At 42.6% G+C, this 71,043-nt stretch overlaps 3 protein-coding genes and 1 long non-coding RNA gene across 4 annotated transcripts; 3 read left to right on the top strand and 1 right to left on the bottom strand.

Moving 5' to 3' along the window:
* Positions 1–4,234: 4,234 nt before the first annotated feature.
* LOC114581822 (uncharacterized) lies at positions 4,235–9,392 on the bottom strand. The gene is made up of 4 exons (XR_013390394.1): positions 8,848–9,392; positions 8,022–8,124; positions 6,338–6,448; positions 4,235–4,271 (listed from the first exon to the last, which is right to left on the bottom strand). It is a non-coding gene; the product is annotated as an uncharacterized LOC114581822 (long non-coding RNA).
* Positions 9,393–12,380: 2,988 nt separating this feature from the next.
* Positions 12,381–29,841, top strand: LOC114583097 (uncharacterized). The gene is made up of 12 exons (XM_077917206.1): positions 12,381–12,476; positions 13,353–13,391; positions 15,121–15,414; positions 15,637–15,687; positions 17,362–17,388; positions 18,070–18,087; positions 18,840–18,911; positions 19,400–19,424; positions 27,562–27,587; positions 28,268–28,368; positions 28,840–28,935; positions 29,316–29,841. Exons 1-12 carry the CDS (start codon positions 12,446–12,448, stop codon positions 29,325–29,327), a joined length of 792 nt encoding a protein of 263 aa, XP_077773332.1. The 5' UTR covers positions 12,381–12,445; the 3' UTR covers positions 29,328–29,841.
* Positions 29,842–31,235: 1,394 nt separating this feature from the next.
* On the top strand, positions 31,236–54,407 carry LOC114583098 (butyrophilin subfamily 2 member A2-like). Its single transcript, XM_077917212.1, has 13 exons — positions 31,236–31,783; positions 33,592–33,699; positions 34,945–35,298; positions 36,115–36,399; positions 36,844–36,942; positions 37,469–37,495; positions 42,542–42,568; positions 43,568–43,597; positions 45,057–45,083; positions 51,513–51,539; positions 52,675–52,695; positions 52,872–52,898; positions 53,561–54,407. Exons 2-13 carry the CDS (start codon positions 33,633–33,635, stop codon positions 54,157–54,159), a joined length of 1,590 nt encoding a protein of 529 aa, XP_077773338.1. The 5' UTR covers positions 31,236–31,783; positions 33,592–33,632; the 3' UTR covers positions 54,160–54,407.
* Positions 54,408–57,087: 2,680 nt separating this feature from the next.
* LOC114583099 (vomeronasal type-2 receptor 26-like) lies at positions 57,088–66,350 on the top strand. The gene is made up of 5 exons (XM_077918207.1): positions 57,088–57,305; positions 58,433–58,724; positions 62,405–62,632; positions 64,521–64,647; positions 65,034–66,350. The coding sequence occupies exons 1-5, from the start codon at positions 57,088–57,090 to the stop codon at positions 65,942–65,944; spliced, it is 1,776 nt and encodes a 591-aa protein (XP_077774333.1). The 3' UTR covers positions 65,945–66,350.
* The last annotated feature ends 4,693 nt before the right edge of the window (positions 66,351–71,043 follow it).

Here is a 71,043-nt window from a genome sequence, read left to right as displayed (position 1 = left end):
ATGCATATCAAACAGTCCAAATATTCTGCCTAAATTATAAAATTTTGTTGGGACTTCCCATGCTTCAAGTTCGGGGGGGCTCTGATCATCTCATATCTCTACTGCCTTGAATAGTCTTTCCAATAGTTCCTTTAAATCTTCCTGTTGTTAACCTTCCTTTTTTCATGGCCTCTGAGTTGTTTCCACAAGCGAGTTGAAATAAGCAATGATATGTTTCTGTGCGGGTTTCATGTATGACTCTCTGTGATGTTGCAGAATCTCCTCACACGCTGGTGTTTATGCCGAATCAATCCAAAAGTCATTTCGCTGCTGGAAGACACCATCTTCTCTCAGTTCCGATGAAATCAAATCTAGGCATTTGCTCATTAATTTTCCCAGACCGGTTGCATCAAATATTAGCCTTTTCAGGGAAGATTTACCAAATCGGACTTGAAATACAGATATAATGCATATTGTTGTTAGCCGCCCTGAGCCTGGCTTCGGCTGGGGAGGGCAGGATATAAATAAAAAAATTTATTATTAAGAGCTCACCTCCCCCTATGACTATTTATAACTGTGCAGCTCGGTCTTATTTCGTAATGGGGGCTTCCCAATTACTAAGAACCCGTCCAAAGTTTTTTGAAGTCTCTCCGGTGGCTAACGAGATCCTGCTTCTTTCTAAAATCAGTATCTGGACGGTCTTTTATCTTCTTTCAAGCAATTCAAAAAACAGAAGCTTTAATTAAATAATATTGTTATTGCCACACAGTTTATATTTTCATCTCATTTGCTATAAATAATGTAAATGGTTCTTTTTTGGGGGGGTTGCCAAGTATTATAACAAATTAGAGTATAATAGTAAAAAAGGCTTTAACCCCCCCTTTTCCGTTCCGTTCCAACATACCAACTTAGATGTTATCCTTCTTCCACTCCGTCTCTTTTGGCATCTCAGTGGCTGGCTTAATTGGCAGATTAATTTCCCCCTCCTCACTTGAGGCATGTCCAAAACTTAAATCCAATTTTTCATCTTAAGTAATGGAACTTGGTGCGCTCGTGGGGACAGCATCCAGGAGATCCGAACTCCCTCGGGGGCTTTCCATCCAGTGCCCCCACCCCCTCCTTCTTTATGAACTTGGGGGTGGTTTACTGGGCAGATGAGACTGCATCTTCCCTTACACCGGGAAGAATTTGGGAGGCTGATTAGTCCCATCTCAGCCTCTAATTACCCCGTGGGAACTGGAGCGATGGTATTGTCAGCCATCTTCTGCGGCGCCTCAAGTGGAAGTTCTATTTTATACATTTTAGCTAATTTCACGGGGGTGATATACCACCTATACATCATTTTCATCACATTTTCTTTCAAAGCATTGCATGCTGTAAATTTTAATCCTTCTTTCCACAGTTTTTCCAATCTTTTAATTGTATATTATACCCAAAATCTTTGGCCCAATGTATCATAACCGACTTTACCTCTGTATCTTTCAAATGCCATTTGAGCAGCAATTTATACATTTTAGACAAAATTTTATAATCATTATACAATATTTCTATTTCAAATTTTGATTTATTATCATCAAATCCTTTTTCCTTCAAATCCTATTTAATCATTTCATCGACTTGGCGATAGTGCAGCCAATCATTCACGTATCCTTTAACCTCTTCATAGGGTTTCAGTTTCCATTTACTTCCTTCCTTTTGTATTAATTTTTCATATGTGACCCAATTTTTACTCATATTTGTCTTTTTCACACTCATCACTTCTAACGGGGAAACCCACCACGGTGTTTTACGTTCTAATAGGTTTTTATACCTATCCCATATTTCAAATAGAGATCTTCGGAATATATGATTACCAAAGAATAAGCATTCCAACCAAATCTATTATCATAACCCTCCAAATCTAACAGATCTGTATTTTCTAACAACATCCATTCCTTTAACCAATAGAGGCAGGACGCTTCATAATACAATTTCAAGTCTGGCAGGGCGAAGCCCCCTCTTTCTTTAACATCTGTTTCCCCTGCCATCTTCTGCCATTCCTTAAAAATTGCTGCCCCCTTGATTATTGGAATTGCTTGATATAAAAATAACATCTTTGGTAGCACATTCATTTTAATGACAGAAATCCTTCCCCATACTTCAAGATCTCTTTTAATTCCATTCCACACCGGTGTATAATTATTCTGAAAAAGGTCTATATTCTTTATGTTATATACAGTGGTACCCCGCAAGACAAACGCCTCGCAAGACGAAAAACTCGCAAAACGAAAGGTTTTTTCGTTTTCGAGTTGCCTCGCAAGACGAATTTCCCTATGGGCTTGCTTCGCAAAACGAAGCTTGCCCCGGGGACAGCGGGGGCGGGGAGATCGCTTCTCCCCACCGCCCCTTGCTTCAAAAGAGGTCTGCCTCCGGACCTCTTTTGAAGCAAGGGGCTGCGGGGAGATCGCTTCTCCCGGTGCTCCGAAGCGGGGTGGGGGGGCGGGAACACCTGCCCCAGCCGCCGGGCTTCGTAGCGCTGCTGCGAAGCCGGGCGGGGGGCGGGAACACCTGCCCCAGCCACCCCGCTTCGGAACGCTGCTCCGAAGCGGGGTGGGGGGGCGGGAACACTTGCCCCAGCCGCCGGGCTTCGTAGCGCTGCTGCGAAGCCGGGCGGGGGGCGGGAACACCTGCCCCAGCCACCCCGCTTCGGAACGCTGCTCCGAAGCGGGGTGGGGGGGCGGGAACACCTGCCCCAGCCGCAGGGCTTTTTAGCGCTGCTGCGAAGCCGGGCGGGGGGCGGGAACACCTTCTGAAGGCGGGCGGGGGGCGAAAGTCTTTGTCCCCCCTGCCTGCCTTCCCAGGGGCTTTTAAATCGCCCCGGACAGCGGAGAAGTCCTCCGCTGTCCCGGGGCGATTTTAAAATGCCGCCCGCCAGCATTTTAAGATCGCCCGGACAGCGGAGAAGTCCTCCGCTGTCCCAGGGTTTTTTAAAATGCTGGGGGTGGGAAGAAAAGCCCTTCCCCCCCCCCCCCAGCCTTCAGAAGAGGTCCGGGGACAGTCTGTCCCCGGACCTGGTCTGAAGGCGGTTTCCCTAGGAACGCATTAATTGATTTTCAATGCATTCCTATGGGAAACCGTGCATCGCAAGACGAAAAAACCGCAAGACGAAGAGATTTGCGGAACGAATTAATTTCGTCTTGCGAGGCACCACTGTATATGTTAACCATATTCCTAAATATTTAACTTTTTTGACAGTTTCTATACAGATCTGTTGCTGCAACATATCCACCAAGTCTTGTTTCATGTTTTTAACTACCATTTTAGTTTTCTTTTTGTTCAATTAAAAACCTGCTACATGCCCAAATTGTTCTATCTCTTCTAATACTTCTTTAGCACTGGTTAATGTTTCTTCTATTGTTAATACCAAGTCATCTGCAAAGGCTTTCACTTTATGTTACTTCCGACTGACTGAAATTCCTTTTATTTTTTCATTTCTCCTTATTGTCCTTAGAAAGACTTCCAGTACTGATTTGAATAATAATGGTGATAGTGGGCACCCTTGTCTTGTACCTTTCGTAATTTCAATATTTTCTGTTATTATATTGTTTACTATCAGTTTTGCTTTTTGTCCTCCCAAAGGACAGGTAGACCTCCTATTCCTTCCCTCAGCCTTGCCCCAACCTGGCTCAAATTGAGGAGTGTGCAGCTGCACAGGTACAAGCCCTCAGTCATCCTGGACTTAGGAATTCATAAAGCTGAAGAAAACAAACTGGCCTGTGGTTTGCTTGTCTTCAGTATGGAGCAGAAGCAAGAGAGGCAGTTCAGCTGGGAGGATAATATGTCCTGTGCTGTACACCATCCGATTCCCTCCACAAAAGTTCCTTTCATTGGCAAGGGGAAATTCCCTCATCACCACTAAAATGCCTGAGAGGACTTGGGTTCAGAAGGTGTACTGTGACGCACAACATTGGTCTGCGGAGATTGGATCAGGTGCATCTGAATCATTGCCTGCTCGCCCCAGCCCCCTTCCTAACCACAACAATTCCTCTGCCTTTTTTTCAGGACTAATCCTCCTTTCCCTATACACTTCCTTCTAATGGTACTTTCTTTTCAAATCTGAATGGAAGTTTGCATGCACAGCTTTGCTTTAGCTTTAATCACTGTACAGCAGTGCTGGTTTTCAGTGCTTTAAAGTACATACATAAATATCCAGAAACACATCATTTTATTAACTCAAGCAGGAACCTCACCTGATATTATTCTTCTGCTTTCTTCACTGCTTTCTTCTTCACTTTGTGAATTCTTACATTTAACTGGAAAAGGAACGCAGAAAAGCAATGCATGTTTATAGGTGAAATGGCTCTATGTTTTCCATTACTAATAAAGGATGAGAAAGTAGCTATTATTATGCTATATTTTTTAAAGTGTGTGCCACATCTGAGAATCCTGGTAGTCTAAATGCAGAAGAGCAAAGGGAGGCACATTTCTCCAAAAGTGGTAGAGAAAAGACAGGTTGGCCATCCTATTCCTCCTCTCAGCCTTCGCCCAACCTGCCTCAAAATAGCCAAGGATGAGGGTTGTGCAGATGCACAGGCACAAGTCTTGGAGTTTGTAAAGCTGAAGGGAACAAACAGGACTGTAGTTTGGTTGTCTTCAGCATGGAGCTGAACTGGGGGAGGCAATTCAGCCTGGGGGATACGTGGACTGTAGGTGTAAGGAAGGGGCAACAAAGTGAAGTGGGACTGAGCCACAAAGCTCCTTGAGGGAGAATCAGAAACAAATACCGAACAGGGAGATCAGATACTGTATTTTTTGCTCTGTAGGACGCACCAGACGATAGGACGCACCTAGTTTGGGGGGGAGGAAACAAGAAAAAAAATATTCTGAATCCCAGAAGCCAGAGCAGCAAGAGGGATCTGGCTTCTGGGATAGCCTATTGCTGTTCTGGCTTCTGGGATAGCTGCTGGGATAGCTGGGATAGCTTTGCGCGGAGCCTCTGCAGGGCAAGGGAAGCATTCATCCCCGTGCCCTGCGGAAGTTTCGTGGGGCTATCCAAAAGCCAGAATAGCTAGAGGGAGCGCTGTGCAGCGCTCCCTCTAGCTGTTCTAGCTTCGTGCGAAGCCTCCGCAGGGCACAGGGATGAAGATACCCCGCTGCCCTACGGAGGCTTTGCGCCTCTAACCCCGAAGCTAGAACAGCGAGACAGAGCACTGGCTTCTGGGACAGCCTGTGAAGTCTCCGCAGGGCAGCAGGATGAAGGCACCCCGCTGCCCTGCGGAGGCTTTGCGCAGCCATCCCCAAGCTAGAACAGCGAGATGGAGCGCTGCGCAGCACTCCGTCTCGCTGTTCTGGCTTCGGGGACAGCCTTTGAAGCCTCCACAGAGCAGTGGGGTGAAGGCACCCTGCTGCCCTGCGGAGGTTTTGCACAGCTAACCCCGAAGCCTTTGGAGCGCAGCAGGACCTTGCGCTGCGCTCCAAAGGCTTCGGGTTCCTTTCGCTGAAGCCAGGAGAGTCTTGCTCTCCCGGCTTCAGCAAAAGGAACCCGAAGCCTTTGGAGCACAGCGCGAGGTCCCGCTGCGCTCCAAAGGCTTCAGGCGGCTAACCCTGAAGCCTGGAGAGTGAGAGGAGTCAGTGCGCACCGACCCCTCTTGCTCTCCAGGCTTCAGCAAAAGCAACGCATAGCCTCCGGAGTGTGGAGGGAGCGCTCCCTCTGCGCTTTGGAGGCTTCACATTGCTTTCGCTGAAGCCAAGGAGCCTGCATTCGCTCCATAGGATGCACAAACATTTCCCCTTAATTTTTGAAGGGGGAAAAGTGTGTCCTATAGAGCGAAAAATACGGTACTTATTTGTAATGGAAACTGAGTGGGAGCTTACAATCTTTTGCAAAACCGGGTCCTTCGAAGTATGAGTCATTGATACATTTTAAAAATCATAGAAATAATGGATGACACAAATACACCTAAAACAAAAGTATTTCCTTATTTTCATGAAATATTTCATATTCATTCATTTTGCTGCACAGGTTCAGCCAAATTTGAGAAGCATTTTGACCAAGCTCACATTGCAACATGAATGAAAGGGACAAGATATTTGCGAGGGGAGTCATTTTGGCAAACCAATAAGTGAACTGGAATAGGAATTCCTATCCCAGCCCCCAGCTTCAGAACGTCTTTTTAAAAAGAGAGGCAAGTTTTAAAAGAAGATGCAATTTCCTCATGGTGAATACTTCTGCATTCTCCCTCTGAAACATTTATGGCATTATTTTGAGGGTTCATTAACAACTTCTGAAAGTAAACTTAAAGACCTAACCATGATTTCCCACCTGTAAACAAAGGGGAAATTGAAGAAATCCCATTCCTTTTACCAAACATATATTTACCTTTAATTAAATAAATCAATATGGCAATGAAAGCAAGAATAACTATGATGGCTACTGCAAGCAGTGCCCGGGAAACAGAGTTCCAAGCAGAGCAATTTGAGGTAGAGTTTCCTGCAAAACAGAAATGTCAAAGAAGTTAATATAACTATTATTTATTTATTTATTTATTTATACCCCACCCATCTGGCTGGGTTTCCCCAGCCACTCTGTGCAGCTCCTAACAGAATATTAAAAACACAAAAAAGAAGGTAGTAAATGAATTACATCTTTCTAGGCTGCATTGCCCCATATTTTCATTTTCAGTGTATCAGTTATATGGGACAGTTAACACAGTATAACAGCTTGGCCCAAGCAGAAGCAAATGTCTTTGCTGAGGACTTAGCATGCTCATCCCAATAGATTTTACCATGTCTCACATTTTGGGACATTGAATGTTTAAACATGTGGACCATGGCTAAGGACAGACTCACTTTCTCTTAGTTTCTCATTTTTCATTTCCCTAATTTTCCCTTTGGCCCATTTTCTCATCAGTTTGTTTTGGACAGCTGGAGATATATAGATAGATAATCAGCACACGAATTTGTGCAGATTCTTGTGCGTTTTTCCTAATACACATATTTTTCCTTACAGAAGCTGGCCTAGTATAATCTATTTTTGTACACTAATCTCCCTAATATAAATATTTTTGTATATACTTTCCCTAATATATGTTTTAATATGCAATTTGTCACTTACATGATTTATTTAATCGCTTCAAATACTATTTAATATAATTCTACACATACCATAAGCTGTGCCACCCCCCTCTCCCACACAGGACAGAGTAGTCATCATTACCTGAAGCAGAGAGACTTAAGGTATTTAGAAATTGTACTACTTCATTATGTGATGCTCTTAAACATCCAGATGGAGCTTTTTTTGGGGGGGGAATAGTGAGTGAATTCTTCATAACCAATAGAATCTTTAAAATCCTGCTATAACACCCTGTGATAGAAAATGAGTTCAATTCCTTTTCAAAGTATGGGAAGGCCCTATCAGAATGGGTGTCTTGTGGCCCCTTGTGATATGTGAACTCCATATGAGTTGCAGAGCAGTCTTGTGAGGTCTTGTGGGCCTATCTTATTGTAGTTGCTGCAATTGGCTTCAGTTGCTGTGGCCAGCAGTTGTAGACAGTTTTGTTTTATCTGTCTGTTGAGCTGAGCTCCAGATCCTTGCCCTCTTCACTAATTCTAACTTGCTAATGGTTGGCTGTAGGAAAAGTCTTGCCTTAGGTATTTCTTTTCAGGCTGTGTTCTTCATATTTTTTTACCCCAAAAAAAGTTTTAAATGACTTTTTTTTCATTCTGTAAATAATGCAGCCATGTAAATAATCCAGAATGTGCTCTAGATCAAGGACTTCAAAACAGTTTATCCTTGAGTCCCCACCCCACCCTGTAATAGAAGCATAGCCCCGAAAGCAGGCACACGTTTCCTGATTCTGGTAACCTGATATATACAAGTAAGGGTTCCTTGATGAGAATTATGGGAGGTGGGGGAAAGGCCCATTAATTTGTAGGAGTCCATCAGCTATGAAGCAATAGGAGCCTCAAGCACATATGAAGTACTGGTTCATAGCCTGCATTTAAGTACTTTACCAAGTCTATGGCAACACAGCACATTTCTGGTGTTTCTCTGAACCTTTTACCTAATAAAGACATTGGTGTTCCCAGGATTACAGCACAGAAGGAAGCAAAAAATTTACATTCCGTGAGAGCCAAGTCTCTTGTTCCTCTTCAGGCTGTTCTGATCTGAAATAACAGCAACAATGCCAGCAAAAATAAATATGTGCCAATAACATGAAATGGCTTTCTGTAACATTCATGCAAATGCAAAAACAGCCCACCTGATTCACAATTAAGGAAGAGCACATTTAACCTGTTTTGTATATCTGTAACTACCACAGCTATCTGCCTTTCTACCAGGCTGTTTCAGAGGGATCAAAAATTTTCTGGGACTGACCTTTCGCTGAGGATGAACTGCTATAAGAAAGGTGGGGAAAGCTTTTTTTATATAAAATCATCACCATCATCTCAATCATCTCCATCTTTTAAGAAAATAGTACAGTGGTACCTCGGGTTAAGAACTTAATTTGTTCTGGAGGTCCGCTCTTAACCTGAAACTGTTCTTAACCTAAGGTACCTCTTTAGTTAATGGGGCCTCCCACTGCTGCCGCGCCGCAGGAGCACAATTTCAGTTCTCATCCTGAAGCAAAGTTCTTAACTGGAGGTACTATTTCTGGGTTAGTGGAGTCTGTAACCTGAAGCATCTGTAACCTGAAGCATCTGTAACCCAAGGCACCACTATATAAGCAAAAATAAGACAAACACAACCCATTTTACAAACAAGAGGTCACTGACACAAATAGTGCAACAAGGCTGGTACACATCTGATGATTACTCTGCAGCCAGTGCACTCCCACAGATGGTGTGAAAAGCCGTGTACATGAAACATTAACCACATTATAGATCTACCCTGAACTTCCTTATGAAAAGCTGCATTTTGATGTTTTTTTCCCTCAGACCAGCTTCAAACTGAAATGAGAAAAAGAATGACATAGCTGCATTTTAAGGCAGTGATGCGTATACAACCAGAGTACGTAACCATAACCACATTTAACAATTTTCCCAGTAGGATTATAATACAATCTATTACCTTGTCAAGTGCTAAAAATGTACCTTGCATTTTTTATTGAAACCATGGTTTTTTGAGTCCCAGAAACTACCAGGAGGGGGAAAGTTCAATCAGTGACACAATTTAATATCCAAGGGTGTGTGAATTAATTTGCATATAATGGGAGGGAGACAAAGAAACAGGTCATAATCCAAAAATATTTCATGAACTGCTCACTGCCCACCCCACTTTTAAATCATATATCACCCATTTTCATATTACTTGGAAAGAGAAAAGCAACAAAGGAAATGTACCTTTTCCTGAGTATCAGAAGTAATCCCAAAGTTCAGTCCCTGAAATGAGAATTGCATTTGACACGCAGGTTGTTGTGGCACAAATGAAAGTGAGAGTAGAGAGATCATAATGTGCAACATGACTTGAACATTGACCAGGAAAACTTAAGGATTAGTTACATATTAATCATCCAGCTATTGTACAAATACCTTTGTTTGCAAGAACTCCCTCTGACACACATGAAACTGGTTTGTAACTGAGAAAATATGCTAGCAGAAACCACCTGTCATTCTGTTGGGTAGCTTGTGTTTGAACAGAGAGCTGCCTGGGCCTGTGTGCACATTTGCAAATTGCAGACACTGTGCTGTGGCTCTCCACATGTTGCAGCAGTTCAACTTTCATCAGTTCCGGCCAGTATGGATGATGATGATGAGAGTAGTTCAGGAACAGTTAGAAGAACACAGGTTAGTTACCTAAGGGGTCCCTTTTTCTAAGGATTGGATCTGCGCCCCCCCCCCAACTCTCCAGATATGTTGTCCACATGTCAAATTGTACTCAGTAGTTTATCAAGTACATTGGGACATTTTTGATAACTTGTTTTTTTAATTGATTAGGAGTAATATTATATGGAGGGCTGGAAAAAGAGATTTAACTTGCCATTTTCTCACTGCAACACTACAAATACAGAAGGCACTGTTACTCCAAGGCTCTCTTCAAACTTACTCACCTGCCAGGAAAACACTGTCCCTGACTGACCATGCCTGAGGCATGAATGCTTTCTTGTGCCCTCAGAGACTGCCTGGCTTGGGCAGATGCAGCCAACCAGCCCAGGACAAGGAAACCCATGAAGTAGAAGCCAGGACAGCATCAAAGAACATTCTAATGTTATCTTCACTAATATATATGTATTTGTATTCACACTTTACCTCAGTGTTAGCGTTTTTCTACACATTATTTGTCTGGAGAATTGCATGGCAAAATTTGGAGCAGTGTGAATTTCAAAGGATGCCAGTGCTGTGGTTCTGACATTGTTTCAGAAAGCATGAATTTGGTAGGTTCGCCTTTAAATACAAATTGAATTGAATTCTTCCGCCATTCCTAGGCAGGAATCACTAGGCCAGGGTGCTCTATGGCTGGCCTCTCCCATGCACCTTCTGCTTTCCCCTCATTATGTTCCCCGTTCTCTCCTCCTTACCCCTGACCTCTCCCCAATTCTCCCCTCACTCCTTTATTTCTCACACATTTGTTCCCCCAATCCTCCACTTCCTAATGTGGTGCTGCTTCTTCCCTCTGAGGCTCTGACTCCTCTGCCAGCAAAAAACATCGAGAGGGGGAGTGTTTTATGTGCATTTTCTGGTGTTTACGTTGCTGGTTTCCCCTAAACAGCTCCCCTCCATTTAAAAACGGAAGTGTTTCTTTAAAAGGAGGTTATCTCTTTGCTTGCTTCCTGCCCCACTCCCTGTGATAAAAAGGCAGAGATTAGTTGGATGGGGGCTTTGAGAGGGGCTGCTTCCGTGCCACAATAGGAAAATGGAAAGTGGGAAATTTAACTGGCCACCTTATGATGAAATGGGAGGTTGGGTCATTGTGCCTAAACTGCTACCTATCCTAAAACATTTACCTCAGAGTGCCACTATACCCGAAGGGTGAGTTCTGCATTATACCAAACCTTGAAAGTGATTCCTGTTATTGTGGCGTGAGAATGAGGGGGAGGGGGAGCTTGTCGGTAAACAGTGCAAGCAAATGTGTGTCTACGCACACACTTCCCATACTATTTTGGTCATCGCTGCTGGAGAGGCGTGTGTGGCAAAACTGTCATTGCCCTATTGCAATAAACAAAGGCAGGAAACTATTGGATGGATCGGTGGCTCGTAGGATGGTAGCGCTGAATGGTCGGGTTATCGAGCATCCCACCATTAAGTTCAGCAAGGTGTCCCTCTACTGTGAAGATGGCATGCATCTTTCCAGTGCAGGAAATGATGTTTGGCTGGGTGATATAATTGATGGCATTAGGAATTTGTTGCAGGTGTGAGGGTATTGGCCGCGAGCCTTTTGGCTCGAGTGGCGGTTAAGCATTGGAATATTTCTGAAGAAGGGAAGAGGGGAGGTAGCGCCATCACCTGCCCCGCATATTGAAGGTTATTCCGTTAAAGGATTCTGGGGGGCATGGCCCTGTCTGAAGCCTAGGGAGGTTAGGACCTTAGGAACAACCCCTATCAGTGACCCCCGGGGGAGCTCCTAGTTGATGTGCATCAGCAGGACTCCCCCTACTGGTGGTTAACCCTTCCTGGACTCCCTGCAGATGGGCTGGAGTCAGATATAGTCATCATCTGTAACCAATAAAGTTGTTGCCTTTTTTAGCCCAGTAAATACTTAAATACTTGCATCTTTATTCAACCGGGGTGGCGGGGGGGACCTTGCCACACAATGAGGAGGAGGGGGAGCTTGTCAGCAAACAGTGCCCATCCACAAGTAAGCAGTACAGAATTCGATGGGGCTTACTCCCAGGAAAGTCAGGGATTCCCACACAGTGACAGGTCAATGTTGCCATCCTTCATTCCATGTTTGCAGACATCTTTGTAAGGTAGAGTTGGTCTGTCAATGGACCTGGTGCCTGAAGCCAGCTCGCCCCAGAGCACATCCTTAGAGATACAGTGGTACCTCAGGTTACATACACTTAAGGTTACATACGCTTCAGGTTACAGACTCCGCTAACCCAGAAATAGTACCTCGGGTTAAGAACTTTGCTTCAGGATGAGAACAGAAATCGTGCTTTGGTGGCTCAGCAGCAGTTAGAGACCCCATTAGCTAAAGTGGTGCTTCAGGTTAAGAGCAGTTTCAGCTTAAGAACGGACCTCCAGAATGAATTAAGTACTTAACCTGATTTACCACTGTACTGCCATTTCCATTTTGTGGACATGACCAAGCCAGCATAGATGTCACTATTTTATATGTGGTTGGCAAAGGTTATTGTGTGGTACAGAGGCATATAAACTGCAGGTCCGTATTAAGTGTACTGCTTCTGTTTCAAACTTCCATGCAAATTAGGAACAGGGAATGGTGTGCTACGCATAAAGCATCTCATTCTGAAGCGTAGGAAATGCTGTGTGAGCAGCAGAAACCTCTGTCCAGTTTGCACAAAGAGGAACTGCTGCTATATTTGTAATGATACTTCTGCTGGGGCTCTGCCTTTGCTGTGAGTATATTAAGGGTTAACAGGGAATACATTTAAAGTGGAGTGATTTATAATATAATATAAAGAATCATGTTAGTTTATCTAGCCAATTGGTGCTTGGAGCATTTTAAAAACTGCAATTATATAATAGTCGGGATTATAATGAAAAAAGAACCACTCTTACAGAGTTGCTAAATTCCTTTCCCATTGTTGTCAGTCATCCAAGGACTTGGATACAAAAAGCAATTGCTGGAAAATTGTGAGTGGAGATTCCAAAAGTGCTACTGTAGTGAGGAGGTATTTAACAAAGAATGGGGAAAGTTTATAATTTATTTGAAAAGCTATTGTAAACAACTACATACATTGGTAGGATTGACAGAAAACTTGTGGTAACAATTTGAACTATGGATTGACAAAGGATTTATAAAAATAGAGTTATGATAGAGTTGCAGAGGGAGAAATCATCACATTAAGATCCACAATGGGGGGAAGGAAGTCAGAAGGGATTGTATGTTTATGTTTTTAATCCATTTGTTTATGTAAAATAGAAAATACAAAAATAAAAATTATTTTAAAAAGTGCTACTGTAGAAATGGGATTTTGACTCTCCTCTCTTTGATCAAACACTCCAGTGTCATATTCCAAACTACCCCAAATGATCATATTAATTTTAGTGCATAGTAATGGGAAATAATAATGGGAAAATAAATGATATCACAGTATTTTTGCATCATATATTGAGTTGTGATTTCAGAGTAATGTAAGTCTTTATTTGAGGTGCAAATCTAAGTATTCTCAAGGATTCATGCATCTGAATGACACTGCTGCCTTTCAAAGAGGTCAAAATCAGTATTTCCTTGCTACTAAAATCTTATTACAGTATGTTCACTTTTAAAGGTATTCATCTCACAAGGCAAGAGACTTGTCCCACCCCAGGTAAGTGTTGCTCTCATTGTGGGAGGTGTTGCCCTTTTTGCAAAAAAAAATCTTGCTTTTTCCACCTCACTGCTATTTCCACACCACTTCTTTGCCATTATTATCCTGTTAATATAGGTGTGGGAAGTTTGGGAAATGGGTGATACCTCCTTAAAAGGGTAACATGTGACTTGGACCCTAGACAGACAGGAAAAACAGCTTTAGTTTTGTAAGGATTGTTTTTTGGTGTGCAAATAGCTCATCCAGTAGAAATATATTTAAAGGGCATTCCCTCTGTGTAGATATTTAAAGGCAGCTAAGAACCAAACTAGATGTACACATGTTTAACAGACTGGCACACTTCTAGTTTAGGCTAGAGGGGCTTGTTTATGAGCAGAATTATGTGCAGTGGTGTAGCATGGTGGGGCACATGGGTGGTTGCCCCAGGCACAAAATTGTTAAGGGCATAAAATTCCAACACCTGGTGTTGCTTCAATACAGCTGTGTGCTTCTATCACTGGGCTCCATTGAAAACGGCTTCTCCATGCGAACCAAAAGTGACCTCTGCTGAAAATGGAATGACTCTTCTTATCTCTGTGGCTGCGATCTCCTGGGTGATGTGGATGCCATTAGGCGGATGAATGCACAGGTGTACTCCATCTATTTCCATCCCTCTACATGGCCCTGGGCACTGGCAACCCATGCTATGCCACTGACTATGTGAACCTCTAACAGAGTGGAATCTGAATATATTATCTATCTAGGTTTTTGTGGAGCACAGTCCAGTTCATCAAGCACATGCAGTTCATACTGCTCTTGTCCTTCTGGCTTGCACTCTTTATAAAGATTTGAGGAGTATGGTTATCACTCCTCTATTATTGACCATTCCTGGTCACCCAACCACTGTTACAGTGTCCTTTCTCTTGGCAGACCAAGATAAGCAGGTGACAGCAAAGGTTGCAAGGTTTTTAGCTGGGGCAATTAGAATAAGATCCATTATTTGACTATTTACTTTTATACTCTGTATACCACATTTTGTTTGTTTTATTGTGATGGCTGGTAGCTGATGCAAATAAAGAGTCATTCATTCATGCTGCTGATGGCAGTGCAGGAGGTTATTAGAAACACGTGACTAGTTAGTATTGATTAATAAGAACTCTTGCACCATAGCTATATAGATGAATGCCAATATACTATTAGAGGAGTGCTAGTAATATCAGTTGTGTCCTAATTCAATGTACACAATCATACTCATGTTGCATGAATTTTTTTTTAAAAAACCTAAGGTATTTATCTCACAAAGCAACAGACTTGTCGCACCCCAGGTAAGTGTTGCTCCCATTGTGGAACACAGGGAGAAGGAGTTTACCCTTCTGCTCCATCATGGTCCCAATATCACTTAGCAGCTGCTGCTATTTGCATTAGAAGCTAATTTCCATTTTGTACGAACGGGAACTTTCTTCCTGATGCAATTAGCAGCTCCAGAGGAATGTTTGGGAAGAGAACAATGAGAGGAACTGCTCACCACAGTACAAATCCTGACTGGAGTCCCCATTGATTGGAATTTTACAGTTTTAAAACAATATGCTATATTATGTTCAACAATATCATGAGTTGTCTGGACAAAATATACACTGTCTTTAATGGATTCCTGGCACAGGAAATGGACTGAAAATTATAAACTAGTCAAATGCTACACAAACTTTCATATGTGTATGCAATTAAGTGGGTTGTTTTCTCATTTCTACAGGTACTCTTACCAAACCAAACATATTTCTGGAAAGCTCACCCAGTGATGAAGCAGATGAAGTTTTGGTTAAGTGTCAAATACCACCAGTCTCTCCTTTTACCAGAATTATTCTCTGTGAAGACAGGGTAGAAATCAAAAGTCAGAAGCAAAAGGATGCAATATTTTTATATAAATTCTCTTATAAAATATCGAGAGCAAGTACAAGACAGCTTTCTTGCATGTACCAGAACAAGGATAAAAACAACCAGGTGAATAATTCCTCTCCAAGTGATGCCAAGAACCTTTATGTTTCAGGTAAGAAAACTACAAATGAAATAGTTTTTATAGAAAACTCTAATTTTCCTGGTGAATCAAGAATGGAAATTTTCTATTGTGATACATTAATGCTACCCAAAATGCTTTGAGTTTATTTCCTTTAGGCTTCAACTACTTTGATTGCTGCTGATTCCTCCTCCTCATTTCTGGTTTATTATTATTATTATTATTATTATTATTATTATTATTATTATTATTTAGAAAGGGGGACTTGGAGAACAGACTTCAATGAAGATTTCAGGATACATGCAGGTAATTATGCTAATTATGCACTCTTCTCTCAAACTGAGCCATGGCAATCCTAGCTCCTTATTAGAAGGAATGATTGTAACAAGTGGGAAGCCACAGCAAAGTATCTAAGGTAAACCTCACCCCTAACATTAGGCTTATAATGCTGTTTAGGGCTTGTGAGTAGGAAAATTACACCTTTGTATTCTTCATCCTTCAGAATGCTTAGGTTCAGGGGCAACAGCCCCTCCCCGCTACCCGCAGCCCTGCTTTTACTGCTGTTTATGTGGGAATAGTTTCTGCTAGTCATCCCACCATAATTCTCCCTACAGGATACTTTAAAGTGTTAGGGGCTCAAGAGGCTTTGACAGCCTCATGGTCCTGGAAGCCAATAAATAGTCTCAGTTCTCATTTCATGTTTTATAAAAAAATATACCCACTTCTGCATACCTGGGAAGTCCCAGAGTTCACTGAAGCCACTACTTTAAATGTGGGTGGCCCTGTTTCACTTTCAAAATATGTAGAATCATGAAGTTTGAAGTTCAAATACAAAACAATGACAATGATAATACTTTAACAAGCCGAGCAGGAAATGAGTCCATTCTTAACCTCAAATAAAGTGGTTCTAGTAATAGATAAACACATATACCCTACCAACAATATCCAACAAGTCCACAGTTCACATACACGTTAGAGCTGCCTATTGTAAATCTTACATAAGCACATAAGCTGGATTTCACCAGTTGTTTAGCTGAAAGCCTTGTTAGTTACTGGGTGCATGGCATGTCATGATACCATAGAGCAAAGGTGAAGAAAATAAAAGTTCTGAAGGAACCTTTGAGAACCGTATATCTGAAAGATGGATGGTGGAAAGGGGAAGTTACTGGAAAGTCTTACACCACAACAAAAGACAGTGTTTTTAGAAGCAGAGATTTAAATATACTGGTAAACTGTAAGAGAGTGGCACAGCTAAATCTGTCATACGGGTATAAATCAGCCTTCCCTAACCTGATAGCCTTCAGAAGATGTTGGATGAAAGCTCCCATCATCAGTGAAGTTAACCTGGCACCATCATTAACATCCATTTTGGGGGGGATAGAACTATTTACCAGGTATTTGATAGAGTCTTATGATTCTACTGTTTATTGATTGTGTATGTGTGTGCTAGTTAAGTTCTTGCTTATGTTTTATTGGGTCTGTTCTATGGCTTATTGAATTTTCAGTAAATGGGGTAAACATTAGGATTGGATCAAGACTAATTTAGTTGCACTTCCCATTGAAACTAGTGAGACTAATAATGACTGTCACATGGATTTCAATGGGAAATAAGTGTGACTAATGCACAATCCTATTAATGTCTACTGAGACGTGTCATTAATTTATTGAGGTTTACTTCTAGGTAAGTAGGTATAGGAATGCAACCTAAATTAGTCGGCAACTAACCCATTATGTTCAGTACCTCCTGAGCAGAAAGCACAAAGGGCATTTCTTTCCTCCAGCTGCTCTAAATGATATTGTAATAAATGTGAATCATTTATAACACCTTGGCTGATCTTCAAATAGGCAGTAACCCCTATGTTGTTATACCTCTGCAAGCACCATAGAAATGGAGTGAATTCTCAGCTACAGCAGAAGTGGTAAGAAATGCAATTACATCTTTCACATTTATCCAGTTATCCACTTTTATCCAATTCACAGGTGCCTCAAATAATGCAGATTCCTTAGGTAAGTGAGTTTTTACTCTAAAACCCAAATGCCACAGGACTCTTGTTGTAAGCTTTCTTTGGCTATTTGATGAATTGACGTTCCATCACTGGGTGAAGATGCAAAAGTCCCATGAATCACAGAGCCCAGCAGGCACTGCTATCTATTCCAGGGCTCCTGAAAGCCACTGAGAAGTCCCTATGCCGAATCCCTTATGCAATGATACTCTAGCAGGAAGAATAGGAAGGGATGATTCTCATCTCAAAAGGAAAGAAATTATATAGGTCATTTTGAAGCCATAGATTATACAGTCATACCTCGAGTTGAATGTGCTTCGGGTTGAGCGCGTTCGAGTTGCGCTCCGCGGCAACCCAGAAGTAATGGAGCGCGTTACTTCTGAGTTTTGCCGCTCGCACATGCGCAGATGCTCAAAATGATGTCATGCGCATGCGTGGAAGTGGACAAATGCAACCCGCGCACGCGCAGATGCGCCGTCGCATCTTGCGTTCCATTCGGGATGTGAACGGGGCTCCAGAACGGATCCCGGTCGCATCCCGAGGTACCACTGTAAAACCTAAGTGATCAGAGACTGGAAGATTGGTTGGTTGACATACTGTTTCTTATAAATTTGTAAAAGGCAATACAAATTGAAAAGTAAAAAAGAGAGAATTTTTGTATAACCCATTTGCTTTCAATTCACAGGTTTTGAAATTTCCTTAGGTAAGTAGTTTTTAATCTATTCTAGGGTTGAATGTGGCCATATGCCCTTTGAGGCAACTTTTTGAGGGTCACATGCCATTGGTGGGTGAAACCAGAAGCAAAAGTGGGCAGAGCAACACATTTGGATTTTATCTTTCTATGCACATACACCTGACTCTACAACCAAGGCAGACAAGAAGCATTAGAGTTCAGTAATACATTCCAGGCAGCCAAGAATCACTCAAGTGGATGCAAAGCAGGGCTGGTGAGGGTTGTGGCCTGGGGAACACCCCTAGGGCTAGACATTTAGCCCTTGCACCTGAGCTTTCCCCAACCCAAAGCCTAGTACATCTATTACTTGTTACCAGACTCTTGCTTGCAAACCTCCCTGATCCCATGAGTTGCTCTGTTGTAAGTTCCACAGCAGCAGACACACTGTATCATAAGCATGTTTCAGTGGGCATGTCTGAAATCACAATAATCAATCTTTGGGTACTCCATGCCACATTTCAGAAATCTGGACAAATCAGCTTCTTGTGAACTGCCCTGAGATCTTTTGATGAAGGGAAGTATATAAATCTAACAAATGAAAATAAAAACTGTTCTTTTTAGCAATTCAGACTTTCAGGGTTTACTATCATTGAATGTTGCTTGATGTATCCACCTTTACTATGCATGCACCATTGTATAACACATTTCCTTTTGCTGCCTTAGCTTTTCCATCCTTTGAATAAAGTGGATTGATGCATTCATTATTTTTTTCCTGCCCTTAGCATTAGGATTTGGAATTACAACTGCTTCCATCTTTATCTGTGCTGCACTGTTTTATGTGCTGGAGAAAAGAGGTAATGTTCAAGCAAAATATAGCAATCATAATTAAAACTAACTACTAAAATGAGCCCTCTGCAATCCTGCCTTGCTAGGTTTTATGTTACAACCAACTTACTTCAGTGGTGGATGTGGATGATGCCTCTGACATGACACTGTGCACACATTCATCTTATTGCTTGATTCTCCTGGATGGGCAACATATGCATGATAATGTTCTGGCATGCTGTCTGCATGTCCACTCCAGCAATCACACTGCAAGGTGTGTGCACATATAATGAACAAATGTCATGTTGAAGGAATGACCGCTACTGTCCCTCATATTGGAGGAACAAGTGGGATGATGTCCCAGGGAGGAGCAAGTTTTGAATAGCTGTCTAGAACTTTCCCCATTTATGTCTGCCGCCTTATGGTTCAATGTGTCTTATAATTGTGGTGTTACGTCATAGCAGCTATGAAGAGATTGATCTAAGATGATCCAATGTACACTGTATCTCTCTCTCAGGTATAATCCAATGGAGAGCAACCAGGTAGGTGTAATGAGACTTTAATAATTATGCCTTCAATTCAGTAAAGTGTGATTCTATATGCAGGAAATATAGTAAAGCACCTTTGTTCTTTAGAACAGCATATTCTGGGCAACAATTTCTTTTCTGGATATCGGTCATGCCTAAACTTGCTTCATATCGTAACTGGAACTAATGCTTTCATATCTTCTCCTGGGTTAAATAGAAATTACTCATTTGCAAGCAGAGACAACTTCCTCTATTCCTCACAGTAATAAAGTAGCAAAACTTGATGGGTAAATTCAGACAGTCATTTATCAAGTAGTAATGTTGTACGGCACTATATCTAATCATATTTTTAAAAATGAGTTAATATAGTGAAGCGCCTGCTCTTTTAGAAGGGTCAGACAAGATGTTGTATGGGGGCAGTTTGTTCTCCACTTGAGCTGGGGCTCTTAAGTTTCTTTCCACTCTTTAATACTTGTTTTGTGAGCACAACACCCATAGGTAGATTTAGGGAAGTGTGGGAAGCTGATTCTCCATGGGAAGAGAGAGAATTTGGCTTTAAATGAAGTTGCCTGCTGGAATGTTATTGCAGACATATAATGTCTGTGTTTTTGTTGTGAACCACCCTGAGATCTGCAGATGAAGGACAGCATACAAACTTAATAAATAATAATAAATAGAACCCATGCTAATCTTTGAATTTAGTTTAATATCTTGAGATATATATTAATGTATTTCATAAAAATTATATACTGCTTGATTGTAGAAAAACCTCAAAGCAGTTTACAAAAGAGATAAAACAATAAAATTTACAACAATAATTTATACAAAAAGTTAAAACAGTAATACAGGTAAAGGGACCCCTGACCATTAGGTCCAGTCGTGGCCGACTCTGGGGTTGCAGCGCCCATCTCACTTTATTGGCCGAGGGAGCCGGCGTACAGCTTCCGGATCATGTGGCCAGCATGACTAAGCCGCTTCTGGCGAACCAGTGTAGCACCCTGCTCGTGGTTAACGCTTAGCTGGAATGAAATATTCAACGCAGCAATAGAGAAATTAAAATAATAATTTATTTGTCAGACAAATAAATGATAGGCACAGTGGTATATGGTTACCAAAAGCTCTGCCTGCCTCCAGCCCTGATGGCCAGCACTTATATTTCCTCAGCCCAGCCCCCTTGCTCCTCCTTTGGCTGCCTCTGTCCAATCAGCCTGGTTGAAATTCCTATTGGCTGTTTGCTAGAACCAATCATAAAAGATACACCCATTTCCTATTACCTTTTATGGGAGACAAAGAGCTATATTTCCTTCTATCCATAAATGGCAGACAAATAGCCATATATCTTACATTTGCCTCGACAAGGCACCTTAATTACCAGATCACCTTTTGTCCTTGTTGCCCTACATTCCAAAACAAATGGCTAAAACAAATGGCTCATGGTATTAAATTCTATCTAAACAGAGATCTTGGGTTCACATTCTCACACACCATCAATGAAATAAGAATCTAACATTTCTTACTTTCTAAATCCTTTGCATTGTTATATTAAGCCAACAAATCTCATACATAACATAGATAGCTTTTTAGAGGAAAAGGCCTTTGCAAAGTAAAAAGGAATTCAGTAAAAACAGCTTCAAAAGAAGCCTCTTCAGTTTACACCCCCCCCCCTTTTCCCAGCCAGCTGCTTTTTCCATTAGCTCTTCCCAAAATTTATTGCCCTTTAACTCTCTAAACCTTAGGAAAATATGGCTAGAGTCTGATGGGAGGCACATGGTATTATTTTCTGTTAAACAGTAAATCTTAATTAGTGTTTTTGCAGCTTGATTGTATTCTATAATATGTAGGGTCAGTGTAACATTTGCTCCCAGCCTGTAATTTCCTTTTACAACTTTGAGAAACTTGTCTCCTGTTACTGCTATAAATCAGGGAGGCCCTTGTTCAAGAGAGCAGGAAGATAAACAACTGCCAAAGTACTTAGCCAGCTGCTTTCTGACTGGCATGAAACATACAAACATTTGCAAATATATATTTAAGCTCATTTTATTTATTTTATTTATTATTTTTTTTAAATAAATTTTTATTAGTTTTTCATAAGTAAAAAAGAAACAAAGCAAAAACATAAACAAACACAAAATCGACTTCCCCGTACCACCCCTTTTCTGCATTCTTGTTTCAAGATTTTTCAGCAACCCTTTCATAATAAACTTGTTTATATTTCATAAATTTAACTTCCATAAGTTATTAATACAACTGTAGTTCTTTATCTCTTATTACCCTGAGCCCCTAATTTTCCAAATTGCAACAGTTTTTAAGATATACTTTGAATTTGTTCCAATCTTCATCCACCGCCTCTTTCCCCCAGTCTCGAATTCTGCCAGTCATCTCTGCCAGTCCCATATAGTCAATCACCTTCGTCTGCCATTCTTCCAACGTGGGTAAATCTTGCGTCTTCCAATACTTTGCTAGGAGGATTCTTGCTGCTGTTGTGGCATACATAAAAAATGTCCTATCCTTCTTTGGCACCATTTGGCCCACCATGCCCAAGAGAAAGGCCTCTGGTTTTTTAATAAAGGTTCTCTTCAGAACTTTTTTAATTTCATTATAGATCATTTCCCAGAAAGCCTTAATCTTCGGGCAGGTCCACCAAAGGTGATAGAAGGTTCCCTCCGTTTCATTACATTTCCAACACTTGTTATTGGGCAGATGATAGATCTTTGCTAACTTAGCCGGAGTCATGTACCACCTGTAGATCATTTTCATAATGTTTTCTCTTAAGGCATTACATGCCGTGAATTTAACACCAGTGGTCCATAACTGCTCCCAGTCAGCAAGCTCAATGTCATGCCCCATGTCCTGTGCCCATTTAATCATACTAGATTTCACCATTTCATCTTGGGTATTCCATTTCAACAGCAAGTTGTACATTCTTGACAAATTTTTAGTATTGTGTTCTAACAGTTCTGTTTCTAGTTTTGACTTCTCCACTTGGAAGCCTTTCTTTCTGTCCTGTTTAAATACTTCATTTATCTGTCGGTAATGTAACCAATCTCTCACCTTAAACTTCAGCTTCTCGAAACTCTGCAATTTTACTTTTTCACCATCCTGTTCTATAATTTCAGAATATTTAGGCCAATTAGAACCCATATTCAATTTTTTCACCTCTTTTGCCTCCATTGGTGACAGCCACCTAGGGGTTCTACTTTCAAACAAATCTTTATACCTTATCCAAACATTACACAAAGCTTTCCTCACCATATGGTTCTTAAAACCTTTGTGCACTTTTACCTTGTCATACCATATATATGCATGCCAACCAAATCTGTTATCAAATCCTTCAAGATCCAAAATATCTGTATTCTCGAGGAGCAGCCAGTCTTTCAACCAGCAAAACGCTGCTGATTCATAGTAAAGTCTTAAGTCCGGCAGGGCAAAACCCCCTCTATCTTTTGCATCTGTTAACGTCTTAAATTTTATTCTTGGCTTTTTGCCCTGCCAAACAAACTTCGATATGTCTTTCTGCCACCTCTTGAAACAGTCCATCTTGTCTATTATTTGTAATGTCTGAAACAGAAATAACATTCTAGGCAATACATTCATTTTGATAACAGCAATTCTGCCTAACAAGGAAAGTTTCAGCCTTGACCATATGTCTAAATCTTTCTTAACTTCTGTCCAACATTTATCATAATTGTCTTTAAATAAGTTCACATTTTTCGCTGTCAAATTCACCCCCAAGTACTTCACTTTCTTTGCTATCCCCAAACCTGTTTCATTCTGAAATGTCTCTTTTTCTTCATTTGTTAGGTTTTTCTCCAACACTTTAGTTTTTTGTTTGTTCAATTTAAATCCTGCGACTTGACCAAATATCTCAATCAGTTCTAAAACTCTTTTTGTACTAGTGTTTGGCTGCTGTAGAGTCAAAACTAGGTCATCTGCAAATGCCCTTAGTTTATACTCTTTCACTCCGACCTGAATTCCTTTAACCAACTGGTCCTTTCTAATCATATTTAACAAAACCTCCAGGACCAGTATGAAAAGTAGAGGGGAAATAGGGCATCCCTGTCGTGTTCCTTTCTCTATAGCTATCTCTTCCGTTACCACATTATTCACAATTAGCTTTGCCTTCTGCTCAGAGTATATTGCACCTATACCATTTTCAAAACCTTGGCCTACCCCCATCCCTTGGAGATTCTTTTTCATAAAACTCCAACAAATGTTGTCAAAGGCTTTCTCCGCGTCCACAAAAATCAAAACCGCTTTCCTATTAATGTTCATTTCCAGCAGTTCCACAATGTCTATTATATTCCTCACATTGTCAGACATATGTCTTCCCGGGAGAAAGCCAGCTTGATCCTTATGAATCTCACCTATCAATACTTTCTTCAGTCTTTTTGCTAAAATGTCTGCAAAAATTTTGTAATCCACATTTAGTAATGATATCGGGCGGTAGTTCTTAACCTGATTCTTTTCAGTCTCAGTCTTTGGTATAAGTGAGATAAAAGCCTCTTTCCACGTTTCAGGTGCCTTTTTCCCCTCCAGTATTTCGTTGCAGACTTCTTTCAATGGTTGCACTAAACATTCTTTCAAAGCTTTATAATATCTGGCCGTCAAACCATCTGGTCCTGGAGACTTTCCCAGTTGTGCTTTTTGAATGGCCTCCTCTATTTCTTGTTCTGTTATTTTCTCATTCAGAGTCAACTTGCCCTGTTCTGAAATTTTAGGTAGTCCATGATTTTTAAGGAATTCATCTATTTCTTGTTCGTTCACTGGCCCTTGTGTGTATAATTTCCTAAAAAAACTTTGGAAACAATTACTTATCTCATTTGGCTTATGAATATTCTTTCCCTCTATCTCCAGACAGGTGACTGTATTCAGTTTTTGCCTCTTTTTCAATTGCCATGCAAGAAGCTTCCCACATTTGTCTGCTGACTCGAAAGTCCTTTGTCTCATTTGTTTGATTTTCCATTCTATCTCTTGATTTGTCAGCTCCATATATTGCGTCTGGTAATACTTTATTTCTCTCAAAATTTCTTGAGACTTTGGTTTTGACCTCAGTTTCTTTTCTCCTTCCTTCATTTTTTCTAAAATTCTTTCTTTCCTTTCATTTTGCTTTTTCCTCTTGATTGAATTCTGTTGTATCAGGAAGCCTCGCATCACGGCTTTACTCGCGTCCCAAATTATTCTTTTTTCAACTTCTGTTCTCAAGTTTATCTCAAAGTAATCTTTCAATGTCTTTAGGGCCTTTTTACAGAATTGTTCATCTCTAAATAAGGAGTCATTCATTCTCCATCTAAAGGATCCAGTTGTTGTCATTTTCATTTCCATCTTTACAGCGTTATGGTCGGAGCAGGTTTTTGGGCAGATTTCTACTTTCTTAATCTTTGTAGCCATCACACTAGATACCCAGATTTGGTCAATTCTTGTCCATGTCATTTTAGATTCCGAGAAAAATGTTCCCTCTCTCTCGAGAGGGTTCCTTGTTCTCCAGATGTCAATCAAGTCCATATTTTCCGTCATCTCGAAGAAAGTCTTTGGTAGTCTTCCTTCTTTAGAAATTGTCTGTCTTTGTGCCTTATCCATGTTTGTGGAGACCACTCCGTTCATGTCCCCCATCATTATTATTTTGCAGTCGAGGTAGTCCAGTAAGATCTCATGCAACTTCTTAAAAAATTCTGCCTTCCCATCATTTGGTGCGTATATTCCAATTATCAAATATTTTTCCCCCTGAATCTGTACTTCAATTGCCAAATATCTTCCTTCTTCATCCTTAAATTTCATTTTTGGGTCCAATTTTTCTTTTGCATAAATCACTACTCCTCTCTTTTTTACTTTATCAGAAGATATAAATTCTTGTCCTAATCTTTTGTTCACCAACAGTTTCCTGTGTGCTCTGGTTATATGGGTTTCCTGTAGACATATCAGATCCAGTTGTTCCCTTTTCAAAATATGAAACACTTGTCGTTTTTTTCTGGGGAGGTTCAAGCCATTACAATTCCAGCTAAGAAGTTGCAGTGACATTTTGTTTGTTAGGTGTTTGACCCTCCGACTGCTCCAAGCTTTTCTTCCTCTTCAGTTGGTGGTTGTGGTAGTCCAAATGATAGATTTGCAATATCCGTTAGCCCTCCTCCTTCTGGTGTTGATCCTTGTCCTTCTCTTGTCGGGTCCACCGTACCTTTCTGTAGGTCCTCTAGGTTTCTCTCCAAAAAGTGTTCTTTTTCCTGTACTGTTCTTATTCTTACTTTCTTCCCTTTGTAGTTAAAGGACAACCCCTGTGGAAATTCCCACCTGAAGAGTATAAAGTTCTTCCTCAGCAAATTGGCCAAGTCTCTATAAAAAGTCCTCACTTCCAAGATGTATTTAGGGATGTCCTTAAAGATTTGAACTTGAATGTTTCCAATTACCAAAGCTTTTTGATAATGGAGGTTCAGTATCTTGTCTCTTTCCTCTTTAGTTCTGAAGGTAATCAGACAATCCCTTGACTTCTTGCTTTGCTTTCTACCAAGTCTGAAAGCAGTTGTTATCTCTACTTCATCTTCCTCCAGATCTCCTTGCCAATTTTCCAAAATTGCCTCTGTGAGAAATTCCGTCAGATTGTCCTCTTCATTCTCTGGAACCTGTCTTAATTTCAAATTCCGTTCTTTCCGTTGTAGTTCCAATAAGGAGAGGGCCGCTTCATGCTCATTCACCTTTTTCTCTATCGGCGCAAGTTTTTCCTGTGTCTCCCCTGCAACAGATCTTGCACTCTCTGCAATTTTCCTAGTTTCTGTAGATTCCTGAATCAGTCTATTTATAGATTCTGTATTAGTCGCCACTGACGTGGTGTTCAAGTCCAATCTTGCTGTAAGTTCTGTCAATTTCTTTGAATTTTCTGTAGATTGCTTTGTTAAGGCCTCTAGGGATTGATTTATTTTAAGCAGTGCCTGTGTCATAGATTCCATTGATGCTGCTGTCACACTTTCCGGTGCAGGCACTGTATTGCCAGAGATTGAGCCTCTTTTCTTTTGTGTCACTTTAGCTTTAGATCTGGTTCTTATCTCCTCTGCCATGCCACTCATATCCCAAGGCCGTTCTCACAGGAAAAACTTGCAATGGAAAATCCCACTGTTAGTCAGTTACTTTGCAGTTTTTTCCCTCTTAGTCCTCAAGAGGGAGCAATTAATAGTATCCAAGTTAGTGGGAACAAAGAAACAGAAAGCCGGATGTAAAGAATCTAAAGTCCGCCATTAAAGTTATTTAGAACTTTTTCTCCAGTTAGATTTAGGTAATCAAATATCTGTAACAAAGTCCCATTCAAGTCTTAAAAAGTCTTAAAACTTTTTCACCATTTAAGGTATAGTCTATATCCACTTCAAACCTATTTTAAAGAACAATTTTCCCGGTGTTAACTCCTGGCAGATCGTCCCCAGGGGATCAGGGCAGTGAAAAACTTTGTTTCCCTTTGAATTAAGAGTATCTTCACAAGACTGTCTTTTTTTCCCCCTTCTCCTGCCGATCAGGAGGGAAGAGATACTTTTGACAGCTCAGGGTTGACAGTTCGCAACTAAGTTTCTTATAACTGCAGCGAGATCTTTCGTTGCTTTAAATTTCTGCAGTCCGGGGGGGGCAGACTTCCTTATTTTGTGCCCTCCCGTTTTCAGCCAAATTTTCAAAATTTTAAAGGTCCCATTATTTAAGCTCATTTTAAAATACAGGCCTTGATCAGATGCCTCACCAGAGCAGCACACGGAAACGCCGTTTACCTTCCCGCCGGAGCGGTACCTATTTATCTACTTGCACTTTGATGTGCGTTCGAACTGCTAGGTTGGCAAGAGCAGGGACCAAGCAATGGGAGCTCACCCCGTTGCGGGGATTCGAACCGCCAACCTTCTGATCGGCAAGCCCTAGGCTCTGTGGTTTAACCCATAGCGCCACCCGCGTCCCTAAAACAGTAATAGATTGAAGCTAATTAAAACTCGGCCCATAGAGCGAGATGAGCACCGCAACCCCAGAGTCGGTCACGACTGGACCTAATGGTCAAGGGTACCTTTACCTTTTTAATTAAAACTCACAGCAACTCTCTAAACTTTCTATGTATGTCCACATACACATTTGAAACTAGAGAACTTCTCTCTGCCCCTCCAGCTTTATATATCTCACAAATCTTTGCTTTCCACAGACATCCAGAAAGAGAAAACCAAACACGTAAGGATATGCTTTATCATCTCTTTCTTTCTCTTCCTCTATTGTCTAGATTGAAGCATGTAGTCAAGTGATGTGAGGTCTGACGCTTGCTCACAAGCAAGCAAGCAAGCAAGCCAGCTGAATCTACTGTGCATTTCCCTTATGTCCTCATGTTGCAAAGGCAAGCATGAATGGGCAGAATTGTGTGGTAGGGAGCTATGGCCCTTCAGATGTTGCTCTCTGATCATTGACCATGCTGAACTGGATTGATGCAGGCTGGTGTTCAACCATGTCAGGAGAGCCAAAACTTGCCCTAATAAGCTTGTGAGCCCTCCTTCCCACTACCACTTCCCTCTCTCATAAGAAAAAGGAGCTAACATGCAGTGGCAAAGAGCATGGCTCCTATATTTGATATCCCCACCCCTTCCAATGCGGCCAGTCCATGCCAAATGGAGGAGGGCCTGCTCTTTAAACTCCAAACATGGGTTCTTGCATGGTAGAGCATCCTTCCTTGAATTAGTGTCCCATCACTGGTACTCCTGTATCCCTATTATCCCTGTTACAATCTAGGCTGAGGTGGAAATGAGATTAGAGACCACTGTTTGCCCACCTGTGATTTAAATTGGGCAGGGTCAAAGATTGTGTTTTATAGTTTTCATCCTAACTTTTACTGCTAACCCCAGTATTGCTTTTCTCCCCAGAAGGACAACCAGTTGGTTCATTGAATGATGAATCAGAGCAGAATCCCTTGCATGTTTACTCAGACATAAGCCTCAGTCCGGTCAGTGGGATTTACTGCCAGGTTAGTATGCATAATGTTGCAGTCTCAGTGAGTTGCAGAGCAATTCTAATCAGACCAATCCCCCAAACCTATAACAGTATTTTTCAGTGCATTTGATACTTTGTGGGTACTTCCGTATGTTTCCATCTCTTTTAGGTCCAAACTGGATTTGACTGAGCAGCTGCATTTGTTTATGACATGCGTCTTCACATTCACATAAAAACGGTGGATGTTTAATTTTTACAACTCTTGTGAATTTAGGTTGTGATCCTATGTGCACTTACCTGTTGTCCATCCCCACTTCGGACATGTATAGGATTGCATTCCAAATCTGCATGCTGGCATGCTCCTGTCTGCTGGTGGTAGTTTACCTCTCACTGGTTACTCCTCCTGTATGTCTCCCCCACCCCCAACTCACACACACCGTTTGGGGTGTTTCATGGCTTTCAAAGAGGAGAGCACTAATATAATCTGTCACTTTTCCCCCCAAAGGCAGAGGCACCCAAAGGAATTTTGCATCCAGCCTATAGCCATGTAAGCTTTAAGAAGAGACAGGAAACGCATCCTGCTCTGGGAAGGTTCTGTGAGGTCAGTATATACTCAGAGCATTCATCTTGTATCTATATGTATGCATTTTTTGACCCAATTTATTTTTTAATAACTGTGTGTTGATCTCGGAAAGATCTGTATGCAATGCTTTGCCTTTATCTGCCCCACACCTGGTGTTATATATGATGTCAGGTGTAGAGCATATGGGGAGGACTTGGGGGCCTAATAGGCCCATGGACAAGAGATTCGCTAACCCTGTTATATCCTATTGTGAACATCTCTAATGGAGTCAGTGCAAAGTTGGTGTGTGGGAATCACATGCTGATGTTTTATCCACATGCCTGAGATTTCATTTATTCATATGAAATATGTATGACAGAGTTTCATTTTGTGTTTTTGTTTTCTGTTTTGCTTCCTAGGAAGAAGTATGATTTCCAGATGTGGGGCTTAAATAATACAAACTATTCCAAAACCTAAATTTCAACATCCTGGAAAGTATTTTCATTTCTACTGCATGGAAGATTCCGCATGTTGAACTTAGGCATGCAAAGATTACCAATTCTTTACAGCAGATTCTGTGAGGCTTCTCACAGTTTTTGAATTTTTCAAGTTGTTCTTTATACAGATTCATTATGTTAACCAGAAACTTTATACGTTCCCAGGAAGAAGAGGCCCACAGACATAAACTACAGACATAAGCTGTTAATTAAGAGTAAGGGGTTTGTCATAACCTTAAGTAATATGACTGTCCAATTAAAATTATTTTGATTTGGGCTTGTTGGTGTGTTTCTTCAAGGAAATTGAGTGCTCAAGCCGCACCTACCCACCCTCACCCTACCGCCACATAGAATAACCAGACAGGACAACATATTTGGGGGCAAATAAGGCCATGACTTTATTGATTACAGATGTAGAGGTTTGGTATAGGCACTGAGTGTAATTGTTGACTTCCAGCCCAGGAGAGGAGTCCTATGACATACATCAAATGACATACATAGGCAGGAGAGTCCTATGACATACATCAAATAGGAATACTGCCGTGGGATCGCCAATTAGAGAAGTGCTGTGGCCCAAGCCCCCACCTGGACCTCTGGACAGAAGCAAGTCCTCCCAGATCCCTTTAACAGCATACCCTTTCCTTTGGAGGGGTAGGCAAAGGTTACAACCTCCCATCCAGCCAAGACTAAGACTTATTCAATGCCTAAATTGCCATATGTTGCGGCAATTGCAATGAGGTAGGTGAAACCCACCAAACGGGAACCAATTGGCCTGGTAGGAGAATTCCTGCCCAGCCCCGAAAACGGAAACCAACAATATCCAAGTACCAAACAAGTTTAATAATGGTGGGGAGGTAAATCTGGTGGTCCATCCCCCAGGAATATCCTGCTTCCAAGCCTGCTTGTGATTGTTCTACCTCGTAAGCAGCTAGTACACCTTGGGCTGTGCTCACATTTCCATTATACCTGCTCTAAAGAACCCTTTGGTGGTGGCACAATGAGACATATCTCCAGTAGGAAAGCCCATGAGAACTTGACATTGTGTGCTCTTGACAGATGCCATTTCTCAGTCTCAGGATCTAAGAGTAAATGTAGTTGTGTACATCAAATGTGTGTAGATGTGTGTCATGGTCCGGTCTATGGGTGATCAAAGTCCCGGCTGAGGACATCAGGACCGGGGGCAAGATGGCAGAGTGGGAGCAGGAATGAGAGTCCAGAAGCCAGGGGTCTGAGGGTCAGGAAGCAAGGAGTCACGAAGTCAAGGGTCCGAGGATCAAGAAGCAAGAAGCCCAAGGCAGGAAATGTGTTGCTGTGGCAAAGAGCCAAAGGGAAATGCTGACCTTATATCCCTTCCCGGCTCTTGCCACCAGGTGCAGTGAGTTACCAAGCGGCCTCACCTGTGCAGCCGCACCTTGCATCTCCAGAACAAATTTAGGAAGGCCCCAGTCCTGCAAAGCCCTACTGGTCACAGGGCCTGGCTCCTGCACACACTCCTGACAATGTGACATGAAGGCTGCCAACATTAACCTGGCCACATGGGAATCCCTTGCAGATGACCACAGTGCCTGGAGACAGACAGGTTGTGCATCCACAGCAGTGACCAGAGGAAGAATAGCCACTAGGAGGAGCAAAGAGAGAATAAATGCCATGGAGCCTCTACAGCAGCACAACTGCAGGAAGTAGAAGTAGGGTAGAAGTAAATTTGTAGCAAGCAAGGCAATAAACAGGGCTAAGCTGCACATTCACTGCATTAATTCAGATTGCCTGGTCTATCGTGATTTAGAAAGAATGAGTTGTGTGCATGCGTATGCTGCTGAATCTCCTTTAATGCTAGTAGTATAAACAAATCAGGGAAAGAGGGCATCAATTTGCATGTTCTGATTTCTACATTACATGTAGATGCAGATTTTGAAACAATTGCTATATTTTAAAGAGAAATTCAACACAGCTCATCAAAGAACGGATTTCTGTGACCAGGAGACTTGTGTGACTGTCGGGCTGTTGTCCTGATGCTAATTGTTGCTGCAGTACTTAAGGTCTCTGTTCTTCCTTCTTAAGGTTATCTTTAAACCAGGCTTGGGGTAGAGGGCTATTCATATAGGACCGTCCTTTCAAATGAAGCCCTGTCATCACTGCATTACCTCTACAAGTATCTGTGGAGCATAGCGTTTACATGGGACAAGCATAGTGTTTGCATAGGGCACTCCTCTATCCTTTGGAGGCAGGTGCTGACTGTCACAGGGCCATTAACTGTAGAGCAAATTGTTGGCAGTTACTTATATCTATGCAGAGCAGGAAAATGAAAGTAAATAATTACCTTAACAAAGGTCCGCCAGAAGCGGGAGCAAGGTACAGGAACTGACGAGCGAATCTCACCGTTTGCTAAGAAGGTAAGAAAAAATATTTCCAGAATTAATTTCATTCTTTTAGTGATTGGAATGTGTTTGTTTAATGATGAATTGGTGGTCAGGTGAAAGGAGAGAGGCTTTTCCCTTGCTTCCATGCAGGATATATATAGGATTAGTTTACCCTCATGTAGAAACTTTCAAGCCATGTCGGCAAATATACTTGTGATAGTAAATTTCAGGGGCTTCTTTGCAAAATGTAAGTTAACAAATATAAATGTGTGTGTGTGTGTGTGTGTGTGTGTGTGTGTGTGTTTGAGAGAAAGAAGAATGAAGGCAACATGCTCCTTTCTGCAGAGATCCTTCCTAGCCACACAAGCCTGAATACTCGTCATTGCTTCTTTCATTTGTAATGGACATAAAATGGCTGCTTCTTGTCACTCCCATTTGACACTGGCAAGTGATATTTATCCCTTGGCACACAGAGTTAGCTCTGCCATGGGGTGTCTCAGACTTTTTTGTACCTGCAACTTTTTAAATTTAGTATTGTGGTTTAACAATATTGGAGCAGGGCGTTCGATTTCCGGAAATGCTGACGAGATGTGGGGGAAAGCATCATCCATCCACTTACAATAGAGACAGAGTAGATGGCTTTTTACGATATATGCAATACATTTCTTTTATCAGATCTAAACTGAAACAGGATAAGAACATAAAATGTATTATATAAAAACAAAAGTAAAATCCTATGCATGCCTCATTTTCAGATAAGTGTGCCTATAGAATGCAGTTTTAGTTGACACATGCATTCTGCTGGTGTGGTGAAATACACAGCTATAAATCCCTTTGTTTTATTTAATATAATAATAAATTACAAATACACCTATTTGTGGAGAAGGAGTAGAAGAAAAGACAAACGGGGACACTGGAGTGAATGTATACTATATAAGTAGCAATCTCCTTTTCAAGTTGCTTCCAACTCTAGAGGAAAGCGAAGAAGGACTTACCAGTACCATTGTCACTTTATTTGTGCTCAAAGCAATACACATCAAATGCATGACCAAAAAATCACTATCCATATTAACCCATAAAAGCAAGTGAGCCCAGGCCAGAGAGTCCATATCATTGATTTCTGACAAAACTACCCAATTGACTTGACAGAATCATTGAGGCAGCCCCTCCCCCAGTGTCCCTAGGGCTACTGTCTTCCTTGAGGAAAATCAGAAACTGGGATGCCCAGGCTAGGGAGCATGGCAAATCAGCTCCTGATAGGTGACCTGAGAAAACTACTGGGACAGCCCCTCATTCACCTTCTCTGGGGCTATTAAAGTCCCATCTGCCCTGAGAGATGGCAAGGAAGCTGAGGCCAGGAGCAAATGTCATCAGTTTTCAGTCAGCCTGAGAGGTCTCAGTCACTACATTTGTGTTCTACTACAGTATTTTAAAATTGTAAATGACCTCTAGTGCATTGACTTAAAAGTGGTGTGTAATAAATGCAATAAATATATTAGTAAAATAAGTTCAATACAAGATAATCAAAATAACAAAAACACATCATAATAGAAAGATAAACTTCAAAAATAGCTTGGCTACCAGGAAGAACAAAACAAAACAATGTATTGAATACGGTCCACTGACCTACTTGCGAAAGAGGATGCAGATTTGCATAATATATACCATTCCTGGTATATATAGCATAAATTAATTTTTAACAAAGCCAAATTACATTACATGAAGATTAATGTACAAAAATGCCTATATTTATTTAAATAAAGTAGACAGAACTGTTGACAGTAATTAATAAATGGTGACCAGCGGATCTTGCAATTTTATATTTTATTTCTTTCTTTCAGCAATTGTACAAGTATAGTCCTATACTTCAGATCTTTGATCCATGTGTTCCTCATTAACGACTGCTTGCATCTTGATATTTCTTCAGATCTCCCATGTACTAATTGCAGGTAAGCAAGCTACTTTTGTAAGGTTTACTGCAGCGAGCAGTTCACCTCTGAGGTAATACTTCTGTGCGAAACACAGTAAGAGTTGTTTAATGAAGGATAATCCACCACTTTCCGAGGAATCCGTTCCACTGTTTAGCAACACTTACTGTCTGAAAGTTCACCTGCATTCTGCAGAATAGAGTGGGACTATTGCTTTTCTTCATCAGAACATTATACTTCAGTTGATACAGCCTAGAATAGCTTTTTTTGCTACTGCATGACAATGTTGACTCATGTTCAGATTGTGATCCACTATAACCCCTAGATCCTTTTCACATGTGCTATTGGCAAGCCAGGTGTCCCCCTCTTATATTTGTGCAGCTGGTTCTTCCTGCCTAAGTGCAGAATCTTACATTTGTCCCTATTGAAATTCATTTTGTTAGTTTGGGCCTAGTTTTTCAATCCATTATGGTCAACTTAAGGTTACCAGACATCCCCGTTTTCCAGAGACAGTCCCCAGATTTCCAAATCAGTCCCCTGACAAAATCCATCTATTTAGTAGGAAGTTGAAAAGTGTCCCCAGATTAGTTGAAAAAAATCAGGTAACCTTAGGTCAACTTGAATCCCAATTCTGTCTTCGGTGGCATTATCTACCCCATGCAGTTTGTTGTCATCGGCAAATTCGACAAGCATCCTCTCAATTCCTTCATCCAAGTAATTTATAAAGATATTAAACAACAACAGACCCAGGATTGAACCCTATGGCATCCTACTTGTCACTTTTTTCCAGGACGATGAGGAATTGTTAGAGAACACTCTTTGGGTTTGGTCCATCAACACGCTGCAAATCCACCTAACAGTTACCTCATCCAACCCACACATTATCAGCTTCCTCACAAGATTATCATTGCTGAAGGCTTGGCTAAAATCAAGGTACACTACATTCCCCTGATCCACCAAGCTTGTAACTCTATCAAAAAAAGAAGTGAGACTTGGCATGACTTGTTTTTGAGAAACCCATGCTGGATCTTTTAATTCATCACCCTGTTTTTAGGATGTGAAGATAGAGAGCATTTCATATTTAGAGTAGGAGTTGCACAATTGGGGCAAGGAACTGGACATGCTTAGCAGTAGGGGCTACCATGGCCCTAGCTGTTGGTGATGGGTGCCATATCCTTCCAGCCTCCAAAAAGAATTCCATGGAGGAATCACTGCCAGTAGTGGTCAGTTTAAGGTGAACTTTTGATTTTTTTTAATTCCCCAAAGGTCAATATGAAATCATTCCACCCCAAAAACCTATAGTTGGTTTCCTTGGAAAAGAAGTGCTCCTGCCATGTCAACTAACATCAAGGGTACCAGAAAGCACCAACATCCAGGTCCAGTGGATCTTGGATAAATCCTCAGAAAAAATTGATGTGAAATCCTACTATGGTCGAAACAGGCAAGAAACACAGGATAACAGATACCAAGATCGAGCTGAGCTTTCCCGTACTGATCTTAATAAAGGAAACATGTCTCTGATTCTGAAGAAAACCCATCTCTCTGACCAAGGAAACTACACCTGTATGATATTCCTTGGAGACTGGTATAATGAAGTGGTGGTTGAATTGGTTTTGGCAGGTGAGTTTATTCTTATTATTCTTATTATTAGGGTTGCCAAACCTCTGGGGCTGACCTGGAGTCTCTAGGTTTGCCTGCCCCATTCCAGGGTGCAGAAAGAGGACTTGAATCGCCAGGCAGGCAAGAGCACCTTTGGGGGAATACCATGTTTTTAGAAAACTCTGAATCCAGTTTGCAAGCTTCAACTCTGAAGAAGCCAATTGCTATATTTTGCATATGGAGGGGGTTGCCACTTAACCTCCTTCTCCAGGGCTCTGCGATGGGAGAGAAAGCAGAGGAAGAAAAGGAAATGGGCTGGGTTCTAGAGGAGGATGGGGTTAAGAGTATGCATGGACACTTGGCACAAGATGCATGGCTGCAGAAGAGAGAGGAGCACATGAAGAATAGCAGCAGCAGCCAAGCCTTGCTGCCTCCACCACCTACACCTAACTCCTGGATGTTCTTCTTGAGCACCTCTGAGGAAGCAGGGACATTGCCAGGTGCTGTGGGCCTTATTAAGCATAGATTTTCAGAAATACAAGTTGTCAAACCTAAAACTGTAGAACCCAGGTCAGTAACTCATTCATTCAGACTTCTCCATCTCTTTGCAGCCAAGAGCACTACTCACAGGACCAATCATCCTGTAGCTCAACAATACAATACAATACAATACAAAAAAAAGATTTTTGAATGGTAGCTTGGCACAAAATGTGTACTGTAAGAACTGACTATAATAAAGTATCATTCCTGGTGTTTGGTCAGAGTGCAGAAACTCTAGATAGGTTCTATCATATTTGGAATGATGGAAAATTAATATGTGGTGTTCTTCTTGTGCAGCAAAAGGAACAGAGCCCACCATTGCCTTGGTGGACTATAAAGGCTGGGGGATTGGCCTCACCTGCAGCTCCAACGGTTGGTACCCAAAGCCCAAGGCTTTCTGGCTGGACAGTGAAGGGAAAGTCCAAAGTAAACAGTCAGACACTACAATCACAGAGACCAAGGCAGGGAACTTCAGTGTTTCCAGTTCCGTTACAACAGAATCAGGAGTTGACCATGAAGTCTCTTGCAAAATCATCAACGAACTGCTAGGGATGGAGAGTGAATCGAGAATCCTGATCTCTGGTGAGTAGGGGTGAAGCAAAAGGGCCAAGAGGTTCGATGCTTTCACTGTGTTTTCAGTACAAGTACTGTATAGGAAGAGAGAGGTTTGGGAAATTTATTCCGTTTTGATGCCTCTGAAGTACACAAGGCTCTTTGTTTGAAAGGATTATCCAGATTATCTACAACTGTAGTTCTGTTCAGCAGCATTTCATCAGTTATCATCTGGGGTAAAGGCTAAAGTGTCTTCTGGTTCCCATATCCACTATTCACCAGAGAGGCAGGCAGGTCACAGCTGAAGCACCCCTATTGCCACAACTTCAGATCAATCCCTCCCAAAATGGGAGGTTCAGGAGAATTTGGGGCAATGGAGGTGAGTGGCAAAGTCAGACTCTGGTTAATTAGTTTTGCAACTTGAAACCGGTTGGGTTAGTTTTGCTGTAACTGAGATTTTAATGTGTGTTTCAGGTGCCCTTTATCCTGCCACTTCCCCTTGGCTAGCACCCTTCCTAATCATTCTATTGATTTACATCTGCCTTCTTGTTGGTGCTGGGTACAAAGTCAGACGTAAGTATTTAATCTCATTTTCATAATCTCATTAAACTGTAGATGTGAACTGTTACAGAAACTTTCTGTTTTTTTGTACCCATGTTTATAAAAATGAGTGTTGTGTTTTGGATATAGAGGGGGGGAAATACATACCAGTTAAATCAATACATATTTACTACAGCCAATAATTGCTCCTTAAACTGCTAAAATGAGCATAGTTTAAAAGCTGCTTCAGGCAATCAGAGTCACTTCCACAACAGATAGTTGGCAAATTTAATGTGGTTTTCATTTTAATATGAATCTACCTGCTTTGGGCTTAGCTAACCAAGTTGAAAACCAAGATGAAAATTTATTGAATTTTGTGATTCATTTTTTTCAAACTAGAAATATATTAGGGGAAAGTGTACACAAAAATGCACATATTAGTAAAAATAATGCATCATATTAAAGGAAATAGCCTTCAAAAATGTCTGTATTAGGAAAAATAAGGACTGTCAGATAAATAAATCATCTGGTTTCTATAATTTGCTATACTTTGTTTCAGAGAGTTATCAGAAGTTATCTCAATGTGGTAAGTAATTGACAATGACATATTTTATACATATTGTTTATGTAAGGGATCTTGGGGTTTGGAACTTAACTGGTTAAGAAGTTCCCATGATGCCTCAACATTCTGACGTCAGTTTTTAGAAGCTGGGAGGAGCTGGGAGGAGTTTCGTCTCTGTTCCCCTCTGGTCGTTGAGGGAGAAAGAGGCAGCTTTGTGATGGCTGCAAGGAGCCCAGGAGATCCCTGGGGGAATGTCGGCATAAAGAGCTGAAATGGACAAACCTGGACTCTGTGTGTGTTTGTCTGGAAGCTAAGTGAAAGGACGTGACTGTTTCACCGCTGTGCTCATCTCTGCTACTGGCGTGACTGGAGCTGACTGAGAGCGTGCGGCAGGGGAAGCGCGCCGGACCCAGCTGCGGCACTAAAGAGCTAATGGGGGACCAATAAATCCATTAGCGGGGGTCGCGCCAGCCTAATAAATCATTTCCACAGGTTATGGGTGCTTAATCACTGACCGTAAAACTGTCACTGGAAGTGCCGGAATGCGTTTGAAGTCGGCAGGAGTTTTTGCCTGGTGCTAAGAGGCAAAGGAATAGCTGCGGAGTTTAAAAGCGGCTGGCTGGAAGACGCAAAGAAGCTGCTGAGAAAGCTGCTGGGACACAGAGCTAATAGCTAAGAGCAGCTGGAAAATCGTTTCTCCACGGACGGGAGCCGGATAAAGCTGGTGAGTGAGCTTGGGGCCCCTTGGGAGAGCGGAAGAAGAAGGCAGGCTGCCAGGTCTTGGAGGACATTCCATGCTCACTTTAAGAAGTTGGGCAACCTGGCTGCTGATCTGAAGTCTATTGTTCTGGGTGCCGGGAGATGGCTGCTTCAGAGCAGGAGGCAAGATGGCGCTGATCACCTTCGTGAGAGCCGGTGCACAGCTGGGAAGGGCTGTGGGCCCCAGAGGGGGGGCGAAGGGACTATTGCCACTGCTGCGTGTGCTGTGAAGCCTCAGCAGGTGCCCTGGAAAAGGAAGACAAAAGCCTAAAAATGGCTGTAGCCCCTGTCCCTGATGCTTTAGCCTCAAGGAGTGCTAGTGAGCAGGTGGGGGGGCCGGACAATTCCAAAGGCACGTTTAAAAGTTTTCCACTGTACGTGCTGGACTGAAGTGGGCGGAGCTGGCAAGGAGTGTTTTTCCGGAAGAAGGCCAGCCGGGAGGAGCCCAAGAGCAGTGTTTTTCCACTGGAGTTCGTCTTTGCTACGTGTGCAATTTGACGGGACGCTTGCGACGCTGTTGCCCCCACCGGAGCAGAGGGGCAAGGCAGGATGTTGCCAAGGTCGACCAGCTGGGTTTCCAAGGCAACCAGTCTGGGAGAAGAAGGCCAGCGTGGGAACGCAAGGGAAGGACGTGTTTCAGACGCTGGGGAGGGTTGTTTTCTCATCACTGCTTCTATGGCAACTGTGAAGAACAACTCCAGCCAGGACACGGTGATGCGCTGGGTGTTTTGGATACTGCTGTTGGTCAGCACCTGCTAAGGAGGCCTGCTGGCAAAATGCGGAACTGCAGGGCTGTTTCAACAGGAACAATTGTTAGCAGACAGAATGAAAAGGATGGTTTCTGCTGTGGCTAACATGTGTTTTTCTCCTTTACAGGAGGGGCTGAGAAGAGCAAGGACAATCTCTTTGTTCTGGAGTCACCTCTGGAGGGTGGTGGGAATGCTGGAAAAGCACAGGCGCAGTGTGCTAAGGTTCCCAGTCATGTGCAAAAGCTGCACAGGTGCACAAAAGGGTGCAAGCTCCGGAAATGTGGGAGGTCCCTAGGGTGCAGGGCATGCAAAGGTGCACAGGTACACGAGAAGCGGAGGTAGAACTAAAGTTCTCCACCAAGGTGCAAGGGTTCAAGAGCGACCAAGGGTCACAGTTTACTGGGTCTGCTCTGGAGGAGGTTTTCAAGGAAAAGGAAGTACGTCACCAGGTGACGGGTGCAAAGTCTTCTCAAGGGAGAAGGGAGGCAGAAACTGAACCCGGTGATGGGGATCAGGTCCAGGAACAGGGTGTCAGAACCCGGTGATGGGGACCAAGTCCAGGGTCAGGGTTCAGGGCAGGTTTGGGCATCTCCAAGGGTTGTGAAAGGAGTGTCCAGGTGTGAGGCTTCATCTCCGTTTAGCATAATGGAGAAAGCTCACAAACAGGGTGTCAAGTCAGAGGGGGAAAAGTCTGACGGAGAAGACACAACTGCTGGCCCAAATGGGTCAGTAGGGTATCAGGTCACAGGTGCGTGGAAAAGTGTCGCACAGTGTGATTCTGGGAGTGTTGAAGGGGTTCAACAGGTGCCTGGGAAAGGTGCCGGAAAGGGGCACAAGGCAAAGGGAAAGGTGTTGAACTCAAAAGGGTCTTGTCAGAATGGTTTCGGCAAGAGGGGGTCTTGGGGTTTGGAACTTAACTGGTTAAGAAGTTCCCATGATGCCTCAACATTCTGACGTCAGTTTTTAGAAGCTGGGAGGAGCTGGGAGGAGTTTCGTCTCTGTTCCCCTCTGGTCGTTGAGGGAGAAAGAGGCAGCTTTGTGATGGCTGCAAGGAGCCCAGGAGATCCCTGGGGGAATGTCGGCATAAAGAGCTGAAATGGACAAACCTGGACTCTGTGTGTGTTTGTCTGGAAGCTAAGTGAAAGGACGTGACTGTTTCACCGCTGTGCTCATCTCTGCTACTGTCGTGACTGGAGCTGACTGAGAGCGTGCGGCAGGGGAAGCGCGCCGGACCCAGCTGCGGCACTAAAGAGCTAATGGGGGACCAATAAATCCATTAGCGGGGGTCGCGCCAGCCTAATAAATCATTTCCACAAGGGACACAGAGTTAACTAGAATGTTATCAGGAGAGGTATAAAGGATCGTAATCAAATTCCCTGGCACATCTGTTTTTCTTTCCTTGGATGAAAGCAAATTCCACCTCTACAGAGGATCAAGCCTTATTCAACTATGGCTAACCATGGAATATTCTGTTATTTAGCTTTTCTGGGGTTTTATTTGCCTTTTAAAATGTTTATTTGTTGATGTAAAATTGTCTTCGTGTGTTCTGTGAATTCGTTATATTCACACTTTTGCTATCTGATCTTCTGATGAAGAGCAGTCAAGATACATTTTGAGTATTGAAGTTGTCTCTAAGTGATGGACAAAGCCACTTCCGAGCTGGAGAGGAGGTGGGATTGTGGGCCCACCCCCTCCCACGCACGCGGGGGCTGGGTCTTAGCCCCCACGAGAGCAGGGGAATCCTTGGGCACGTCACCGACCTGACCAGCCAATCAGCAGGCCGGGGAGGTGTGGCCTTAGCACATTTAAGGCTGGCGTGCCCGGGGACCGCCCTCTCTTCCCCGTTCCAGCTGCTCCGGTTTTCCCATCCCACCCACCCTTAGGTTTAGCTAGCTTTGACCTTGCTATGGACTTCGGTTGGTCGCTGCAAGGGGCCTGGTAGGAATTTTTCCATTTGGCAAATTTCCAGCCATTTGGTTTTTTCGCCTACCTCGTAGCAAACGTCACAACTTTCGCGGTATTGGCGGTTAGGCATTCGCAGGGGTAATTGTTATGCAAATGACAAGGAAAAGGGTAGTCCGGTAGAGGACTCCGGGGGGGCGTTGCCCTGTCCAAAACCGAGGGAGGTGAGGGCCTAAGGCACACCCCCGAGTGATGACACCCAGGGGATCCTAGTTGGCGTACTTCAGCAGGACTCCCCCGGCTGTGGTTAACCCTTCCCGGTCACCATGCCGGGTAGTCGGTAGGAGCCAATGCCTAAGGCCAATGCCTTCCAATTCCTGTAATCAATAAAGTTGTGGCCTTTTACGCCCATTAACTTTAAATAATGTTTCCGGTGTCTTCATTTCACTTGGGGGGAGGGGACTTGCCACACAATTAAAATCATACCCTCCAACATTTCTCTGATGAAAATAGGGGTGTCCCAATTCTTGATGATTTTACTATTTATACCCCAGACATCTGACTGGGTTGCCTAGCCACTCTGGGCAGCTTTCAACATATATAAAAACACAATAAAACATTTAAAAAAAAAAAACCCACCTTCCCTATATAGGATTGCCTTCAGACAGCTTGGGAGTCAAACCCATACCCTCTAACATTTCTCCAATGAAAATAGGGACATCCTGAGGAAAAATGGGACATTCTGGGATCAAATCAGAAACCAGGACAGCTTCTCTAAATCAAGGACATCCCTAGAAAAAAGGGACACTTGGAGGATCTGGTAGATGAAGTCATGCTCAGACATAGTATACCTGCTGAGATCAGTAGGCTCAACTGAAATAAGATAATTTACTATAGTGAATCTACTTTGATTATGATTTGTTAGATATAACCAAGAAGTGGGGGAAACCACAATGGCTATGATTAATTTCTAGTTGTTTTGGAGAGAAGCATTAGATGTATGCTTTCTGTTTCTGGAGATGACACCAACCTTAAATATTGCCACTGGAATCCCTGGTGACCTTAGTGGCTAGGAGTGCTTTGTATCACCTTGGGCAGGTGCTACAGCTAAAATCATTCCTGAACTGTGATGGCTTGACTGCAAGAGTTCAATCACTGGAAATGCCAAGACCCTAGTAATTCAATCTATACAGGACTTCTCTTGTGGTTGATCTGGAAACTACAGTTATTGCAGAATGCTGCAGTACAGTCTGCACTGGCTGCAACTTCGTTACAAAGCCAAGTTTAAGGTACAGAATTACTATTAGTATGTAAAGTCATTAACAATTTGGGACCACTTTACATGCCAATTTGAATGTTTCAGTCTGCACAACTTGCACTTTTGCAGGCGCCACAAACTTCTTTATTTCAGCAAGTCTCCCCAGATATATATATTTAGTTATCTATGCTCTGTTTCATTGATATTTATCTTCTGTATACTTTGTAATCAATCTTGTGGGTTTTAACTGAGTTTAGCTGTGTTTTATCAATAGTTTCAGTCTGTACATCACTTTAAAAGCTTTATGATTGTGGTCTATGAATCTTTCTAAATAGATACAGAGTGGCATATAATGTTCAGTAAATAAATGAATAATGTTGCAATGCATCTTGTTTTCTGCAGAAAAACAGATGACTGAAGCAGAAGCTGGTAAATGCCTCTCAGAGAGATTCACTTCTTCTATAGTACTGTTCCATAATTGTTTATATTTTTAGCATATGCCTCTCCCTAGCAGTATTGTTTTCAGGCTGACTAACAGTAACACTTTTTTAAAAGCCCAGTAAAGAGTAGCAGGAGAAAAATAGCAACATTTTAACCACAATAAATGAGTAAACCACAGAATATTTTTTTTAAAAAATGATCTTATTACCTGGCAAAACTTAATGAGCTGGAATAGCTATATGACTGGATGGTCATACAGTAGCCCTGGTGACTGAAGCTATTCAAAGCAGAGGTTGGGTTGAGCAAGGAAGGAATAATCCTGTCACATCCTCAAGATAACTTGTCAAGGTAATGCTTTATATACCATATTGTCAGGGAACTGCCATCAGTGACGGAGGGAGAGAGCAAGCTCCAGAGGGATCCCAGAGAGCGTCCCGGGATTGGGAGAGGCAGCCCATCTTCTGGGGAAGGGAATCAGGGTAGCTCCAGTGGAGAAGGGGGGCAGATGGGGGAATCAGAGAGGCGGTCACATGACTCTTTGCCGAAAACCAGCGGGGAGAGGAAGGGTCCTCCGCTGCCTACACCCTCCTTGCGCAGAAGGCTTCCGCGCAGGGAGAGTAGGAGGAGACTGGGCGTCAAAGAGCTTCTTTGCTGGAAGAAACGCCCACTGACAGATTCTGCCAGCGATTGAGACAGCCACGGCTAAAAGGCTGTCAGGACAGGAAAGGTTCACTCAGGCAACCCAGCCAGGTGTTGGCACAGGCTTACGCACAAGCATCCCCTAGAACCATTACACATATCTTGTATTATTAATAGTAGTTGTGTTGGCAATAGTAACTAACAGGCAGAGTAGTAGAAGGGACTCTACCCACATAAGATACCCCTTTAGCTATATTGGTGGAAGTAAATTCTTGATTAATCATACTTACATGGATGTATAGAGTGTGTGTGACTAACTGTGGAATTTTTTGCTATCACTGTTTTCAGAGCAAAATCATCTTCAAACCAACGCAATAGGTAAGATGAGATTGTTTCTCTTTTCTCAAGCTCCCTTTTATATATAGGCAGGATTTCTTCTATACTTGCAAGATTTCAAAAGTCCAACTTTCTGCAGTATAGGTTCATCGGTTCATCTCCTGTCTAGGCATTTCGTATTACTATGAAGTTTTACTCCTGGAACCATGTTCAAATTGACAACTGCAAGAGGCATTTCAAACTGAAGGCATTTCATAATGCTGACAGTTTGGAGGGTCTTCCAGATATATCAAAAAAAGAAAAGATCAAATAGATCCATTAGCTAGAGAGGAGAAAGCCAAGTAGAAGGAGATATGTAATCATGTTTATATGTTTGGGGAGGGGGGTTAAAATAGGGAGAATAATATATGTATTCTTCTGATTTTAACATGTGACTTATAAAGTACCAGGAATTCAAGTGGTAAAACATTGTGGGCAAGCCCTGCCACTGCCTATGTATGGTCACAACTCAAGCATTGAGTGTCTCAAGTAATTTTCATGGCAGATTTGCAAAAAGCCATCTTCTGCCTCCTGCTTTTTTAAGATCCACTGCTAGAGAGAACTCTCACGTGCAGAAGCTAAGTAAGTCAGGAAGAGCAGTTTCCACCCCAGCAGGATTGCAGCCCAGTCCCCCCACACACACTGCCTCTCCCCTCTGCCAATGGCTATAGCTCTCCTGAGCTTGGCTGATGAGCTGGTCATCACTTTCCTCTCTCTCCCATGTGAGTCTCTGGGCAGACCCACAATATGCCTTTTGGAGCACATCCAATGGAACACAGCCAGCGCTTCCAGGGTGAAGAACATCTGCCAAATGACAAGCAAAGAGGCCCAAGTTTTTGTTTTGATTATGATTTTTTTTTTTTTACCTCTGTGCTCGGTGTAAAACTTCTACTTTGCTTATTTCCCCTTTTCGTCTTTAACCTCTCCTTTTTTGAAGAAGAAGAAGAATTGGATGAAATTGTCAGGCATGCCCCCCCCATTCAGTTGGGATGAATCCTTCCAAAATTAAAAAGAATACCTGCTGCAAAGTTTCTGCAAGAGTAGACTTTGCGTTTGAGGTAGCTAACAAGAAGTCACATAAATTGCCTTGTTGTTTTACAGGCATATATGAAAACAGCATATATGAGAGAAGTACTTCTGGGAAAGAAATATTCCAAATTATGGACAAATAGGTGTAGGGTTGTTTTGTGCTGGGCACAAACCAAATTAAAAGGAATTTGCTTCCCTGTCTGTGGTTTTGAGCAAAATTTTATTATGAAAATAGCACACATCATACAGGTATCCATAGGAAGGTAATCTACGCAACTGTAAAAGGAGGACAGACGCTATAAAATTACGATGGATGGAGGATGGGCTGCTTCAGGCTAGTGTTCTGCTCAAATTGTACCAAGTATCCCAGGAACTGAATGAAAAGTTGGGTACATGTGTGCTAAGATATACTCTTTTTCATTTATTGTTGTAGAAACTGAGAGAAAAACAGGACAAGCAAGTGAGTATCCTTTGAATGAATAACTAGCCACAAAGTGCCTGTTGTCTTTGATAAACTGCAAGCTTCTTTCCAGCACTTATGTGAGCCATTCTTACCAGCTCCTTGATACACAACCAAAGGCCAGCAGACTTGGGTTGGCGCTGAGAGAGTCCTTGGGGTTTTCTCTCTCTTCCCGATCTCCAGATAGGCATTTGGGAGGAAGGGTTGTATATATATTTCAAAATGAGTCTATGAGCTGAAAATAGAGACAATGTACCTACTTTTATAACCCAAGAAAATCTTTAATTAAAATTATTTTCAAAATAGAAAATAAATATAATAAATTTAAATAATAAAAATTATTTTAAAAATAGAAAATGAAATAAACAAATCCATGTTCCTAGTAGAATAAAGAGCATGGGGAACAAGCTCACCTATTGACTGCTAAATCAATAACTTTACTGGATGTTGTGCTGATGAATCATTCATTGTTCTTGAGGCAGTGAAATAACTCTGTCAGGGAACTGCCATCGGAGGAACCGGTGGTGGAAGGGCTCACGCAGGCTGGGAGAGAATCAGCAGCAGAAGCAGGAACCAGCAGAGGGAGAGGTGGGGCTCTGGTGGAAGGGCTCACGCAGGCTGGGAGAGACTCAGCAGCTAAAGCAGGAACCAGCAAGGAGAGAGGTGGATCTCTGAGGGAAAGCGAGCAGGAGGGAGGGCTCAGGGACACGTCCAGCGAGAACAGTGGGGAGGTATCTGAAGCTCCCATAGGGAGACCCACTCCTCGCCGGAAACTGTCACGCCGTGAGTCCAGAAGACGTGTTTCCGTTAAGGAGCTTTTATGCTGGAAACGATTCCGAAAGCAACCACTGTCGGAATCTGCAAGTGACTAGAGCAGCCATGTCTGAGGGGCTCTGTCACAGACAGAAGTTTGTGGGCTTGAACAAACTCTGAGGGACTGCGATTTTACGCACAAGCAGCTCATCATCCCATCACAGCATTCCGACAGTCTTTGTAAGCTGTTTGTGCAGGAGAAGGCATCATGAGCGACCCAGCCGGAACCGGGCAAGCAGGAGCTGGAGCAGGGCCAAGCCTGGAGGAAAGCTACCGGGCGTTGGAGATCCAGCTAGCGCTGCAGACGGCAAGGCTTGAGGAGAGAAGGGCTCAGGATGCAGACAAAAGGGGAAAAGCCACCCAGTTCCCCAGAAAGGTACCAGGATTGGTGCAGAAGTTTGGGGGGGACCCCAAGGACTACCATGCCTTTAGAACAGAGATGCAATATGCCCTCAATGTGCAGTTTGATGAATTCCCTGACGAGGAATCGCGAGTGGCTTTCGTGATTGGGCATCTTGAAAAGGGAGCACGGGATTGGGTGAGACCCATGATGGCAACGAATAGTGCCGTCCTAAAGGACACAATGAAGTTCTTTCGTGCCATGGATCTGATGTTTTCCAGCGATATTGAACAGGGAGTGGTGCGCAGGCAGCTAATGGCTTGCAAACAGGGGAGCCGATCTGTCCGTGAGTACTGGACTGAGTTCACCATGTTGGTTCACAGATTGGGGTGGGACTTATCGGCGGAACCCATTCAGATGCTATTTGAAGAAGGTCTGGCTCCGGTTGTGAAAGATGAACTGGCCAGGGGTCCCAGGGCGGATTCTATGGATCAGCTGAGCAAATCTGCGCTGACCATAGGGGCACGCCAGGAGGCGAGAGCTTTGGAGAGGCGGGAAGGGAAGGGGGAACGTTGGAAGGAGTTCCGCATTCCAGACATTCCAGAAACAACTTTCCCGCCGGCAGAGCCGATGGAAATCGGAACAGCGCGCGCGCGCGCAGTTTCAAAGCCCAGTGAAGGGGGAAAGAAGGAGGGAAAAGGCGCCCGGAAATGCTATCTCTGCCAACAGCCAGGTCACTTTGCCAGAGTCTGCCCCCAGAGGAAGGAATGGCAAGGGATGGTGGGAGCTGTTGAGGGTAGAGAGGAGGAAAAACCGGAGCAAGTAAAAGCCAACGCCTGGTTGCCACAGTCGGGGCACAGCAGCCAGGCCAAAGAGCAGTGAAAGTGCCCACGCCAGAACCTCCTAAACCTGCCCTAGTGATTGAAGTGTCGCTGGAGCTGCAAAACGGATACCCCCTAAAGATAAAGGCGCTGTTGGATTCAGGCAGCTCCTGCAATTTCATAAGCAAGGAGTTTGCAGCTGAACACCAGATACAGACTGTCCCTTTAAGCAACCCCCTGCAGGTGACCACGATCGATGGCAGGGAGTTGTTGGGAGGAGAAGTCAGCTTGCAGACAGTCCCTATGATAATGAAGGTGGCAAGGCACACCGAACTGATAGCTTTTAATGTGGCCACCTTGGGAGGAGCCCCTATTATTTTGGGGATGAGCTGGCTAGCGTTACATGATCCGCTGGTGGGCTGGCATCAGAGAGTGGTTTCCTTTAGTTCAGCACATTGCTTAGAACACTGCGAAGGGGGGAAGGGTTCAGCAGGGGCCCAAGCCACCCTAGCAGGGACGGAAGTAATGGAGAAAGTGAAGGTACCACGACAATACGCAGATCTCAGCGACGTGTTCAGCGAGAAGGAAGCTGACCAACTACCCCCGCATAGACCCTTTGACTGTCAAATCAATTTACTCCCTGGGGCACAGCTTCCTGTAGGCAAGTTGTACGCCATGTCAGACAGAGAAATGCAGGAGCTAAGGGAGTTCATTGACAAGAACCTGAAGAGAGGTTTCATCAGAGAGTCCAGAGCGGTGGGAGGTAGCCCAGTGTTTTTTGTGGATAAAAAAAACACGGACAAGCCGAGACTTGTGTGTGACTTCAGGGGGTTAAACGCAGTGTCAGAACCATTGGCCTTCCCAATGCCCAGGATTGAAGACATTTTGACCAGGGTGCGGAAGGGAAAGATTTTTACAAAGCTGGACCTAAGGGGGGCGTACAACCTGATACGTATAAGGAAAGGGGATGAATGGAAAACCACCATGTTCACCCCTTTGGGGGCATTTGAATATTTAGTTATGCCATTTGGATTACAAGCAGGGTCGGCGTGCTTCCAAGCTTTTATGAACCACGTACTGGGGCCTTTGCTTTACAAGAATTGTGTGGCCTTCCTAGATGATGTGTTGGTGTATTCTGAGAATGAGGAGCAGCATGTGAGAGACGTCAGAGAAGTGTTGAGCAGGCTGCAAGCCAACCGGCTGTGGGTGAAACTGGAGAAGTGTCAGTTTCATGCCAAGGAGGTGGAGTTCCTGGGGTACCGCCTGTCAGACAAGGGATTGGCCATGGATCCCGGCAAGGTCCAGGCAGTGCTGGAATGGAAAACACCCAAAACAAAGAAGGATGTGCAGAGGTTCCTAGGGTTTGGGAACTTTTATCGTAAGTTCATCCGAAACTTTGCCCACCTGACGGCGCCCATTACAGACTGTCTCAGCAGTAAGAAGAAATTCGTTTGGACTGAGGAGGCGGAGCGAGCTTTTGAGGAACTGAAAAGGGCCTTCGCCTCGGAAGAACAACTTCTGCATGTGGACTTACAAAAAAAGATGAGGGTCGAAACAGACGCATCAGACAGAGCCATAGGGGCGGTGCTTCTTCTGCAGCCAGGGAAGGAGGAGTCAGAGTGGAGACCGTGTGCCTTTTTTTCGCGAAAACTGAACAAATCCGAGAGGAATTACACGGTGTATGACCGAGAGCTTCTTGCTATTCATGAGGCTTTCCGGAGATGGAGGCACCTGCTAATTGGCGCACAACATAAGGTGCAAGTGTGCACTGACCACAAGAACCTAGAGTATTGGAGAACGGCACGAGTGCTCAACCAATGGCAGTTGAGATGGGCCCAGGAGTTCTCCAAATTTAACTTTGAGATTTGTTACGTGCCAGGCCCAGAGAACGTTAGGGCGGACGCTCTCTCACGCAAACCTGAATATTTGGAGGGGGAGGGAGCACCCGAAGAAAGACATGTCATTCCAGAGGACCGCTGGGTGTGTGGGGCGGCATTGGTGGGGCAAAGAGAACTGGTAGAGGGAACGGAGAATGATGAATACGCCCAGGACAAACTTAGGGGTCTCAGGAGGGAGGGAGATAAACCCGGAGGTTTTGAGGAGAAAAACGGGGCATTGTATTACAAGGGAGCGTTATATATACCTGAAGGTGATTTGAGAGAGAAGGTACTCAAGCAGCTGCACGATAGCCCCACAGCAGGGCATTTTGGGCAACACAAAACCATGTGGCTGGTCACCAGGGAATTTTGGTGGCCCAAGGTCAGGGAAGATGTGCGGGAGTATGTGAGAGGGTGTGACCAATGCCAGCGAGCCAAAGGGGAGAGGCGGGCGCCGGCAGGGTTATTAGAGCCGCTACCCACACCTGAAAGACCATGGGAAGCAGTGGCAATAGATTTTATGACTGATCTGCCAAAGTCCAGAGGGAAAACAGCCATTATGGTTGTGGTAGACCTGTTAACCAAAATGGCCCACTTTATAGCCTGCTCACATGCTGTCACGGCCGAAGAAACAGCTAAATTGTTTGTAGAAAATGTGTTTAGGTTGCATGGCGCCCCCTTGAGGGTGGTTTCAGACCGAGGGAAACAATTTACTTCCAGGTTCTGGAGGAAGCTCATGAGCTTACTGCATGTAGAGGTCAATTTTTCGACTGCCCGGCATCCTGAAACCAACGGGCAGGCAGAAAGAGCCAATGGCATCCTCCAGCAATATTTGAGGTGTTATGTCAATGACAGAGAGAATGATTGGGTGGAGAAGCTGGCGTTGGCGGAATTTGCCTACAACAATGCGGAGAACGTGTCCACGGGGATGAGCCCCTTTTTGGCTAATTACGGGTGCCATCCCAGGGCTTTCCCAGGAGGGGAGGGGGAGAGATGGAGCGTTCCAGCTGCCGAACAGTTCGTAGAAGAAATGGAAGCGATCCATCGCCAGCTCCAACTAAATTTAGACAGGGCCAAGGAGGAATATAAGAGGCAGGCAGACAAGAACAGAAGAGAAGGTGAAACCATTAGGGTGGGGGACCAGGTGTGGCTGTCAACCAAAGGGTTACCCTTCAAAGGGGGTTGTAAGAAGTTAAGACCCAAAAGACTGGGCCCATTTGAAGTCACGCAACAGGTCAACCCAGTGGCTTTCAGACTCCGGTTACCGAACCACATGAAGCTGCACCCAGTTTTCCACAGATCGTTGCTGTCACCGTATAAAGGGGACAGAGAAGGGAGGGTCACTCGGGGACCAGCAATGGAGGAAAGGGAACAAAGCTACCATGTAGCGGAGATCCTCGATTCCAGGTGGAAGGGAGATCAAGTAGAGTATTTGGTAATGTGGGAAGGGGAACCGGAGTCGGAAAACACCTGGGTCATGGCGGAGGATGTCAATGACGAGGTTTTAATAGAAACTTTTCATCAGAGGTTCCCACGCAAACCTCAGCCTGTAGCGAGGTTCCGGAGGGAATACTTTGCCACCACCGACGAAGAAGAGGAGTGGGAGGGGTTCACAGATTCCGAGGAGGAGGAGGAGTCAGCGAGCCGGAACGGAGACCGATGGAGGGAAATGTTCGAGACGTCTGAAGATGAAGAGGATTCTTTTCAGGGTTTTACCTCCTCACCACCCAGAGGAGAGGGAACGGGAGAGGGTGAAGGGGGCCTTGGAGGGGAGGTGGATGTCAGGGAACTGCCATCGGAGGAACCGGTGGTGGAAGGGCTCACGCAGGCTGGGAGAGAATCAGCAGCGGAAGCAGGAACCAGCAGAGGGAGAGGTGGGGCTCTGGTGGAAGGGCTCACGCAGGCTGGGAGAGACTCAGCAGCTAAAGCAGGAACCAGCAAGGAGAGAGGTGGATCTCTGAGGGAAAGCGAGCAGGAGGGAGGGCTCAGGGACACGTCCAGCGAGAACAGTGGGGAGGTATCTGAAGCTCCCATAGGGAGACCCACTCCTCGCCGGAAACTGTCACGCCGTGAGTCCAGAAGACGTGTTTCCGTTAAGGAGCTTTTATGCTGGAAACGATTCCGAAAGCAACCACTGTCGGAATCTGCAAGTGACTAGAGCAGCCATGTCTGAGGGGCTCTGTCACAGACAGAAGTTTGTGGGCTTGAACAAACTCTGAGGGACTGCGATTTTACACACAAGCAGCTCATCATCCCATCACAAACTCATTATCATAAAAGTTTATATGTGATAACAACAGTTTGCAATATATACATTGGAGGGACATGGCTGCAGTGGGGAAGGAGGAGGTGAACACCCAGCAATGGTGAGCACCAGGGGTGGATGCCTGGCAATGGCAAGGAATCAGGGGGTCATGGGGAACAGCATTGTGGGTTTTGCATGTAGCATGCACTGAAAGCAACGTATGACCTATATGGATTTTCAGTTGTGTAGCTTGACCTCACATCTTATTCATTCACTTCTTCTTGTTTATTTTCTTAACTCTTCATTGTATTAATTCAAGTCATTCTTTTATAGGTGTTTTGGAACTAGAACGCCGTGTTGGTGAGACAAAATTTGATGTATGGATTTGGAGTCAGGGATTAGGGACTGAATTAATAGGGAAGGAGTAGGACGGTGACATGCATTTTGGTAGGAGAAAGTACTGTATTTTGCAATTTGGATCAGAATTGTTTTTTGCTAACATTTATTTCATGTATAGTTAGTACTATATAGAATTCCAAATATATAATAGTATTATGAGTTTACCCTGCAATATATTTTTCTTAGGTTGGATCCAGATTAAGTTAGTTGCACTTAGTCCACCTTTAAATCAATGGAACAAATAGGTCACCATGACTAATTTCTTACTTTAATTTCAATAGGACCTAAGTGTGACCAATATCACATCTGCACCATACATTTAAAACAATATTATACCACTTTATCAGTATTGGCTTTCCCCAAAGCATCTTGGAACCGTTATTTGTTAAGGGTGCTGGGAGTTGTGAGGAAACACACACAACCACTATTCCTTTAAAGCCCTAAACAGTCTCCGTCCTGTATACCTGAAGGAGCGTCTCCACACCCATTGTTCAGCCCGGACACTGAGGTCCAGCGCTGAGGCCCTTCTGGCAGTTCCCTCACTGTGAGAAACCAAGTTACAGGGAACCAAGCAGAGGGACTTCTCGGTAATGGGGCCCGACCTGTGGAACGACCTCCCATCAGATGTCAAGGAAATAAGCAGCTATCCTATTTTTAAAAGACATCTGAAGGCAGCCCTGTTTAGGGAAGTTTTAAATGTTTAATGCTGTATTGTTTTTAACACTTGATTGGGAGCTGTCCAGAGTGGCTGGGGAAACTCAGCCAGATGGGTGGTGGGCGGGGTATAAATAAATTATTATTATTATTATTATTATTATTATTATTATTATTATTATTATTATCATCATTATTATTATTCCCCTCACAGAGCTGCACTTTCCAGAGGATTGATGCTTAAACCACCGTGGGAATTGTAGTTCTATAAGGCGTCTCCTAACAGCTCTCAGGATCCTTGACTGCAGTTCCTAGGATGCTTTAGGGGTAGTCATGGAATAATAATAAATATAAGTTGAGGATGTGGACTAAGTTTGTCATGATGTGCAATCCCATATATTTTGACAATGATATCACTAAATGGAATATTCTTTCACTTCAGGTCAAATCTTCAATGAACTGGGTAAGGCAGATGGCTTTTGATGAGGCAATGATTGTTCTGTACTGAAGTATTGTTTTCTAGTATGTTAATTGAGTCTAAATCACTTTATTCAATTCTGAAAAATTCTGGGTTGTTCACTTGTTTCATAGATGTTTCTCTGTTCTCTATGATTGATAAATTTTCTCTTCTGCTTCTAGAGGTTAGAAGAGCTCAGCAATACGCAGGTAAGGAAATTGTCCTAATTAGGCTTAATGCATGGATGTGCATACATGACTCAAATGTCATCACTCAGTGACTTTTCACTTGTGGTCCTTTTTCATATGAAAACATCACAACAGCAATGGATTAATTCAATTTGTGCTTTCATAGTTTTAAGTCTGAGGCAATCAGAATTCAACAGCGGGGAGTCTAAAACTGTCCTATCCTTGCTCCAGTTGTATGAAAGTGCAGAGCTGACATGCACACAGACCAGAGAGGAACTGAGCTAACAGATTTCTTTAGGACTGTACTTTGCATGTGGCTGTCTGTATAGAGAAGTCAGCACTTGAGCTCTTTCTCATGTGTATTATTATTAATTTATCTCAAAAGAGCCCAGGGCAGAAAACAGATACACAATGTAAAATTAAAAACAAAACAAATACATTCTGAAACAGGGGAAGGGGTATCATGACACCACTACAGCCATGTCTTTCTATTGTACTGAGTTCCTACACAAGTGTTTTAGCATTTCTATATAGACAAACAAATGAAGTTTCTGTATCCAAGTTGTGCAGTAACTATAATTGGTCAGCTATGAAATAAAATGTGTTTTCTACAGCAGATTGAAACATCTATGCTCCTGAACTAAAAATTGTTTCCTTTCTCCCTGTGATTGCTTCCCTTATAGTTGCTGTCACTTTGGATTCATATTATAAACATCCAGAAATCAGCATCAGTGAGGATAAAGAAAGAGCCAGCCTTCAAACTCTCCCCCCAGAGAAAGAAGAAACTGCTATGGGAACTCAGATTTTTGTGGGGAAAGAAGGTTATGCTGCTGGGAAACACTACTGGGAGGTGGAGGTGGGAGAGAGGTTGGACTGGGAGCTGGGGGTGCTGACTCAGGCTGAAAAGGACAAATTCCGAAAGAAAAAGGTTGCTAAGTCCTTTCAGGAAGGCTGCTGGGCTCTCAAAAGCAGCCAAGGAAAATTCTTTCCCAGTCCATGTGAGAAAGAGATTGAAAAGAAGCAAAATGTGTCTTATTCAGTGATTGGTTTGTTACTGGATCAAGAAAAATGGGAAATCTCATTTTATAACTCCAGAGATGCCTATTTCCTTATAGATTCTATCCCCATTAAATCCAGGGACAACTTGTACCCATTTTTAGCTTATGGCAGTGCTTCAGAAAACAGTGGTCCAAAGCCATCAGAGAAAAGCAATGCTTCAGAAAACAGTGGTCCCAAGTCATTAAAGATAAATCTTTCAAACTTTGTAAAGAAACACTTCTAGAAAAGAAGAGTTCTCAGGGAAGAACTGTTAGCATGAAATGCCCAGGCTTCACAAGGAGGGTAGAATAATGGAAACAGTACTAGCACGATTGAACTGATGGATATTTTGCTTTGCTTTTGCCATTTCTTTTTCTTTTATTTGTTTTTAAAAACCACTGCTATGGATGTACATTTATGGCACCAACTCAACCACCATACTGTACATTTTCCTTCATCTTTCTGTATGAGCCTTTGCCATATTTGTAATTAAAAAAAATTTAAAATACTAAAAACAGAGTTTGTTGGGAGTTGAATGCTAATAGTGGGGTCCTCACCCCCCCACACACACACACAAGTGAAAGCCTTTACGTAGTAGAGTTCATGTGCAAAGCAGGCAGCAGAGTCGAGATTGAAATGGGGCAAACTGTGTTTAAGGAAGAGTTGAGATAAGTAAGAAAGAAGGTGAAAGGGAAAAGTGAGCGAATGTGAAAATAGGGAAACAAAAGGGGTTGCAAAAAAGGAGAGAATGGGAGACATGGAAATTGGGTTAAAGATTAAAGCAGGGGTATTCAACTGTCTGAAGAAAAGAAGGGGATGATGTCTTCATAACTGAGCAAAAGGTAAAAAGAGTGTTATGAGATATATGACTGAACAAACACACTTGTACACCACACACATCAACTCAATGCCCAGGTCCAAGAGGATTAGTACCTTTTGTGTGGAGTCAATATGTGACTAGAATTATCATTTTAACAAAAACAAAAATAACTTGTGACACTAGGAAGTAGGGAAATATTGGTTTATTACATGGAAATGAAAAGAGGCAATGCAGATTGATGCTGCTTCGTACAGCAAGTACAGACACCTTTACCCTAAAGAACAGAGTCCCTAAGTAGACACTGAGTGCCGTTGTGTGCTACAGACTCCCATGAAAAAGAAAAGAAAACGGATGGGTATTCCTGATCCAGAAGCAAGCAGAACACAATGTGAGGGATTTGAGATCTGTGCCTTTTGAAAAAGTTAAGTTCTCCCCTTCAAGGCAACAGTGTCTCTTACTCATTCCTTGGTTTGTGGTCAAGCAAAGCATGTGATTCATAAATTCACTTTTGAAACAGAATTTCATTGTCTGTCTGAAGTCTGGTTCCTGCATATAGGAAAGTGACAATTAAACTTTCTGGTAAATACAAGGATTTGTACGCTGATCTTTACTGCTACTGTTAAGGGTCAGGTATTTGCTATACCTTCCAGGTCATGTCTTAGATAGGAGCTTGTACCAGCATCACAGATAGTTCATGAGAGGTATACTTCATATTAAACTCATGCCAGCTGCACTAATGCCATAATCCATTGGTTTTCAACCAGTGTGTCATCTATTGGTTGGAAGACTTTTGTTCTTTTAATCTAGAGGGAGGGGATAAAGTGCTTTGGATATTGAAAAGTTAAATTGATTTTAGTAGAGAGGAGAACTGCATGCAACTGGAAGCAAGTGTTCCATGCACATTTTAAAACACTGTATTGAACTTGTTGACAAGGGATACACAAATTCAATAAATTATGTCTTGTGGTAAGCTTTATATATGGAATCACTCTTGTCTGAAAATCATACTTGGGCCCCCTTACATGGACGGTCTTCCCCTGTCCAAATATGTGCACAAAATGTTTGTTTGTTTGCTTGTTTATTTGCTTGCTTGCTTGCTTGCTTGTTTGTTTCAATGGAACTATGCATACTAAATAAGCACTAGAAGCCCTACCATTATGAAAAAAAGAAGATTAAAAATTGCAGGCCTGGTAACTCAAAATGTTATCAGTTGCCACTGATTGTAACTTTTTGTATTTAATTCTAATTCTAGGTATCTGGTTATAATTTAAATAGATGTCAGTAACAATACAGAAAGGGACGCAGGTGGCGCTGTGGGTAAAAGCCTCAGCGCCTAGGGCTTGCCGATCGAAAGGTCGGCGGTTCGAATCCCCGCGGCGGGGTGCGCTCCCGTTGCTCGGTCCCAGCGCCTGCCAACCTAGCAGTTCGAAAGCACCCCCGGGTGCAAGTAGATAAATAGGGACCGCTTTCTAGCGGGAAGGTAAACGGCATTTCCGTGTGCAGCTCTGGCTCGCCAGAGCAGCGATGTCACGCTGGCCACGTGACCCGGAAGTGTCCCCGGACAGCGCTGGCCCCCGGCCTATAGAGTGAGATGGGCGCACCAACCCCAGAGTCTGTCAAGACTGGCCCGTACGGGCAGGGGTACCTTTACCTTTACCTTAACAATACAGAGGAGGGGAAGTACAATCTACGGTTTGCACCAGAGTTAGGGATAGTGAGAGTTATGAATGTCTGACCAACACGTTTAAGCTGGGCACTGTTGATAAATGTCTTAGGTTCTCCAACAACCACTGTAGGATCTGCAAATCAGCAGCGTTTCCCTTTACCAGGATTTGGGTGAGATGGAGTTATTGGAGATGGCTGGTGCAGAGTTCCTTCAGTGTCTAAATTGCTAACCCTGATCTGACTCCTGACCAAACTATCAAATTTCCAATGGTCTTACCTTGCATTTGTCATTCCACTGCCACACACACTTAGCTGGGCCAATAAGAAGAGGATAAGGAGATCTGAGATGTGACAAACATGTTTTCTTCAGTAGTGCTACAGTGAACCCATATCTGGGAAATTACTGGCTTCCTTTGTAATTATCAAAATGATTGTGATTCATGTTAATTTAATATATGTCGCCCTGAAGCTCCTGTGGTCACTAGCTCAGTTTGTGATTAAGGCTGGGTGATCATTTTTAAAATGTGCTGCATTCTGAATTGGACCTAGGGGCTAAGAAGGGCATCAATCAGATCTCAGTAATGTTACATTTTATAACTGAGGACTCAAGGAGCAGCTGTTCAAAACCTGGCTGAGATAATGTGACAACAAAGGCATTTCTGCCAAGGGCGCAAATTTGCCCTCAGCATGGTGATATTAGCAGTGTTGCTAGCAGCACTGCTTCCTCCTGCAGTGTGCCAGCAGCATCCTCTTAAATGTGCCAACAGTGAACCCATCCCTATTCCTCACAAATATTATCAACTAGGTGATTTCATCATCGGAGGCATTGCTTCTCAAATGATCCTGCTTTCTGAAGAGAAAACTTTCAAAAAAGGCCCCATTCAGCAACAGAATCGAGAACCTGTGTAAGGATGCTCCCTTGTTGGTTATTGGCTTTTGTGTAAGGGGAAAAAATGTGTAAAGAATATTTTAGGAAATATATCACCTGGCATGTGGTGCTTACAACAAATTGTGCCAGCAGTATGGAGGGCTCGTGTTCAGCGTTCCAGCCTTCCAGCTATGTTGGTTAGAGCACAGTGCTGATAATGCCAAGATCGCAGGTTCGATCCCCATATAGGACAGCTGCATATTCCTGCATTACAGGGAGTTGGGCCAGATGATCCTCAGGGTCCCTTCCAACACTATGATTCTATTAAAAAATTCTTCTGCACAATATTTTAGTTCACTCTCCCTCCCACTGCTCCTTCCCGCTGGATTACAGCTGTTCCATAAATACATTAGTTTAGGAGACTAGCAGCAGGAATAATTTGTACAGACGGGAACTGGAATGGTATTTCTAATTGTCTTGTTTCTCCCCACAAAAATGAATTCCAAGCTACATCTGAGATGTATCTCCTCCATTGAAATAGTAATAAAGAACAATGCTGTAGTTAAAAAACAAACAAACCCTACATTCTGGAAATGTGGAAGGAAATCATGGTGAACATGCATTTCCTTTCCTTTAGCTAAGTAACTACACAGAGCATTAACCTCTTCAAAGAATGGCTCCTTTGTTGTATGCTTGCCTTGAAATGCAACACATGGACTTAAATTTGTGGGGAGGGTTGAATTCCTTTTAATATTCTAATGTAGCCCATCCCCATCAAGACCACATCTCAACTTTCCTTTGGACATGGATGTGCATGTTCATGAATGGCTCAGCAAGCACCTACTCATGCAATGGAACCAATGCTATGCAGAAAAATGAAACAGCTCTTTCTGTATACTTCCTCGAAGTGCGTGTGTGCCCATTTTGTCCATCATATTATTGTCCAAGATGCTAGTTTAAATAAATCTGATAAATGAATAATCTGCTGCAATGGGGTGGTATTGGTGTCCTACTCCAAAGCAGACAGTCTTGGTGGCATGCAGCAGTGGGGTGGTATTGGTGTCCTACTCCAAAGCAGATGGTCTTGGTGGCATGCAAAACAGCAGTAATTGTTTTATCAAGAGTGAAATGCCCCTTTGAGATAACCTGTCATTGTCATTGTAGCTTTCTGACTAAACATTACCAGCATGTCTTGGCCTTGGCCTTTGCAGTAAAGGAGATCAATGAGAACCGCCAGATCTTACCCAAAGTCACCCTAGGGTTCCACATCTATGACAGCTATTTCAGTGCAATGTGGACCTGTCATGCAACCATCGAGTTTCTTTCCACACTGAACAGATTTAAGCCCAACTACAAATGTGACACTCAGAGTAATCTGGTCGCTGTCATTGGGGGACTTAGCTCTGAAACTTCTCTACACATTGCAAGCATCCTGCAAATCTACAAGATTTCACAGGTAAGAAGAGAAGAGGATGTTAACAAATTTCACCATTTGCTTGCCTTTTACAATTTGGTTATGGGGGTTTGAAATAAGAGTGAATGAAATGAGCAGGATGAGAATGATGAAAAGCAGTCATCATAGTTCATTCCTACATGGGAAACTCTGTTCTTCTTATTTATTCATTGCCCCCCCCAAAGGGAAAAAAACAAAAGATGACACTGATTTGAATTAGTGTGCATGGGCCAATTTACATGTATAGATGTAAACTGAGACACAATTACTATCAAAGAAATAAAAATATAACTGATAAGTCAGTGACCAGCTCCCCTGTCTAACTTGATAGACTGCAAGTCCCATGTTCTCCCTTCTGTTCCTCATAAGATGAACAAGCCTAGGTGAACTTCAGGCTTGTACACACACCTCTCTTCCTCCTGGACAGCTGATGAAAGTAGGAATCTGGATGCTATCATAGCCATTTTTGCTTAACCAAAACTGATTCAAACCAATATTGAACAAAACGTTGCAGATAACAACTCTATTATTAGCAGCACACACAGAATGAGATTTCATTTTGCATTCTTAATGTTTTTCTGACTCTTCATCACTTTTTCCTTTTTCTCTCCTCCTCACTTTCATCATTAGCTTTCGTATGGCTCTACTTCAGCAATGAGTGAGAAAACCCAAGTTTTCCCCACTTTCCAGATGGCTCCCAAGGAAGCCCATCAATATATGGGGATTCTGCAGTTACTTCTGCATTTCAGGTGGATCTGGATTAGCATCCTTGCTGTGGATGATGATGATGGAGAAAGATTTTTGCAAATTGCACTCCCGTTATTTTTACAGAAGGGTATTTGTTTTGACTTCATCGACAGACTCCCTAGGTTCACTTTTATCTCTGAAGCTTTGAATACAGCAGACTTGCTTCAGGGAATATATGAAGTTATTATGAAGAGAAAAGCGAATGTACTGGTGTTTTATGGAGAAATCCAGGCCATAATCCTTTGGAGAACATTCCTATACATCCCAGCGACTGTTAATCCTAAAGGTAAAGTATGGATTATGTCAGCCCAAATTGATATTATAGCTTTTAACTTTCACACTCAATGGGATTTCGAAGTCTTTCAGGGTGCTATAGCCTTCGCAAGTCATTCAAATATACTCCCGAGATTTCAACAATTTCTTCTGGGAAGAAATGTTTTCAGGGCAAAAGAAGATGGTTTTATCAAGGAGTTCTGGCAAAATGCATTCAAATGTAAATTCCCAAATTCTATGGTGGGTGAAATGGAAGCAGAAATCTGCACCGGAGAGGAGAACCTGAGCGACCTTCCTGGTGGGTTTTTTGAAATGAGCTTGACTGGTCACAGTTACAATATCTACAATGCAGTCTATGCTATAGCACATGCTTTGCAAGCCATGCATTCTCTAAAATCAAAACACAAAGCAATGGTGGATAGAGGGAGCCTGACACTTCCAAATGAACAACTATGGGAGGTAAGAATATCATGAATTATCTAGTATTTACAGGTGGGAACAACACACTCTACTGTTTGTAGACTAGCGTTTCTTCATGGTTATTTCATTCACTCAAAATATCATACCCTCCAACATCCCATGGATCAAAATTGGAATGCTTGTTTTTTTGTTCCTGAGCTCTTGCAGGAGTCCAAACTGAGATGGCTTCTGTAATCTGGGATGTCCTGCTCAAATCAGGATGCTTAAGGGGTATTCAATATGAGCTTCCTTTCTCTTCCCAAAAGCAAGGTGGGATGGCCACAATAATTCACGTATTGAAGAGCATCTTTCCTGTCTTCTGTTTTTATTAGCCTATAGCTGTGGTGGGGATACTGTAATGCAGGAATCTTAGCTAAAGCATCCCTGACAGATGACTTAAAAAAACCTCCAATGAAGGGAGAGTCCATAACCTCCCAAAGGAGTCAGTTCCACTGTTGAACAGCTCTTACTGTCAGAAAGTTCTTCCTGGTGTTTAGTTGGAATCTCCTTTCTTGAAACTTGAAGCAATCAATTTGGGTCCACGCCTCCAGAGCAGGAGAAAACAAGCTTGTTCCATTTTCCATGCAACAGCCCTTTAGATATTTGAAGATGGCTATGATAAGGATACATCTGCTGGATCAGACCAAAGGCCCATTTAGTCTAGCACTCTAGTCTCACAACAGTCAGGCAGGTGCATATGAGAAGCCCACAAGGAGAACTTGAGGGCAACAGTGGTCTCTCCACTGGTAATTGCCAGCAACTGGTATTTATAGTTATAGCAGAAGTAGTACCTAACACAAAGGAAACTAGTGCTAATAAGCCTAGGAACCTCACCAAAATGCTGGAGATAGTGCACCTCCACAGGCACATGCCTCCACATGTGGTGGGAATGACCCAAAATCCAACTATTGTGGACAACAATCATACAAGAAATATGCAAAATAACTAAGCAAGTATTAGAAGTCACCCCATAACTGGCCCTATTAAAAATCTTCCAAGATAATGCCCACTCACATCATAAAGAGCTCATAATCCACCTACTCTCAGCAGCCAGAAACATCATAGCCAGACACTGGAGAGATCTGTCATGAGTAAGCATGGACCAATGGTACAAAATAGTATGGGAAACAGCCTTATTAGAAAAACTAAACAATAAACTGAAATGGATACGAGGACAAATAGAAGAAGACACCTTCACCCCAGTATGCTTCCCCTTTATCACAAACACAGCCCAACAATACAATGAAAGGAATCCACTAACAGTATACAAATCAATAGGGCTAACCTGATTCAAAAACATTCACCCACCCCACTCACACGTGAAAACAAAGATCACCACAGCCAACTACAAACAACAACCACACCCTAGGCCAACCCCAACCTCACTCACCACCAAAGGAGTACAAGTGAATAGTAAAGAAAACCCGCACAAGCGACTCTGACAGAAACCGCCACACATACATTAAGCAGAATAGAAGCATTGCCACCCGATCCCACCCCCACTCACTATTTTCCCCCCCCAAACCTCTTTTTCCCTTTTCTTCCTAAGGTAACACCAATGTCTCAACAAATGAAACTGATCTGTAGAAAATGTAACTTGAAAAAAGAGACATTGCACATACTTTGTAAACCAAGAAATCTATAATTAAAAAATATTGTTGGTTTTAAAAAAAAAAGTTATAGTGGAAGTAGCACAAAGCCATCTAATTGATAAGTGTGTGTGCTTTTATTTATTAACTACTGTATTTGAAATTATAATGATAAAATTCAAATAATAACAAGGAAAGGGTCTCCTTACATAGCAGCAAAGTGAAACAGCCACATTAAAAAGTGTTATATCTTGGCTGGGGGTGGGGGAGGGAGGTTAGGGATAAACTTACAAAAATGGCTCTAATGAAAGCACAGTGAACAGAGAGTTCAGCTCAGGAACCACAAAAAGGAGAGCAAGATCCCATCCCTTTGGGGTGCAGGCCATCATGAAGCAGGAGCAGAACATCTGTAATATTTTTCCAGGGTAAAAGCAAAAGTTTTGTGAACAATAAGGATGGACGGAACTCCACTGCTCTCTTGATTAGTGTGATGTAATTAAATAGTTACTTGATATCTTCTGCAAGGGCAGTCATTAGCATTTCTCAGAGCCAAAGTTGAAGCCCTTTGCACTTTGGAAATAAAATGGTTCTGTCTCTTTTCTTTTTTCCAACCAGCTGCATCATTTTCTCAGACGTGTCTCTTTTAACAATAGTGCTGGATATGAGGTTTCCTTTGACCACAATGGGGACTCGGTGACTGGATTTGATGTCATAAACTGGGTCTTTTTCCCAAACCAATCCTTTCGCAAAGTTGAAGTTGGAAAGATGGATTCCCTGCTTCCTCCAGAGGAAGCATTCACCATTAGGGATGATGTCATCACTTGGCACACCTGGTTTAATCAGGTAGGGTCTCATTATAAATTGTTTGGGCCAGATTGAGGGGTCAAAGTGGTGTTTAATTAGTCTTTACACCTAACATAACTGGAGGTTTTTTTACTGCATATTCTTCCCTTGTCTCACCATTCCTCTGCCTCCAACTTCAACCTGTCAAATCTATTTGGCATGCCAGCCCTGCACCCTCCTGCACCCCTCTTCAACTTCTTGTGCTCTGGCACGACCCACAACATTGCCTACTCTTTGTAAGATTCAGAGTTCTGGGCTGGGGTTTTTTTTTTATGTGTGTTTCTGTAATCTCCCTTTATTCCTGCTCTGTAAGTACCTGAATATCCCACCCTAACAGCCAAACAAGAGGCATGTGGTGCAATACAATAGCTGACATAAATCAGAAATAATAAAAAGGGTTTTATGATCTCTTTGTGTACAGAAGCATATCATTTCAGTTTTGCTTTATCTAATTTGCTACTTTGTTATGCCTACAACAATGGCTAACACAATACTGAACCAACAATGCTACCATTTAACACAGGCTTGGGCAAACTCCGGCCCTCCAGATGTTTGGGAACTACAATTCCCATCATACCTAGCTAGCAGGACCAGTGGTCAGGGATGATGGGAATTGTAGTCTCAAAACATCTGGAGGGCCGAAGTTTGCCTATGCCTGATCTAACACATCCACCACCAACTTTCATACCCACAACCATGTTAGTTTCTGTTTGCCACTGAGCAGCTGCTTAGAGTCACAAGGCTCTGTTTACATTCCAGAGACAGTCCAGGCTATTGGAAGTCTCACGGGAGACTAGAGACAGATGTGACGTACTGGTTTCCTGTTTCCTTTGTTCCTTTGTTGTTCAGTTGCTCTCTGCTTTCATAGAGACAGGATGTATATTTCTTTGCTGTCTGTGTAGTAAGAAATAAAGCATAGTGATGTAGCCATAAATCTCATCACTTCCCTGTGCTGGATTCTCTGCTGAATGGGGGAACGTGCCTTGGAGCCTTTCCAAACTCTCATCCAATCACCACTCACTACCTACATTCCAAGGACATTCTTACCAATCCCTCCCTAACATTAATTCCTCTAATATTCTTACACATATATTTGCCTTAATTACTCTACTTTTAAATATACGTACAATTTTATGTACATGTGCACCAGAAAATCACAGACATCAATGTGCTATATTCATCACTTTGTGAGGCCTGGTTTATTCCCCTATGTCAACCTGTTGCTGAGTAAAATTACGGAAGTCTAACTTGAATTTCATGGAGCAATAGCTTCTCTGAACTGTTCAAAATAAAGACTTCACAATTTAAAGTAGAACAATGGATTCACTACTGTAGTAAGTGAGGTTGCTTAAAGTTTTTTCCTGGATCCTGTGCACTTGCCCATCCTGAGTAAGAAACAGAAAACTCCCTTTTGAAAAACTCCCTAAAGTGGGAGGATATGAATGATCACTTTTAAAGGAGGGAAATAAATGGCAGGGTTGGCTAAATAGTGGCCTTCCATATGTTACAGGACTCTGATTCTCTTCAGCCCAGCCAGCATGACAAATACAGTGGGAGCTGTAGTCGTACAGCACCTGAAAGACCAGAGGTTAACTATCCCTAATCTTGGAAACACATATAATTATTTTTATTTCATCTCAGTGGAGACAGAGTTAAGGTTAAAAAAAAAAAATTGCACCAGCAATTTAAAACCTGGTCAAAGCACTGCAGTTCTATACAACTGATCAACCTTAGAAAAGCAGAGACTGTCTCTGGCATCCTGTGTGCTTTCTGGAACTTCAAAGCTACCACTGTCACATATTTAAGGCCATTTCCATCCCAATGAGACACAAATTCCCCAAGTACATTTCCTGATTGGAAAATAATTTCCTCTTCCTTCGTTTAATAGGTGCTGCCCCTCTCTGTGTGTAATGACTATTGCCATCCTGGTTACAGCAGGAAAAAGAAGGAGGGGGAACCATTTTGTTGCTACGACTGTGCCCCATGCCCAGAAGGGAAGATTTCAGACCAGAATGGTAAGAAATGCCATGTGCAGAAGAGGTGGGGAGAGGAGAATTACTGAAATTGACCCAATCTGATAAAGAAATGCTTTTGACTGGCATCGTAATTCTAAACACACATCCATATTTGATAGGTAATTCTTGTAATATTCAAAATACCCTTTCAATAATTGGGTTGGGGTGTGGGTGGGTGGGTGGGAGAGAGAGTCAGAGAGAGAGAGAGAGAGAGAGAGAGAGAGAGAGAGAGAGAGAGAGAGTATGGAAAGCCTCTTTGAGAACCTCTGATTTTTTATTTTTAAAAGAAAATGAATATTTGACAAAAGATAACCATTATTTTTTCTAAAATAGGGTATGAAATGAAAATTTGAAAAACCAAATCCACAACTTTTCCTTTGTTTCAGACATGGCTGACTGCATTAAATGCCCAGAAGACCACTATCCAGGCAAAAAACATGATTCATGCATTCCTAAGGATATAAGCTTTTTGTCATATGAAGAACCTTTGGGAATCAATTTAGCCATTTTTTCTCTTTCCTTTTCTTTAATCACAGTGCTGGTACTAACAACATTTGTGAAGCACCAAGACACACCCATAGTCATAGCCAACAACCGAAACCTCACCTACACCCTCCTCGTCTCCCTCCTGCTCTGCTTCCTCTGTGCATTGCTCTTCATTGGACAGCCTCATACGGTGACATGCCTCCTCCGACAAACAGCTTTTGGCATCATCTTCTCAGTGGCTGTTTCCTGTGTGCTGGCCAAAACCATCACTGTGGTTCTGGCTTTCATGGCCACCAAACCAGGATCCAGTATGAGGAAATGGGTAGGGAAAAGACTGGCCAACTTCATTGTTCTTTCTTGCTCCCTTATCCAAGCAGGCATCTGTACTGTGTGGCTGGCAACCTCCCCACCATTCCCAGATGTCGATATGCACTCTATGAGTGAAGAAATTGTACTTGAATGTAATGAAGGGGCACCTATTCTGTTTTATTGTGTGCTTGGGTACCTGGGTTTCCTGGCCATTGTCAGTTTGGTGGTGGCTTTCCTAGCCAGGAAACTGCCTGACAGTTTCAATGAAGCCAAATTCATCACTTTCAGCATGTTGGTGTTTTGCAGTGTTTGGCTGTCCTTTGTTCCCTCTTACTTGAGCACCAAAGGGAAATACATGGTGGCTGTGGAGATTTTCTCTATCTTAGGTTCCAGTGCTGGGCTGCTGGGCTGCATCTTCTTCCCCAAATGCTATATTATTGTCATGAAGCCAGAGATGAATAACAGGGAACAGCTAATGAAGAGGCCAAGTAAAAGCACCTAAGTGTCCAGAACTTCTGCTTCAGGCTGTAGGCTGCAGGCTTGCAAATGCATCAATAAAAGTTTTAAAATCCATATGAGAGTTGATTCACAGAATAATTAAACCACGGGTTGGAACCTGCAGCCCATAGGCTGAATCCAGCACACCAACCAGCTGTCAATGGCCCATCAGCCCTCAGAAAAATTGGGCACCTCTTTCTATCTTTGCAAAGGCCCTTCTTTCCCAGGCATAGCTAAGAGATATTGCATTTTACTATTAAAGAGAAACAACAATGAACATTCAAAATGTTATTGACGCTTGACTTTGCCATTTAGGAGCTCTTCATCCTGAAATGCCCTTTAACACACAATGTAAAATCTATGCAATAACAATTGTAAAAATGAAAATGTAAACAAACAAACAAACAAACCATGCATTATTGTTGTGGGTTGAATTGTAGATTTATTGTAAATCAAAAAAATAAATTAGACATAGAAAGTTATTGAAGTCCCCCCTCCCCACTACATCTGAAAAAAAGATTTTCATTTTTTGGTTGTCTAAATATGTTTTGATGTCTAGCTACAGAACATTTCAAAATGTTGAGCTGCACAGTCACAGAACTCTTAAATGGAACTGCAAAGACCGCAAAGAAGAATAAAGGGGTTTTTTTAATAAAAAACTATTGAAATACTTTTACTTCCAGTGGGGAGCCCTCAAATCTTGCAAAGATTTTTGCACACACAGAGAGAGACACCTAATCCCCCCGCCATCTGAATTCACTGCCTGATAATGAGCCTGTGAATTTTTGGGTAAGAATTTTCACTTAATCCAATTTCACACACAGTTTGAGGCAGGATTCATTGGCTTCGTTTCTGGGCAACAATGGCATTCTTAACCTCAACCTTAATCTGAGGTAGCTATTTTAAGTCATCTCTCTATATATGGAATCACAACAAACACATTTGCTCGTGGTTATTTATGCTATGTGTTTTTAAGATGGAGATTAATAGAGTCATATATAAATACCTTAGTCCTTGGAATATTCTCCTGCCTGAGATAATTTAGAAAGTCCTTGTCTGAGAAACAGTGATCAAAATTGTTCATGGAGTTTTTTGGGTCCTTGCACTAGATTTTTCTCAAGTGTGTGTGTGTGTGTGTGTGTGTGTGTGTGTGTGAGTTTGTTTCTTAGACAAGGATTTTATAAATTCTATACAAAAGAAGCTGGCACGACATTAAGTTAAACTGGGATAAAGTATGCTCATTTCCTTCTTCCTAAATTTTTTATGTTATATTTAAAGGTATTTTACAACCATCTGTCTCAAAAGACAATTGAAGGGTGTGTCTTCAGGGTTGAGGTCAAACAGCTGGAGAGTTACAGTACCTGCTATGGCTGTAGAGACTGACATGGGAGAGACGTGTTTTGTTGCAGTTGGGGCAGATGAAGGCGTCCGGTTGTGCTCATTTTCAAGACAACTGTCGTCAAATTTGGAACTATACTTGATGATCTGATAACGTGGATATTCTTTCCTTGTACTTTGCTATTTTAACTCATGCGCAACTACTCATTCGACATGCCTATTTTATAGTTACGTTTCTTATTTGTTAGTTTTCTTCTCATTACCATTGTCTTCTCTTTTTTATATATTTTATAAAATGAAATAATAATAAAAAATTTCACCCCAAAGAATAAAAAGAGAAATCTATATGTTTTAACCTTATTACATTCTTTTAGGTTCTTAGCATTAAGAAAATGTGGTGAGATGTGTTTTACAAACAGTATTTCTTGTGACTAACTTAACACCACAATGACAAATATAACATTTATTTATTTATTTATTTATTTATTTATTTTGTTGTTGTTGTTGTTGTTGTTGTTATTTACCCGCCCTTCACCCTAAGGTCACAGGATGGGTTACAAGATTAAAAACAACAACATGAAAAACAGTTTAAAACCACTTACAGCCACAAAAATGAGGCGGTTCCTAAAAATATACACCTCAAATGTCAAAGACCAGGATAAAGAAATGGGTATTCAGCATTTGCTTGAAGCTGTACAGTGGTACCTCGGGTTACAGACGCTTCAGGTTACAGATGCTTCAGGTTACAAACTCTGCTAACCCAGAAATAGTACCTCAGCTTAAGAACTTTGCTTTAGGATGAGAACAGAAATCGTGTGGCAGCGGCGCAGCAACAGCGGAAGGCCCCATTAGCTAAAGTGGTACCTCAGGTTAAGAGCAGTTTCAGGTTAAGAACGGACCTCCGGAATGAATTAAGTTCTTAACCCAAGATACCACAGTATAATGAAGGTGCCAGAAGCACCTTTGCTGTTCCTGGTAGCCTGAGGCTGCATTGAAGACGAGAGTCTGCCCTATGTATGTCTGTTTAATTACTGTTCACATTATTCCATTCACTCCCCAAGTGTGCACCCTTTGCAGTGTAAAATAGAATTTGCTGGCTTTGAATGTTTCACTCAACAATAACACACTTGAAAGAAATCAGAGGGAAATGTTAATATTGTAGTGCACCGCTTACCTTTGCATGTCCTCCACACAGCGGCTACTAGTTAGTTGGTTATCAGTGGACTGTGGTGTATTAATACAGAGTGACAAGTTGTGGGGGGGGGGGTTGTCAGCAGAGACAACCATAAAATCATAGAACAAATTACAGGGGCATAAAGTTAAAATTCCTATAAACAATGATACTTTTCTGTTACTCAATGAGGGCAAAATATTGAGTGTGTTCTGCTAAGAGTTGTGAAGTTGCATGTGCTCAGAATGTCTTGTTTTTCCACCCAGGAGCTCAAGATCTATGAATTATTAGTCCGAAGCCTAGGGAGGTGAGGGTCTAAAGCACACCCCCTATCGGTGACCCCAGGGGAGTTCCTAGTTAATGTGCATCAGTAGGACTCCCTCTACTGGTGGTTAACCCTTCCCAGACTTCAAGCGGACGGACTGAAGTCAGATATAGCCAGTTAGGACCAATGTCTAAGCCAATACCACTCATCACCTGTAACCAATAATGTTGTGGCCTTTTTTAGCCCATTAACATTAATAATTGTGTCATCTGTCATTTTTTCCACCTGGGTGGGGTAGGAACTCTCCATGCAAGAGTTGTGAAGTTGCATGTGCTCAGAATGTCTTGTTTTTCTACACAGGAGCTCAAGGTCTATGAATTATTCTCCCCTCCCCTTTTTACTTTTGCAACAGGCAGGCTTTCCTAAGTTTATATACGTACTCTACATACCCTCCAACATTTCTCTGATGAAAATAGGGCTGTCCCATTCCATAATGAAATGAAATTTTTACTATTTATACCCCACACATCTTACTGGGTTGCCTCAGCTGCTTCCAACATATATGAAAACATAATAAAAACATTCAACATTAAAAAACTTCCCTATACAGGATTTCCTTCAGACAGCTCGGGGGTCGTATAACTCCATCCCCATCAACATTTCTCCAATGAAAATAGGGACATCCCTGGAAAATAGGGACTCTTGGAGGGTCTGTCTGTATATAGAAGTAGCCCCAAATCAAGTAAATCAATAAAAAATACTTAACTAACTCAGGTTCTGCCACCCCAAACCCCATGCTACTGCCATCCTGGCTACACCCATGCTTGTGTGGCAGTGGTACTCAGCCCAGGAAATCCTGCTGGCATCCCTGGTTGAATGTCCCTTCTCGGTGAAACTTGACTAGCACCAGATCTTCTAACTCTTAGATCCCAGGTGAAAACACTGTTGTTCTCTCAAGCATATAATGAAAAGGGGGCATAATGATGGCAGCAACCATATTTTTCTCCCTGGAAGAGAAGGCAACTGTGGCCTTATTAAGAACACCCAGACTTTCAGCCTGCTTGGACCACCTGTTACAAGTCTGTGGATCTGAGGTGAGGGAGAAAATATGAGGCGTTAAAGCACACCTTGGTTTTATCTTGTGAAACTAGGTTTTTTAAAGCATCTTTGGAAATTCTGTCGAGTCCACCTGAGAAAGCACCACAGAAGAAGTTGAGACTCTTCCATCCAATGCCACATGGAGTTTTCTTTCAACTTCATCATAATCGTTCAATTTATGTAGTTGTTAGCGTTCCTTTTTCAAGAACTGTTATATGGCCTTTAGGTCATGTACAGATACATAAGAAGAGCATTGCTGGATCAAACCAAAGGCCTTTCTGGCCTAGCTTTCTGTTCTCGCTGTGTTCAACCGCAAGATACATGTCTGAAGCCCACAAGCTGAAGCAGAGTGCAAGAGCAGATACCCTTCTCTGCAGACATAGTGACCACATTACAGGCAGAGATGAGTCTGGATAGTATGTGTTTGCTCAAGCTATTTAAAAAATGATTACGCTAACAGGTTAAACAGTACGTTAACGAAAACCTCAAAGGAAGACAAAACATGAGCGAATGTCCCAAAATAAATGTTATGCTGTAGCAATGTGGTCAGTTCTACAATCAGCCTAAAATACATTCTGAAGTTTGTTTGTTTTTTACTGTTCCCCTTCTGAGGGTTTTGCCAACACAACTTTCATAATTTCTCCTAATCCATGTAATTAGTGAGATTTAGGTATTGTTATTGTGGGACGCGGGTGGCGCTGTGGGTTAAAGCCTCAGCACCTAGGACTTGCCGATCGAAAGGTCAGCAGTTCGAATCCCCGCGGTGGGGTGCACTCCCGTCGTTCGGTCCCAGCGCCTGCCAACCTAGCAGTTCGAAAGCACCTTCGGGTGCAAGTAGATAAATAGGGACCGCTTACCAGCGGGAAGGTAAACGGCGTTCCGTGTGCTGCGCTGGCTCGCCAAATGCAGCTTGTTACGCTGGCCACGTGACCCGGAAGTGTCTTCGGACAGCGCTGGCCCCCGGCCTCTTAAGTGAGATGGGCGCACAACCCCAGAGTCTGTCAAGACTGGCCCGTACGGGCAGGGGTACCTTTACCTTTACCTTTAGGTATTGTTATTATTACCATTAATTATTTATTCAATTTATATACTGCCCTTTATCTAAAGATCCCAGGGTGGTGTACAACATTAAAACATTAAAAATACATTACAGAACATCAATGATAAAAACATAGTAAAAAGCACACTGACAGACAGCCTGAAATGAGAAACTACCATACCTGACAGACAG

This window comes from Podarcis muralis, chromosome 13 (genome assembly GCF_964188315.1).
Source record: "Podarcis muralis chromosome 13, rPodMur119.hap1.1, whole genome shotgun sequence".
In the NCBI taxonomy this organism is placed as follows: Eukaryota; Metazoa; Chordata; class Lepidosauria; order Squamata; family Lacertidae; genus Podarcis; species Podarcis muralis.
The sequence above is the reverse complement of the archived record's forward strand: the minus strand, read 5'-3'. Positions and strand labels throughout refer to the sequence as shown.

Excerpts from the sequence above, each read along its gene's own strand:
- LOC114583097 (XM_077917206.1), top strand. The coding sequence starts at position 12,446 with ATGATACTTCTGCTGGGGCTCTGCCTTTGCT. Across the intron at positions 13,392-15,120 it reads AGAGACTTGTCCCACCCCAG|GTACTCTTACCAAACCAAAC; the intron begins GTAAGTGTTGCT and ends TCATTTCTACAG. Across the intron at positions 15,688-17,361 it reads AGATTTCAGGATACATGCAG|GTGCCTCAAATAATGCAGAT; the intron begins GTAATTATGCTA and ends TCCAATTCACAG.
- LOC114583098 (XM_077917212.1), top strand. The coding sequence starts at position 33,633 with ATGTGTTCCTCATTAACGACTGCTTGCATCTTGATATTTCTTCAGATC. Across the intron at positions 45,084-51,512 it reads GAGAAAAACAGGACAAGCAA|GTGTTTTGGAACTAGAACGC; the intron begins GTGAGTATCCTT and ends ATTCTTTTATAG. Across the intron at positions 52,696-52,871 it reads TCAAATCTTCAATGAACTGG|AGGTTAGAAGAGCTCAGCAA; the intron begins GTAAGGCAGATG and ends TTCTGCTTCTAG.
- LOC114583099 (XM_077918207.1), top strand. The coding sequence starts at position 57,088 with ATGGTGATATTAGCAGTGTTGCTAGCAGCACTGCTTCCTCCTGCAGTG. Across the intron at positions 57,306-58,432 it reads CAACAGAATCGAGAACCTGT|CTTTCTGACTAAACATTACC; the intron begins GTAAGGATGCTC and ends TTGTCATTGTAG. Across the intron at positions 58,725-62,404 it reads AAATCTACAAGATTTCACAG|CTGCATCATTTTCTCAGACG; the intron begins GTAAGAAGAGAA and ends TTTTCCAACCAG.